Consider the following 72,089-nt stretch of genomic DNA (forward strand, 5'->3'; position numbering starts at 1 on the left):
AATATAATTATAATAAAGATATTTTCCTAAAATAAATTTATTTAGAGAAATATAAATTGGTTATTAATAACCGGTGCCATTATCATATAATTATCATATTATTATTATTATTATTATTATTATTATTATTATTATTATTATTATTATTAGGAAGAAAGGACAAAAGTACACATGAAAGTTCATACGCTGGACAGTAATACACTTGAATCGTTTAATGAGTCACACGTGCACAGTAATTATACACTCTGGCGGACAGAATCACCATTTCGGCCATCAGCATGTGGCGTGGTTAGTGAGAGTGGACAGGTGGCTCTATTTTATCCTTGCTGGCACGTTAAGAGTTAGTGAGCTGGCCATTTAGTGCCAACTCAGATAAAATATTTTATTTTAATGATTAATTAGGCAAAATTAACCCTGAAACGCTTCGTTCTCTTTTATCAAATTATGAACTTCAAGGTTTTGTTGGTGGTAACATAGTTTGCACGTTGAGAGAGTTAAAGAGCCCTAGTAGAGAGGCAATGGCATTGCTCTGAAGTGGTGAGTTAGTACATTATTGGAGGAGTACTCGAAGAAGTTAACCCACACCACCACAGCGACGATCACGCACTGGAGGCAGGGACGATCTAAAGGTAACATCTTTTGAACTTCCCATTTTACCTATTATGATCGAACATGCTATTTGATGTTTGTTTAGTAACTAGTTTGTGGTTGTCCGAAAAAAATTAGGGTTTTCTGGGTTTAGTTGTGGTTATGAGGGTTTTGTTTTTCTTCGTTGATGTCAACTCACATCACACTTGTGTATCACCATGGAGGAAAGTTGGAGAGAAATTCTAAAGGGGTTACAGTATACAGCGGTGGTCAAGTGTCCTTAATACCTAGAGTCAATGTGGATATGCTGAACCTGTTTTTCATGGAGGGGTTGTTCAAGGATTTGTGTTATATTCAGTGGAAAGAATTTTACTTGAGAAAGTCTGATGCCGGAGGTGGTGTTGCTCTTAAGCTACTTAGGCTAGATAGGGATGTGGTGAACATGTATAAGGATACAATTAGAAATGATGATAGGGTGGTACATGTGTATTGGGAGCATACAGTAGACATTCCAACTGAGGTTGAGGTGGTTGACGTAGATGCGGAAGAGGTCCCTACCCCTAAAACAGAACCAGCCAATGTAAATGCAGAGAGTGTGAAATCACCTGGGGGGAGGATAAAGAAGAGGGCACAAAGGAGTAAAAAACCAGCCAGAATTCTGAGGCCAAGAAAACTAACAACAACACTAGGCCAGAAGGCATCTCAGAGTTCATTACCTTCAATGAAGAGAACCAAGCCAAGGGAAAAACAACAAAAAACCACACAATCTGAACCAGCAAAACAATCTCACCCACAGCCCAAACCCAAAACAATGTCACCCACAGCCCAAGTTAAGCCAGCATATGTGGCCCAAGCCCAACACACACCACATGTGGGCCAAGCCCAACATACAACTCATGTGGCCCAAACCCAAACTACTCAAACTGGACCACCAACAACTTCTGAACCTGGAACTCAATCACAACCCAACCTTTAACAAGATGAGGTCCCTACCCAGGAATCAAGAGCAAAACAAAGAAACAGAAGAAATTCTTACAAGAGGCTAGCTCCTAGTGGACAGACCTTTGTGCAAGGAGGCATAGGTGAAGTTCCAAAAATATTTGTCCCTCGTGCAACCAGTGAGTCATCAGAGAGTGATGATGATGACTCTGATCCAGATTACCATCAGTATGAGTCTGAGGAGTTGCACAACCCTTATTTGTCAGACTGTGATAGTGAGTATGAGGCAGAGCGCACTGTTTGGCCTCAAGGGAATCCGAATGCTGCTTTTGGCTCAATACATTTAGAGCTGGGGATGGAATTTGAAACCATGGACCAATTCAAAAGAGCTGTTAGGAAGTTCAACATACAAATTAAAAGGAGTATCATATTTAGCCGAGTGGAACCAATGAAGTGTAAGGCAATTTGTTGTGAAGCTAACTGTCCTTGGACTATTCACTGTTCCAGATCTAATGAACCAAAGAGTTTTCAAGTTAAGACGTTTGTCAATCAACATGTTTGTGCACGAAGCCACACTAATAAGTCAGCTGATAGAAAGTGGGTTATTGAACAGCTGGAGGAGAAGTTGAGGGACCAAAGGGACTTTAAAACATCTTAAGTTGATGCATGGTTTAGGAGAGAGTTCAATGTAACCATCAACTACAAGAAAATACAAAGGGCAATGAAGAAGGCAAGGGAGAATATTGAGGGCTCGGAGAGGGAGTAGTATGCTGAGTTGAGGGATTACATACTTGCCTTGTTGACAGCTAATCCAGGAGCAACTATTGATATGGACACTACCCCTATGCCTGATTCCCTCCCGATCTTCAAGAGACTCTACATATGTTTTGACGCTTGCAAAAAAGTTTCATACAAGGTTGCAGACCATTTATTGGACTTGATGGTACATTCCTAAAAGGTTACTACAGTGGGCAATTGCTTAGAGTAGTGAGACAAGATGCTAACAATCAGATCTTTCCCATTGCATATGCAGTCGTTAACTCAGAGACAAGAGATAACTGGAGATGGTTTCTAGAATTTCTGCATCATGATTTGGGGAACTATAGGGTGCATGGTTGGAACATCATGAGTGACCAACAGAAGGTAATTGTTAAATGTTGTTTCCTGGTTGATTTGTATCACTCAGCTTGTTAATTGTTGTTGTCTATGTGAACGCAGGGTCTGATACCAGCCATGGAGCAGGTTATGCCTGGAGTGCATCATCGGTTATGTGCAATGCACATTTGGGCCAACTTCACTAAAAGATGGAAGGATAAACAGTTGAACAAAACAGTGTGGGAATGTTGTAGAGCTACCACTGTTACTGAATTTGGGGCTGCAATGATGAGGTTAAAGGGAATCAACAATGCTGCCTGGGAATACTTAGATTGACTTGACCCAAAAACTTGGACAAAGGCACATTTCAGTGAGTGGCCTAAGGTGAACAATGTCACTAACAACAATTGTGAGACTTTCAATGGTAAGATTCTCAAATACAGAGGCAAGCCAATTATAACAATGTTAGAGGAAGTCAAAGTTCATATCATGAGGGTTATAGCGAGGAACAAAAAGTTTCTAAGTGGCTATGTTGGTTCTGTTGCACCAAGACAACTTAGCAGGCTTGAGAGAGAGAAAGAAGAAAGTAATAAATGGACTCCCACATGGGCAGGGGATGACAATAGAGAAATTTATGAGGTTAAGAAGCATCCTACTAAGGTTACTGTTGACTTAGGAAATCAGAAGTGCACCTGTCGATTTTGGCAGCTCACAGGCTTGCCTTGCAGACACGCTTGTGCAGCATTTGCTCTGAGGAGTCGTAGGCCAGAAGACCAGATCCATAACTTGCTGGGAATGGCTGCATATAACTCAGCATATCAACATAACATTAACCCCGTTTCAAGCAAAGAATTTTGGGATAAAGCTGAATGCTATCCTCCACTGCCCCCTCACTATAAGACACCAATTGGAAGACCAACAAAAAAGAGAAGAAAGGAGAAAAATGAGGCACGGCCAAATTTCAACCCACATAAGCTTAAAAGGAGATATGGAACAATCATTTGCAAATACTGTGGAGAGGTATGAATATCATGTTTTATGTGTTGGTTCTAGAGATCACTCATAATGTTATATTTACATTTTCTCTTGTTTATATGTTGTAGAGTGGCCACAATAGTAGGGGTTATGAAAAAAAGCATGCTGATATGAATGATGAGGTTGCAGCTATGGAGGCAGAGGAAGCTACTACTGCTACTAATAACCCTGCACAGCCACCAACACCCCAACAACAGAATCCTAATGATGCTGCTACTGCTCCAAGACCCAAGTCTAAACCTATGGTCTCCACTGAAACCATGAATCCTGCAAGCCCAGTAATGAGGCAGAGGTTTGAACAGTTTATGCCAACTCCAACTCTGAGGCACCAACCAAATCCGGGCCCAAGACCATCAAAGCGAGTCCCAAGAGGAGTTCCTGAAAGAAGCAATGGCCCAGCTGTAGTGAAGAACTGAAGATTGATGGTTTAGAAGTTATAGTAAACTCTCGTTGTAAGTATAGTTACTAAACCAAGCAATCAACCTTTCTTACAAACGTTTTGGTTGTCACAAGTAACAAACCCCTAAATAAATTGATAACTGAAGTATTTAAACCTCGGGTCGTCTTCTCAAGGAATTGCAGGGAGGTATGTTTTTATTATTGGTTATGAGTTTGTAATTTGGGGGTTTTGAGAATGAAGAACAATTATGATGAATGATAAGTAAAATAAATAATTGACTGCAAAATAAACTCTTGGCAAGGTGTGAGAAATTGGAAGGCCTATCCTAGTTATCCTTATCAATGATGACGAAAATTGAATCTTGACTCCACTTAGTTAACCTCTGCTGTTGCAAAGGAAGGTCAAGTGGCTAATTAGTTTGATCTTCAAATCCTAGTTAATTCCTAGAAAAAGATTGGGATTATAGAAGTTCGAGCTAATTAGTAAAGATAGCGGTTATCAATCATGTTGAGTTTGATAACTCAAGAGTTACTGATTTCCTAACCAAAGCCAAGAATGTGGAAAGCTGAATTGAAATCATAAATCTGAAAACATCTCAATAATGTATAATCCTAACATGAAAAGTTCATAAGCCAATTAAGCAACATAAATTAAATATCAATAAAAGCATTAAAGTATCTGAAAATAAGAGATAAATATAAAGTAAAGGAAATATTGAACCTGATGAAGAGTTGAAATAAATCCTAATTTCTAAAAATCCTAATTTCTAAATCCTAAGAGAGAGGAGAGAGCCTCTCTCTCTAAAAACTACATCTAAACTACAAATTATGAATTATGAGAGCATGATTATGAATGTATAGATTCTCCCACTTTATAATCTCTAATCTGTGTTTTCTGGGCCGCAAACTGGGTCGAAAACAGCCCAGAAATCGCTGGAGAAGAAATCTGCAACGCTGATTTTTGTAACTGCGATGCGTCCGCGTGGATGACGCGTTCGCGTCGCCTAACGTCAGGGAAACTATGGCATATTATATATCAAATCGAAGCCCCGGACGTTATCTTTCCAACGCAACTAGAACTGCGTCGTTTGGACCTCTGTAGCTCAAGTTATGACCGTTTTAGTGCGAGAGGGTCAGGCTGACAGCTTTGCAGTTCCTTCAATTTCTTGTATTCCTTCCGCTTTTGCATGCTTCCTTTCCATCCTCCAAGCCATTTCTGCCCTATAATCCCTGAAATCACTGAACACACATATCACGGTATCTAATGGTAATAAGAGAGGATTAATATTAGCAAATATAAGACCAAAGAAGCATGTTTTCAATCATAGCACAAATTCCGGAAGGAAAACGTAAAACATGCGATTAGTATGAATAAATGGGTAAAGAGTTGATAAAAACCACTCAATTGAGCACAAGATGAACCATGAAATAGTGGTTTATCAGTAGCAATTGATCAAGTTGGCCCAAGTGAAGGTGGGACCATGCAAGGGGCTGCAACAGTGACATAGAACCTTTATTGAAGACTGATGTGCATGTTTTGTTTTTTGTGGGGAAGGCTGTTTTGTTTATGAGCATAAACCTTGGGACCTTTTTTTGTAATCTAGTAGTATGTGGTATGTTATGTTATATACATGGTGACTTTGCTTGTTAATTAGGTATTTCTGGCTTGTATGAAAACTCAATGATTATGGTAACTACTCTGCCTATTTTGTGATTACAATAAAGCAAAGACTTTCTGATTTTACAAGATGTTGTTAGATATTGTATGAGTTAGCTTGGTTATGAATTGCTTGTTTTGAACCTAATTCTCACATGTTTACATTTTTCTCTTATGTCAATGGTTGATGTTACACCACTTACAATATGTGATTCACAAAAAATGAGACCTTTTTTTTCTTCCATTTATTCAATGCAACTTTGAAAGTTTGAAAACTATTACACAGAATCCTCACTTCTGAGAGTATATTATCAAAATCAACAATGCCCAAAAACCCAACCCTAAATAAACACCCATAACCATATTCTTAATACAAGTTATTTCACCCCTAATCATATCAACTGTCTTCTGTAACAGTTGCACATCTTCTTCCAACTTGCTGGAACACTCTATAGGTTCATTCATCTTCTTGTATGATTGTTTCAATGATCTTTTTTTAGATACAACCTCTGCCCCCACGTTTCTTGTTTTTCCTTCTACTTCGTCCAGCTAAACAAAATACTCACAACGATGTTCAGCACTCTGAAGATTAGACACAACAATCCAAGGAGGGGTGAAGAATGAAACAAATGGATAACGCCAGTAACAAGAAGAAAGACAATTTCGAAACCTACCTCCCACAGAGGACATCGCAGAAACAATCTGTCTGGATTCCACTGTGTTCCAGACTTGAGTACCACAGCTTCAAATTCATGCAAACACTTGCCGTTGTTGTACTCAAACTTCTTCTTCTTCTTCTTGTTCCTCAACAACGAAGACCCGCCACCAACAGCGCTGCCACAATTTAGGGATAAAGAGCTTGATTTTTCCTTGAGTGAGGCCATGTTCTTAGTTATTGGTTAATGTGTTAGGGTTTCAACACAGAGCTTTTTTCTTCTGAAGATAAAAGAAAACAAAGGTGTTAGGGTTTCAGGGTTAATTTTGCCTAATTAATCATTAAAATAAAACATTTTATCTGAGTTGGCACTAAATGGTCAGCTCACTAACTCTTAACGTGACAGCAAGGATAAAATAGAGCCACCTGTCCACTCTCACTAACCACGCCACACACTGATGGCCGGAATGGTGATTCTGTCCGCCAAAGTGTATAATTACTGTGCACGCGTCACTCATTAAACGATTCAAGTGTATTACTGTCCAGCGTATGAACTTTCATGTGTACTTTTGTCCCTTCTTCCTTATTATTATTATTATTATTATTATTATTATTATTATTATTATTATTATTATTATTATTATTATTATTATTATTATTATTATTATCAATATAATTAAAATAATTAAAAATATTTTCGATTGATAATTGATAAGTAGTTTAATAATGTATTAAATATTGATTTTATATAACTATAATAAAGATATTTTTATAAAATAAACTTAGAAGAGAAAATAGTGCATTCATTTTGGCGAAAAAAATGATTCATGAGGAATCGACACCTCACTTCCATTAGTTGGAAAAAAAACTCAGTTTTAGTATATTAAGTATGTGTGTGTGATTTATAAAAAGACAAATTATTTAAAAATATATAATTCTAACCACTATTATTAAGATAAAGTATTAAAAATTTATGTAATTATTTTTTTGAGTAAACTATCATTTCTAATCATAAAAGTTGAAAACACTGACATATCTACCCATAGAAGACAGAAATTATTATTTGTACCCATAAAAAATGACTTTTGCAAGCAAAATTATCCAAATCCTAAAAAATTAAATAAAATTTCTAAACTACCATTCTCTCCACCACTACTACCATTGTCTCCCCCCTTTCTCAATGTTCTCAGTAACCCAATTCCAACATCGACCACATCACCACTCAGTAGCACCGCCTCGCCCTCCTCAACCGTCTCCCTAACCGCTTCCACTTTCCAGGATTTGTCGCCGAAACTTTTGGAAGATAAGCACCCGAAAAAAATCACTAAAGGCAAACAAATTCAGCTCAAGGAATCAAAACAAAGTAGAAGAGAAGAGAGGCGAAGTTAGTATACCCGAAGCAGCCGGTCTTCTAGACCTGGTCGTGCTTGCTGCTGCCTCCAATCTTGGAGATGCTGACGAAATCTTCCTTGGTGAAAACGACGTCATTATAGGCGAGGAGGGTAGGGCCCTGCCACTGGACGAGGGAGTTGGAGAGAAGTGAGTCGCGGCGGTGGGAGCGGCAGTCAAGGCAAAGGGAGACGGTAGTGGCACCAGCATTGTCGGCGTTCTGGATTAGTTCCTTGAGAACGGTGGTTCCCTCGGAGTAGTTCACAAGCACCTCCCTGATTCGGTGCGTTAGGTCCACCATTGGTTAGTTGGTTCTATGAATTTCAAATTTGTATGTGCATTGAATTACGAATATGACTGTAGTTAGAATTTATTTTGATCTTTTCTTTTTTTCAAGTTATTGCTTCCGTGGTTGGTGTGGTGAGACAGAAGAAGAAGTTAAAGGGGGAAGCAGAACCTGCGGTTGAGATCAGAGTCAAAAAAGCGAAGGGAGGAGGAAGGGTAGTGATGGCAGTGGTGGTGATGGTAATGGCAGCAGTGATGGTGGTAGTTGGGGAGGAGAGTGGTGGTAGAGTTTGGAATTGGATTAGCCGAGAACATTGAGAGAGGGGGAGGGGGGAAGAGACATGGTAGTAGTGGTGGAGAGGAGGGTAATTTAAGAATTTTATTTAATTTTTTAGAATTTGGATAATTTTATTTACAAAAGCCATTTTTATGAGTACAAATGATAATTTTCGTCTTCTATGAGTAGATATGTCAGTATTTTCAACTTTTATAGTTAAAAATGGTAATTTACTCAATTTTTTTTACATGAATAAATAAATATATAATAAAACAATCTTACCTATTTATTTCTAAAAATTTTCTTGTTATGTAAACAATTATTTTATTCATGACCATAATTATAATTTCATCCAAAAAATACTTATATGTTTTTTATATCTACATAGCTTAACTTGCTTTTCAATTCTAATAAAAAGAATTTTTAAATATATCAAAATACAATATATTCTTCTTTTTCTGCTTTTATTTCTCTCAATTACACAAACAAATAAAGCTTGTATTTATTTATGTTTTTATTTTATCTCATATATATTATAGATAGCCAAACAGAATAATAAGATAATTAGGCTATTTTTTATAATATGAAAAGTTTATTGGTATTTTTAATGGAAATGGGAGTTTTTAGTGTATTTGCATGTTGGTGGACTTATTAAATGGGCATCCTCAACACGTGGAAAGCATGATGATACAGCACGTGAAGGGCGTGTTGCTGGTATGTCAATGTCTGATTTGAGTGCACCTTCAACACGTGGGGGCATGTTGATGACGTGTTGAAGTCTGATTCGAGGGCAGCTTCAACACGGGGTGAGAGGGTGTGTCGCTGACGTGTCGCTCTCTGATTCGATGGCGATGCAACACGTGGTGTGCGTGTTGAGTGCTCTCCATATATAAGGCCAAGCTCGATACTATTTCATTGCGAAGAGAAGAGTTGTTTGAGTGTGTTTTTGGTGTGATAGAGGGTACCGCAAACTTGATAGTATATCGCAACGGTGAGATTATACGGAATACTCATGAGGGAGCGAGGTTTGTGTGTCAGAATCTGTTTTTGTTTGTGGTTTCATGCACCATGATGTTCATGGAGTTTCAGAATGGTCTCTGTCAAAGCATGGAGAACAGTATATTTAGAAGAGTGAGTAGTATTTTATACCAGAATCTCATTATAGTTTTTGGTAGTCTAATACAGTTTGATATTATGCCGATCATTGACGAAGCAAGTATGCAGAATATGTTCCATATTCACCAGCAGACTCAGGTGCAATAGCTAATGATTGAGCTGTATGTTGAGTTTGAAAACATAGAGGCAGATGGAATTCAAAATGATTCAGATATAGAGGATGATAGAGCTGAAGTATACGAAGGAATGAACAGTGACAGTGAAGAGGACTTCGAAGCTACATATGAAGTCGACGACAAAGACGAGGATGGCGATGTGGGAGTTGAGGCAGCAGTGGAGAATATAGTGGTTTTTCCTGCAGTTAGTCAACCGATGAACATTCCACCTTATATGCGTAACTTGGATCTTGATGCCATGCATGCACCGAAATTTTTGGAATATGCAAACATAGGTACGTGATCAGTAAATAATACATTTTTCTTAAATTATATTTTGAATAGATCAATTAATGATGATTTCTGATTTGTGTAGGTGTTGTTGATTCTGAAGATGGGGAGTTCAGGATCGAAATGGAATATAGTTCTAGAAAATCGATCGTCGCAACAATTAGAAGTTACACTATCTCTAGAGGAATTGACTATAATGTGTATGAGTCTGAGCCATAGACGTTTTATGCAAAATGCAAGACGTATGGACGTGGGTGCGACTGGCTTATCCGAGCCAGCTTGATACGGAAAAAAGGTTGTTGGGAGTTACGCAGATACAACGGTAGGCACATGTGCACCATAGGAACGATTTCACAAGATCATTCCAAGTTGGACTTGGATACAGTTGCTGAGGCTATAAGGCCATTGGTTGAGACCGACCTGTCCATCACGGTGAAATCTATAATTGCAGAAGTCCAATCAAGGTTCAACTACACCATCAGTTATTGAAAGGCTTGGTTGGCAAAGCAGAAGTCCATAACCAAAGTTTTCAGTAGTTGGAAAGATTCTTATCGAGTTTTGCCATGGTGATTCTCGGTCATGGTTCAGAAGATGCTTGGCTCAATTGTCCAAATAGAAACACGATTCCTCTACAATGGAAGTGAGGAGGCGGACAGTAACATGATACTTCACCGCATATTTTGGAGTTTCAACCCATGCATTAGAGCGTTCAAGCATTGCAAGCCTCTGGTTCAGGTTGACGGCACACACCTTTACGCAAAATATAAAGGATCACTTTTGGTTGCTATTTCACAAGATGGTAACGAGAACATTGTGCCTATCGTTTTTGCCATCGTGGAGGGGGAGACCACTGATGCGTGACACTTTTTTCTCAATAATTTACGAAGGCGTGTTGTTAGAAGAGATGGTGTGGGTATAATCTCAGATCGACATGAGTCAATTCGGATAGCAGGAAATCGTACCGGAGATGATTGGTAACCTCCAAGAGCATGGTGGATATTTTGTATTAGACACATGGTAGCAATTTCTTAAGGGCATTCAAAGTTTTGCACTTGCAAATTTTTTTTGTCAACATTGGGTATTCAAGGATGGTGGAAGAGTACAACATCAACTATAAGAGGTTGCAAGAGCGAGGCGAGGCATATGCCCGGTGGTGCGACACCATTGCACTTAGAAACTAGGTATTGGCATTTGACGAGGTACATCGATGGGCCACATGACGACAAACCTTGGCGAGTGCATTAATTTAGTGTTGAAGGTTGCCCAAAACCTCCTTGTGTTAGCGTTCGTTCGAGTAACATATTATCGGTTAAACAAGCTATTTACGTGGAAGAGTGCCAACGCTCACGATTGTAAGCGAGCTGGATTTACTTTCTCTGCTTTTGCACAACAGCAAATAGAAGCAAATATGCAACATGCTGGAAGCGGGTGCCGATCTCGTAACCGAGTGTTACAACAGATGCCCCATTCTGCTATCCACTCTGTATGTAAAACTCTCTAGTCATGAAACTATACTCTGCAAAGAGTCATGCAATGCTCTTCCTGTAGAATGACTCTTGCTACCTCCGGGGTGGGTTGTGCATACCCAAACTGACGCATCACTCGGTTCGTAAGGTGTATTCGATATACTCGAGTGACAATAATGGAGCAACAGTGTCACACACCTCAAGGTGCCCATGTAACTCGTCGGGTATGATCACTCCTTCATACGGCTTCCACACAAACTACAATATATTATTAGAAAATTAGAACCCTAATATTAATGTGGATATTAACACACACAAAGCAAAATATTTACCTCTTCCATGTAGTATATTTTCTGCCTAAATGTCACCGTAGTCTTTGATAACCACACTGAGGTTCGTGCAGAATGACTCCACCTGAAACATGTAATATTGAAAAAATTAAAAAATGTGCCATCAAACAAATATGCATCTTCAATAGAATACACAACTAAAATAGGAATTGTTACCTCCGAGCAACCAGTACGTTAGTCGCTGGAAGTATTGTCTCGATACAGGCGCAATACACAACATTCTCCCATGCCCAAACAAATAAAAGATTAAGAGGGCCATCCATCTCCTTAGTATCATACAGTGATACATGACACAGTGCCCTGTAAAGATGCGCAAGACATGCTGATCCATATTGTAAGTATGAATCAGATCAAAATCGCAGAGTAACGGTAGATACTTCGCGTGGGCATATGCCATTGACTTATTCGCAAATATGGTTGAACCCAACAAAAAGAAAATTTGGCATCTCACGTATCTCTGAATAGACTCCAAAGTATCCAATGCTTTTACGTCTCTGATACGATGAACCCATGCCAGCTTTATATAAGCTTTGGAGGAACTATTCACAACGGGTTCGTGACCGAAAATCGCGATGCTCTGACTTTTCAGGAATTCGCCACTACTATCTGTCCAGCCGCTCACAACGTGTCCATCAATGAGTAGGCCAAATATATGAGCGACATCTTCTAGTATCACGGTAACCTCATCCACCGGCAATACAAATGTGTGAGTTTCCGACTTCCACCTTTCCATCAAAGTAAATATTAAAGGGTAAAATCCTTTAATCACCCCAATTCTAGAAACATGGTAGATTTCTGTTGCTATTAAAGCATCTTCTACCATTGGATTTCACTTCTCCAGTGAATACAGTCTACGAACCATAAGATTTCTGTTAGGCTAGTACAACAAAAATATATTTATTCATTAAATATATCTATTAATTTAAAAAATAAATTATTTATAAATATATTTATTCATTAAATATATCTATTTATTCATTAAATACATCTTTTAAATATATTTATTCATTAAATATATGTATTCATTATAACAAATAATTATTTAATAAAATATAAATAAAATAAAATATAATAATAATTTAATTGTACTATACTTTACATAAATAATAAATAAAATAAAATATATTATATTATACTATTTACTTACTAGTCTAAATAATATAAATATAGTCATAAATAAAAAATAAAATAACATACAATAATATTATTATCCTCCATAATTATCATAACAAATATCCGAATAATATTTTTTAAAATTTATATTATTTATTTATTTTCATAAATAAAAAATATTCATTAATATTAATATTTAAATTATTTATTAAGTTTATGAAAAAATACATTATAACAAAGAATTCCAAAAATTAATGAGATCTACATTTATATTATTTCTTTATTTATTAATTAACAAATATAAAATAAAATAATAATATACTAAAACTTATATTATTTATTGAATTTGATATTTACAAACTCAATTAAATAACATAGTAATATTAAATACAAATAAAAATAATATCATTATCTAATATTAACACAAAAAATTAATATTAATTAAAATTAAAAAATTAAATTACAAAAAAAGAAAAATTATGAACTTACATAAACGGGATGAATCCAAATAATTGATAATATATTCTTCGGGTGTCGTATAATTACGTATCATTTTTTATTAATATAAATTAATAATTTTTTTATGTATAATTACTCTTTTTTTTTAAACACACTACTAACTCTCTTCTTCTTCTTCCCCACTTCAGACTTCTTTTCTCTCAAACTCACTGCCGAATCATGAAATGGGGGAGGATTGAGCTCCATTTATAGAGCTTTAGCCCAGCGTCGTTGGTCATCGGAGGAAGGAGCTATTCCCTGCATGCAGACCACTTCCAACACACCCACTCCGTGTTGTTGCAGCTCCTCGAAAATGCGAGAGAATCTCTGAAAAGCTTGCTAGATTTGGAGGCAACATGCCCACCGCGTGTTGGCAGGGTGCTGCGAGGTCGCTGACGTCGCCAGCTCACCACGTCCCTCGCATGTTGGCAGTATGCTACCACGGCGCTGACAAACCCTATTCACCAAGTCTCTCGCGTGTTAAACCTGCACCCACAAACCGATAAAATACCCCCGTATGTTAATATTGAGCAAAAACACAATGAGAATTTTCATATGAAAAATAAATTTTATCATTTATTTTTTTTTTGAAAGAAAAAGCTCAACACATGAAGTGGACCTACAAAACTACAAAAATATAACCAAGCAACTCCTATGTCATCTCTGTCATAGCCATAAACAATTTGCGTTAAGAACCACACCAATCCTTAGCTGAACAGAATGATCTAACAACACAATCAGCCACGTTTGTTGCCTTGTTCTTGAATGTGACAACATTTCTATGTAACCATATATTCCATATAATTGAGAAGAACCCAATTAGCCAACACTTATGCAACTCCTTTATCAACGGCATTGTCTGCCAACTCCCAAAATGGTCTTTTAAGGTACCTGGTATAGTCCACTCTCGTCCAAACTCCTTGATCCATGCGTACCACACCTATCAGGAGTACTCACAAGTAGCAAATAAATGTTGCACAGTTTCAACATTCTTCTTGCACAAGATGTACATATTATCGTCCCCTTCAATGATCTTGAGCCTACTTAGTCGCTCCTTTGTATTTACTTGACCTACTAATACAAACCAGGTGAACAACTCTACTTTAGGTGGGACCAGTCCTTTCCAAATTTCTTTTGTGAATTTGTAGCTCAGGATATCATCGACTAAAGTCTGTTCCTGCAAAACCTGAACAAAGGAGTTAGTAGAATAATCGCCTTCCTTGTCAAATTTTCACACAACTCTATCTTGTACATCTGCTATTAATCTAACAGATTGCAAGACATGAAGCATCTGATCCGATGTGTCAACCTCCCACTGGCGGAGTTCCCTCCTCCATTGGAAGTTTCAAATCCACTCTATCCCATCCCAAAAACCACAATCTCCAATTATTGATCCTTTTTGGTTTGAAATCAAGAAGAGTCTCAGATAGGAGTCTTTCAGCTTTCCCGATTGGAGCCAAGTATCCTCCCAAAATCTTATTGATCTACCATCCCCTACCTCCATAGCCAGACCATCAATCATCTTCTGTCGGACCTATTGGTCCTTTATTCACAATTGACATATGTCTCTGCACGGACCTCTTTTCACTGGTAGAGTTTGAATTGATAGTAACTGATCAGAATTTAAGTTGTTGCAGGAGCACACAATTTTCTTCCATAACAGGTAGTCTTCCTTTGAGAAATGCCACCACCATTTAAACAGTAACGCAGTATTACGGACCACCGTATCTTCCACCCCCAGTCCTCCTAACTTTTTTGGTGCCTGAACAATCTCCCACTTAACAAGAGCCATGCCAGGTTGTCCATCTTCCTTCCCCCAAAAGAATCTACTCTGCAAAGAGATTATGCGTTGTGCAACCGCATTTGGAATCTTATACAAACTCAAGTAATAAATAGGTAGGCTGTTTATTATTGACTTTGTGAGTACCAGCTTTCCGGCCTTACTAAGGACCTTTGATTTCCACAAGCTAAGATTTTCTTCCACCTTATCAATAACTGGCTTCCAAGTTTTTGTTAACTGGGGATTTGCTCCGAGGTTAATTCCAAGGTACCTCACCGGTAGAGCTCTCTGCTGGCATCCAAGTAGAAGGCACATTTGATTCACCCACTCCTGACTGCAATTCACTGCTATCAAATTGGATTTGTCGAAATTTATACTCAACCCAGACTTTATTTCAAAGCACCTCAAAAGTCTATGATAAGTTCTCATTGTCTCCTCTTCAGGCAGACAGAACAATATAGTGTCATAAGCAAACTGTAAATGTGATAACTCTATATTATCCCTACCGACTAACAGTGGAGAGATTCTCCTGTTCCTTACCACTTTCCCGATCATCCTGTTAAGCACATCCACCACCAATACAAACAAAAATGGTGATAATGGATCGCCCTGTCGAAGCTCCCTCTCTATCTTGAACAGTTTCGTTGGTGACCCATTAATCAAAATAGAGATAGATGTCGACGTAATACACTCTCGGATCCATGCCCTCTATGTACTCTCGAAACCCATTTTCTCAACACAGTATCAACAAAGCACCATTTAACTCTATCATATGCCTTTTGGAAATCCAGTTTGATTATCGCTGATGCCTTCTTCTTCAGTTTCAACTAATGCACAGTTTCACATGCGATTAAAGCTCCATCATATATCTTCCTTCCCTTCACAAAGGCACTCTGTGATTTTCCAACTAGTCCTGGCATTACAATCCTCATTCTTCTTGTCAACAACTTAGATATAACTTTATAGACGCATCCAACCATGCTGATAGGCCTGAGTTCTTTTATCTCCTTAGCCCCAATGAATTTCAGAGCCAACGCTACCCACGTGACATCAGACTCTACTGGTAGTCTTGCCGTCTTGAAGAAATTCAACACAGCAGCAGTGAATTCCGTTCCAATCTCATGCCAACACTTTTTTATGAAGTTCATGTTGTACTCATCACATCTTGGAGACTTAGATAATTCACAATCCCAAACTGCCTCTTTCACTTCCTCCACCGATGGCGTCACCTCAAGGGCTTCAGCTTCCTCCATTCCTAATCGATTAATTAAACCATCTCTAAAGCTCAAACTTGGAGCTGCTTCTTGTTGGTATAGACTTTTATAAAAATCTCTAATTGCAACTTTTATTCTTGCCAGATTCCACACTTGTCTCCCATTACTCACCAATGACTCAATCCTGTTATTCCTTCTTCTCGCTGAAGCAATATTGTGAAAATACCTTGTATTCCTATCTATCTCCTCGGCATGCCGAGATCTAGACATTTACTTTTAGTGAATATCCTGCCTAATATACCACTTCTCATAGAACCTCACTAACGCCCTTCTCCTTGCCTCCATTGTACTATCATAACATCCATTGTTGACTATATCTACCCAGCGGTATTGATAACGCTTTCATCTTGTCTAAGAACCGTCCATCTCCTAATTCCCTCAACTCTTCCTTCACCATTCTAAAAAATCCTTCATGTGTGAACCACGAGTCCATGCTACGAAACGGTCTAGGGCCTTCATAGTTTCTTCTATCCTCAACTATCAAAGGGCAGTGATCTGATAACCCTCTTGGTCCTCCCCTCAATCACGTCTCCGGGTACATATCAGGCCAACCCACACTAACCAAGGTCCTTGATGAGCGGATAATTTATACGCTTTTTGGCATTGTTTTTAGGTAGTTTTTAGTAACTTCAAGCTACTTTTAGGGATGTTTTCATTAGTTTTTATGTTAAATTCACATTTCTGGACTTTACTATGAGTTTGTGTGTTTTTCTGTGATTTCAGGTAAAATCTGGCTGAAATTGAGGGACTTGAGCAAAACTCTGAAAAAGGCTGACAAAAGGACTGCTGATGCTGTTGGAATCTGACCTCCCTGCACTCGAAATGGATTTTCTGGAGCTACAGAACTCCAATTGGCGCGCTCTCAACGGCGTTGGAAAATAGACATCCAGAGATTTCCAGCAATATATAATAGTTCATACTTTATTCAGAAATTGACGACGTAACTTGGCGTTGAACGCCAAGTTTATGCTGCTGTCTGGAGTTAAACGCCAGAAAAACGTCATGATCCGGAGTTGAACGCCCAAAACACGTCATAACTCGGAGTTCAACTCCAAGAGAAGCCTCAGCTCGTGGATTGATCAAGCTCAGCCCAAGCATACACTAAGTGGGCCCCGGAAGTGGATTTATGCATCAAATACTTACTCATGTAAACCCTAGGAGCTAGTTTATTATAAATAGAACATTTAACTATTGTATTAGACGTCTTTTGACCACGTTACATCTTTGGTCTCAGCTTTGTTTTATTCTTCATCCTAAGAGGCTATTGATCACGTTTTAGGGGGCTGGCCATTCGGCCATGCCTGAACCTTTCACTTATGTATTTTCAACGGTGGAGTTTCTGCACACCATAGATTAAGGGTGTGGAGCTCTGCTGTACCTCAAGTATTAATGCAATTCTATTTTCTTTTATTCACTTCTATCTTATTCTTATTCCAAGATATTCATTCGCACCCAAGAACATGATGAAGGTGATGATTATGTGACGCTCATCACCATTCTCACTTATGAACGCGCGTGATTGACAACCACATCCGTTCTACATGCAACCGAGCTTGAATGTGTATCTCTTAGATTCCCCAACAGAATCTTCGTGGTATAAGCTAGATAGATGGCGGCATTCATGAGGATCCGGAAAGTCTCACCTTGTCTGTGGTATTCCGAGTAGGATTCCGGTAATGAATGACTGTGACGTGCTTCAGACTTGCAAGTGTTGGGCGTGATGACAAACGCAAAAGAATCAAGGGATTCTATTCCAGTAGGCGCGGGAACCAACCAGTGATTAGCCGTGCTGTGACAGAGCGCGTGAGCGTAGTTTTCACTGCGAGGATGGGATGTAGCCTTCGGCCAGGTGATGCCTCCAGACGATTAGCCATGCGAGTGACAGCCGTAGAGGACCATTTTCCCGAGAGGATTAAAAGTAGCCATCGTCGAACGGTGAACCCCTATACACAGCTTGCCATGGAAAGGAATAAGAAGGATTGAGTTGAAGCAGTAGGAGAGCAGGCGTCCTTGAGCCATACAGTATCTCCATATGCTTATCTGAAATTCCCACCAATGAATCTGCATAAGTATTTTTATCCCTTTTTAATTCTTCTATTTTCTTATTTCTATTTTCGAAACCATGAACCAATTTAATCTGCCTGACTGAGATTTACAAGGTGACCATAGCTTGCTTCATACCAACAATCTCTGTGGGATCGACCCTTACTCGCGTAAGGTTTATTACTTGGACGACCCAGTACACTTGCTGGTTAATTGAACGGAGTTGTGTTCACTCGTGCCAATTTCAAATTCCATAATTTTACAATGAGTACAACTTAAAGAATATGGATCACAATTTCGTCCACCAGTCCTGTCAATACAACTGCACGATTTTCCTCTAAACCATGTGTATTTGCGATCATTAAGCGGCAAATCAACTAACTCTGAATCATTTATCCATCTTCTGAAGTCATCAACAGACGCTGACAAACTATTTACTCATTTTCTTTCTTCCAAATGCAATATTTCATTGAAATCTCCCAAAAAACAAAACGTTACCTGACACAATCCTGCAAGATAACTCAAATCTTCCTACATAGAAATCTTCTCAGCCCTCACATGTAGTCCATACACCAAACAGATAGTACAATGAAAATTATCCTTAGCTACTACACCTTCTACACACAGCTACCTTTTCCCTTTATAACAATTAGTCAATTTAAAAATTGATTCATCCCATATTAACAACAACCCTCTAGAAACCCCAACAGAGCTTACAAACTCCCATTTAGCTTTGTCACTTCCCCAAATATGTATTACATCGAACTTAGACACCGCCTCCTTTTTTATCTCTATCAAATCCAACATGTCCAATTTAAATTTACTTTTTTATCATTTTGCTCCTGTAAAATAGCCATGATGTTTTCCTCGTCGCTGCATTGGGCACCGGACTCCTCCGCCAACTTCCATGCCTCTTTGTTCTCCGCCATTTCATCTTGCTAACTCTACCATTGATTTTCCCTGTGGAACCTTGATGCGTGAGCATCTTATCTATCTTTTTCTTGTGAATTTGCACTTGAATTGTTAAGTTTTATCAAGAATTAATACATTTTAACCACTATGAATGCTACTTTGAGCTGTGTGCAATTCTGTTTATTTTAGATAGCATTTTGGACGAATTTCACGGAGTTTAAACCAACGCTAGAGAATGGAGAGAGTGAAGAATGGATGCTGTCCACTCCAGCTGAACTTGAATGTTTTCAAGTTCAGCGTGGGCATCAAAGCCCCCAAAGGATCCATTCGGCCTTGTCCACGCCGAACTTGGGATTTTCCAAGTTCAGCGTGGAATCCACGCACACAAGGGAGGAAGTATGTACGCCACCACGCTGAACTTGGGGAATTCCAAGTTCAGCGTGGACTTGAAAACTCTCAGGGAAGCACACGCTACATCCCATGCTGAACTTGGGAAAAGCCAAGTTAAGAGTGGGCTCAAAGGAACACAAACAAGACGCTACTGCCTCCTCCACGCTGAACTTGGGAATTTCTAAGTTCAGTGTGGATCCTAATAATACCAGTGGTCCCCAATATTCTTCCAAAGGCTACATGCAGAATTTAGTTAATTTTTTATTAAACTTTTATTTTATTTATAATTAGGAAAATATATTATTTAGTTTTTAGAAAATATATTTTACATTAATTAGGATTAGATATAAAAGGGAAAAGAATCAGCCCTTCTGTTTTCTCTTCTACCTCATTCCGAACTTTACAGTTTACCTGAATCCTAGTTTTTTCTCTGAACCATGAGCAACTAAACCTCCACTGTTAAGGTTAGGAGCTCTGTCTATTGTATGGATTGATAGTATTATTTTTCAATTTTAATTCATGTATTGATTTATAATTCAAGAATTGTTTTTGTTCTTTATCTTATGAATTTGGGTGGAACGGAAGTATGACATTTGTTCTAATTGAGTTCTTGTATAACTTGGAAAAGCTCTTTACTTGAACAACAACTTGAAAACATATTCTCCTAAATTTCTAATTATCTGGATTTAACGGGATACGTGACATATAATCCTCTTATATTTGGGTAATTAAGATTTTTGTGGCATATAAACTAGAATTGAACTTCACCCTCTAATTGGAATTAAGTGACCAAGGAGTTGGCGGTTGATGAATTTTAGAGGAGATTAAAAAGGTCTAAGGAATTAGGGTTTAGTCATATATAGTTTGCCATGAATTAAATCTTGCATGATTAACATAGTTAGTAAGAAGAGTCAATCCGAAAAATAGATAACTCTAAAGCCTTAACTATTTCTCTCATATATTATTCACATCAATTTACTGCTTGCTTTCTGATTTTCTGAATTTACTGTTTAATGCAATTGAGACCCAAATGCTCTTTTCTGTTTGTCTAACTAAGCAAATCACTTAACCATTGTTGCTTAATCCATCAATCCTCGTGGGATCGACCCTCACTCACCTGAGGTATTACTTGGTACGACCCGGTGCACTTGCCGGTTAGTTTGTGGGTTCTAAATTCCGCACCAAACCTACTACCTCCATCTAAGCCAGCTTCCTAGTCAGTTCCGTCTTCTGCGTTGCTCTCACATTCTTCCTTTTGTTCACGACCATGAGCATCTTCTCCATCCTCTTCCAAACCTTTCTCTTCTTCCTGTCGCAAAACAGGTGCAACACTAGGCCCCTCTTGCCCCTTCTGTGCAGATTTTATTAAATTTTTTGTGCTATATCCACTCTCAACACCAGCAGTCTCTACACCCGGACTCACTCCTTCAGCTCACATAATTCTCATCTCCGCCGGACGTTGGACGTTCAAGTGAGGAGCTCTTGGATTGGTGGTTCTATCCGTCAAATCCGTCGGCCGCCGTTCTATCCGACCTTCGGTTGCTTCCACCTCGTCGCTCGTCTCTCCATCATACCCTGTAGTCACGGCGACCCGTGCGACCCCCTCTATCTCGTTAGGGTTACCACTCCTGTCTTTCGTACAGTCGCACCTCCCAGCCCCTGTGCCATCATCAACCTTAGTCACATGCTGCATTACCCCGTTCTGGATCCCGTTCCTTTCATGCCGTGTCAGCAGAGCAGCCAGGTCACCCATAACCCGGTTTAGGAGCACGCTGCAAGGCCTGCTAGCATGGGCCATCTCCTTGCAACAATCATGCTGTTTAGGTCTCCAATTGTTGGGCCTATTTGCCCCTAGCCCAAGTTCAGCTCCTCCATGTGCACATGTGGGTTTGGCAGTGCACGTGGCATAATTATAGGACTCAGTTTTTGCCGAATCTTCCTCCTGATTAATTTCAAATGATCTTTGAGGATCCTGAGAATCCTTAATGCCCGTGTGATTTTTAATCTCGGAATAATACGTTAAATGAATATGATTCCATTCGTTCAAATCAACGCGGGAAATTACCCTTATGTCCTTGTCATGTTCTTCCTCCCTCCTTCCTCCATCATCAATAGCACCGCCTCATCCCATCCCGCCACCAGCAATTCGCCACCATTGTTAGTGTGCCACTGGCACCCCTGTACCGCATCTCATCTCTAGTAATTCTTTGCCAATCCCCTTCCATAGTCGTTAATTCACGAACGCATTCTTCACGGTACACCTCTCCATCCACCTCTCTTACGAGAACGTCAAACCCGCTTGCACCTACTGTAATGTGAATTCACTCATTAATTTTATCAAAACAACATGTATCAATCAGCATACGACCATCACTGAAAGATGCACACGATTCCGTGAGTTTATCACACTTAACTACCTCACCCTATTGATCCCCTATCTTTCGAAAAGTCTCAGTTGACCATACATGTATTGGAACTCCATAACATTCTAACCAGACTCTTTTTGATTCACTTGTCTCATTCTCGTCCCATCTCCACACCATATAGAACATTTTTAAAAGGTCGTTTATTCTAAAGGTGTAAGCTTCCTCAGCACTTATCACAGAATCAAACGTTAACATTGCCTTATATGCTCCTAACTCCCGCACTTGTGTTACGCCTGGCCAATTTCTATGAATCTTATGATGCAGTGCCTGAAAATTGATCGCCGACTTCGTGCCTCCAACAATACTTCTTTGCAGCCAAGCAACATTTTCATTTGCTATCGGTACTTCTAACTTCTTTGTCCACCCATTCTTATACGGCTCTTTAATGGGTACAACACTCTGCTGTTTTACCACTTTCTCTTCAACTACTCTTCTACTTCTTGTCTGTTCCGCGTTTGCTCCACCATCATTTTTTGTTATCTCCGTTTTTTTCTTACTTACTGTAGTTCGAATAGCAGTTCCCCTTCTATACTTCGCTTATGCTATAAAAAGCCTCTTTCCACGCAACACCATGCCTTTCATATTGGCAACAACCTTCATTGCTCCACCTTTCGTAGTGTACCGTATAAATTCAAATAGGTAGATCTGGTCCTTTTTGTTCTTCCGCAATAAATATATGTCTATGATTCTGCCTGTCCATTTAAATAGGTTGAAAATTTCTCTCTTTAATATATTTTATGGTAAATTGTCAACAAAGACAAAAAAAAGATTTAAATTCCAGTCGTTGATACTCTTCTTTATTCTAAATCCTAAGATCCTTCTTATATTTTATCATTTCTACTTTTTAATACTACAACTATTTGTTAATAAAATTGTATAAATATTATTTATATACTAAAAGTAACTACTAAAATTAATCATTAATATATTTATGTATAAATATATATGTGATTTAATTTATTTTTAACGTATATTTATATTTTAACATATATTTTATATTAGTCACTAATTTTAATAACTAATTTTTGTGTATACGTCGTAATATAGTCGTATTAATTAACCGGGACAATTATAGTGAGATCCACTTGTAGGATTTGAGAAGTAGAGAAAAGGGATATAAAATCTGGTGCCGACTTTGGCAGCTCATATTGAACCAATCAAATTGAAAAGAGGTGCTCATTTATTTGATTGCAACCCTTTTCTTTAAGATCTGTCCACAAAATTCAACTTGGTCCAGCTTTGACGTTTTATTTAATGTCAATGACGATCTCACACTTTCTCTCAAATTAAACACTATCATAAACGGATCAATCTCACCCATTAATCCTGACAAAAGTTGGCCAAAAATAGTTTAGGACTTGTAATAAGTTTGTCTAATTCTTTTATATGGTAAGATTTTGTTTTGGTACTTGTAAATTCTTTTCGTAATTTAGTTATCATAACATTTCAAGGGTTTAAGTTTAACAATATGAGCACATAAAACCCAAACCACAGATATTTAGATATGATGAAAACTAGACCCTCATGTTCATGTATGTATCTATATCTATATGTATATCAATAGTTTAATATATTTCTCGGGAAATGTGCTTCGCTAAAATGAACGGTTGACCTCGTAAGATTAATTATTTATTATTATTGTCATGGTTGTTGGGAAATTGCGATATATTAACACTAATTAGAGTCAGCAAAAAAATATTAACACTAATTAGAGAGATAGGCAACTAGCTTGCTTCTTGATAGAAGCGGTTAATTTTTTTTATGGGAGTGACATGAGTTATATATTTTAATATTATAATTTTTAATATTTTTTAAAATTATCAGAGAAATTAAATTAAAAAAAATCTGAATCTTATATTTTAAAATTTTTAATTTTTTTAAAAAGAAAATTCGATTTCTGCATCTTAAATTAGGCGGTTTTATATTTAGGATTAACATTCCTATTAACTCACAATCTAAATAAATATTATTGTGAATTTAATATCAAAAATAAAAATTGACAATAATTTTGTCAGAAAAAAATTATAAATTCCAATTTTACCCTGCTCCCCGATGAGAAATGGATATTCGTACTATATCCTTAAGTATAAGGTGAGATTGATTCACATACCAAAGAGAACATGTTACCTTAGAAAAGGAAATGAAACTTCATAGATCCCTAAAACTTTTATGGTGTGAAGCCATTTAATACCAGCAAGCATTTTGTGAATGCGCAACTTTATTACCCTTTTTCTTTGGATCCAACGCGGTCCTGCCAGTGCTTTAAGTAACATAATAAATATATATATGAATATTGGATTTAAATATATAGCTTAGTTAATATATGTCTTACCACTTACTAGCACAAGTTAATATTATTAGTCATAAAAAATTTTAAATAATTTATTTTAATAAATATATAACAAATGTATTAAAATTTAAATTTTATATATTGTTTATAAAAACCTTTTTAATTAATAATATTATCATATACTCTTAGAACAAAAAAATACATATTAGCTAAATTTTTAAAAAATATCCGAATTTCGGTTTAACCTAAATACATTGATGATATAAAATTTTTTAATCATAGCATCTTGAATTTTGGCATATAGCTTCATTCTTTTCTCAAAATTATTATTAACTTCAGCTAAGGATCATTTCAGTTTAGTTGTTAGTAATTCACCATTATGTAAGATAATGAAGTTTATCTTCTTATTTATTAAAAAGTTAGACTAAGACAATATTCAAATTCATAAATTACGTGTGCGTAAGAGTTCAACTTTGATATATTAATAATGAAAAAAATATTTATACAATTATATAATTAGATTGATACGTTTAAATAAATTTTTAAGTCATAAATTTAAAATTAATTATTTTTAATAATATAAAAAATTAATTACTTTTACTAATATGATATTATATGACTATTTGTTTATCTAAAATTTTTTCACAGTGATAATATATAAAAGTTAAATTCTTTATTTTTATTTTATATTTAAATTAAAATATTATATATACACTAAACACTAAATATTATATATTTATATATAAAAATAAGTATAATTTAATTTATTTTTAATATATATTTTATATTTTATACAATAATTAATTTTAATGATTAATTTTAATATACATCCTTGTTGATTGAATAGTAATTAACTCTCTTTTTTTATACTAAAAATATTGATCCGGGATTTATAAGATGCAAAACTTGTTTAGCCTTTTAAATGCAAAGTTTGCAAGTTGCTGCCCCAATTCCCAAGGCAATCTCATCAAAAGAAACTCCCATTTCCGTAAATAGAAGGGAAAATCGGAGGGCATATCAGTCATCACAATAAAACACAGAAAACAACAAAATAAAAAAAGGACAAAACACGCCATTGCCGTCAATGGCGGTTCTGTAATAATCCCTTCTAAGTAAGTCCACATTTCCAACGAAAAATACTTGCCACTAAAAAAAAACCCCACTTTTCTCTAATTAATTAATAAAAACCCTTATAAATTTACTTAATTTGGGATAATTATATTTATAGAGAGAAGGAAAAAGATAAAATAGAAAGAGGTAGTTAGTTGATGCTGCATTTCATTTCACTTTCACACACCGCTCTCAAAATCAATTTCCTCCTCCCTCTCTTTTTTCTTTCTCGAACCTTCCGCCGGAGAGCCTCGCCGGAAGGCCACCGGAGCTCGGTGGCGGCGGCAGCAGATTTTTTTCCCTCTATTGAAGAAGCTGCGAATTGGCGCTTGAAAACGGTGGCGTTTTTAGCTTGATGATGATGAAGAAGGGGAACGGCGATGGAGCTTTCAGTAACATGGAGATGGAGTATTTAAGGAGACACCACACGCAAGAGCCTCGCCAGAATCAGTGTTCTTCTGCGCTTGTTAAGCACATCAAGGCACCTCTTCCTTTGGTTCGTTCTTCTTCTTTCTTCTCTGTTTTTTTTGTTTTAATTAAAATATTCTTGTTGACCCTTTTGTTGTTTTGGGATAAAGTTTCGTTTTTTTATATAATTTGATGAGTACCTTAATTGGATCCAGCTTTAGAAGTTTGTATATGCAGTTTTGGTTTATGTATACAGAATTAGTTATTTTCAGTTTTGAAATTTTGGTTGAGTGAATATTGAATGATTATGTATTACTCCCTTAGTTATATATATATATATATATTGATAGGTTATTTTGACTTATCTGACATATTCATAAATCAATGTGTTGGAATACAAATTGCACCCTTACCCTTCATCAATTTGTGAAAGTAGCAGAAAAGCTAAAACAACTTGTCAATATAGAATGAAAGGAGTATTTGTATTTGCATTGATTTATTGAGGAATTGGTTACTTATTGTGTTTAGTTACTTTTGTTGTCTTAAAGGTGTGGTCATTGGTGAGGAGGTTTGATGAGCCACAGAAGTACAAGCCATTTGTGAGTAGGTGTGTGGTGAGGGGGAACCTTGAGATTGGGAGTCTAAGAGAAGTTGATGTTAAGTCAGGGCTACCTGCCACTACCAGCACTGAGAGATTGGAGATCCTTGATGACAATCAGCATATTCTTAGTGTAAGGATCATTGGTGGTGATCACAGACTCAGGGTATGTAACTATGAACTATATGTATCAATATCAAGCTCATTGCTTGCAACATATTAACTTCTTCTATTCATCTAAATATTTCCATGTTTTTTTAAGTGAGAGTAAGTTTACTGTAATTTAGGAAGGTTCATGAGTTAGTTGATTGGGAGTGTAGCATATAGATTGTGATCCATTTTATGTAGTTGACTGAGCTTGTTATGGTAAGAAGCTGAATAGTTTCCGCACTTTGCTAACATTGCGCAAATATTCCTCCGGGGGTGAGAGTATTTTGGTTGATTTTTAATTTGTTCCTTTTTTTTTTCTATTTTTATGGTATGTTCACAACTGCACTTCTGATGCAAACAATCCCTTTTCAATTTTTATTTGTAGTTTTGATCTTATGGTGCAAAACATACATGAGTAGTAAGGATGTTTTATGCACTTATTGTGCTATAAGTTGCAAAGAACTCCTGCAAATAATTTTGGGAAACCAAAAAGAACTGTCATCTTTAGAAAGTACTAGCAGTTCATCATTCAGTTTAGGTAAATGGAATTCTCAAGAAGTTCCTTTGGTTGTGGTTCTGGTTTATCTTGCACAAATGAAAATTCATTGCTTAGGAGTTAATCACTTGTCTGAGCAAAAACAAGTTAAAATTTTTTAAAACTAATTGCAGTTATAATTTACTGAGTGTAATACTCATGTTTTTATCAGTTATCGATTGATTTATCTTACTGTTAACTCTTGTTCTTTAAGTAATTTGGCTAACTGATTAAGCTGTTTTTGTCCTTGCTCACCATAGAGAGGACAACAATTCAATTTTGACCTGACTCTACATTTTATCTTTCAGAACTATTCATCTATCATGTCCCTCCACCCGGAAATCATTGATGGAAGGCCAGGTACCCTGGTAATTGAATCTTTTGTGGTGGATGTGCCTGAGGGGAACACAGAGGACGAGACCTGCTACTTCATCGAAGCTTTGATCAAGTGCAACCTCAAGTCACTCGCTGATGTCTCGGAAGGGCTTGCCGTGCAGGATCGCACCGAGCCAATCGACCGGATGCAAGATTTGTTGATAAGTGGCTGAGGAGACTCGGTTGCCATGGATGAAGCTTCGGGGGCTTTCCTTATCTCGGAGGCTTTGGAGACGGACTGGCAAATGGAAATGGTGCATGTTTTTCACTGTTATAGAGTGGCAGAGTTATTCATTTGATTTGATCTATCAATTATCCTTGTTATATATGCTGGTTTCTCTCTTTAGTAGTTTAAAGAACAGAGTATTCTTAGACACGTGTCTGAATCTGGGGAAGTAATAGGCGAAAAAACCAGGAGATTCTGCGTGAACTGCATGTTGTGTTCTTAAAAGAGAAACTCTTAGCATGCAAGTAAGTCTCTTGTGTGTATAGATTCTAAGATGCTTTGTAAAATTGTTTTGATTGATCATATCAAACTACGGTAGAATATCGATATGTGCAGAGGCTGCTGCTTAATTCTTATATAGTAGTGTCAAAATAGATATGATGAGATATATATAACGCCTTAGTGTTATGATTGAAGGTAGAAGGTGGTGAAAAAGGAAAGGGATTGAATGAAAGGAAAAAGGGAGAGAAGAAGCTTAGGCAAAAGAAACATTTTTATTGTCTGATTGTGATTACAATTGTTTACCTGATTTGAATAAATAATTTTATCGGAAAACACTATCTACAAACAACACCTTCAAATAATAATTAAAAGAAGTGAATTCTTCATTCTACTTTTCTTTTATGTTATCACATCACAATCCAATTTTTAAAAGCAAAGAAGTTAGCACGAGGAGGAGCAGCAAGATCCAGTCCCAAATTATTTTAATTCGAAGGAGCGTTTTGAAAGTATCTACAGAACTTAGTCAGAACAAATACAGCGGTATCAAGCACGTGGAATATTGAATTTGAAGCATAAAGCAGCAAATGATGCTTGATTACTCTACCTCTTGAATAAATGAAAGCTGCGTATATTCTCAACGCTGATTAAAATTTTATGCACTAAAATACAGATGTAGCACATATCCTGCTGCAAGTTTGGTAAATTCACGCAGCCACATGACGATTCATGTGTTGTTTTTTTCTATGGTGGAGAGTCTAATTCTATATATGCAAAGCATGAGTTTCAAGAGAGTGACATGATTGTGAGGGGTGGGGTCTTGTAACCTATTTATTAAGGAACTTGTCTCTGGATCTTAAACAGAAGACATTATTTCACATGTATATCAGACATTTTCAAGCCCATTCAGAAGTTGGGACTTGAGATCACAATCAAATATTCAGCAACTTGGTGTTGAGCAACATTAATGCTCCTATTCAGAGCTGTGAGAAAACATTGAATTCTTATAGCAATAAATAATATGAAAACCACTATACAATTCTCAAATGTCGATGACCATCTCTTTACAGACTATATCAGCGAGGTTAATAACTTTTTATTAACCAAAACCAGCAGAAAAGCTACTCAATGCAACAGACAACATTATTGGTTTGATGACTTATTCCACTATTTGTAACCTAAACATTAGATATTTGATATGAAGATATGAAACATGGGAATAAACACAGTGCAAACTACTAAAGCTTCCAAAGCAGTTCTTGACTAATAATAACTCATGCACTCTTTAATATTACTTGCTGCTAATTAGAATATATCATGATAAAGAAAATTTATGTTTTTAAGCAAGATGACAGATCATGGAGAAACTGCAAAGGGTTAAAGGCATGAAAGTGAAGTCCAATCTGCCCTCATTCAAACACCAAGTACATGTTCTTTAAAAGAATAACAAATAAATAAAAAATATATATTATAGATCTTTTAAGTTGGCCAACCTTCTTTAGGAGAGATTTTACATAAGCATATGCATCTCTAAGAAGTTTCAGGACCTGCCGAACAGGAAAGAAAATCAAATCAAAACCTGTTTTTTATTTTCTTAACTACTTTCTTCGTATAGTCAAAGAACGATAATAGCTTGCAGATCAATATTCGTACAATTTGTTTAATTCTAGATATAAAAGGTAATAGCTTGCATATCAATATTTTGCAAGCTGATAAAACACAACCTCAAATTCATTTAGACTGGCCTCTCATTTGAGAGGGAGAAAAATAAGTTCTTCTCATTGTTGAAGAGAATAAAAAATTCTCTTAGAAAATATTTGTTGAGTTATTACACTTTATATACTATGTATTTTTTATGTACTCTCACTAAAAAATAATTACAATGATAAACCTATTATTGATAAAAAAATAATCTAAGTAACAAGCTAATATATGACAGAAAAAATAGTTGGAAATGATGCTCAAAACCACTTCAGTAGGTCTGCATATGTTTATTTAAATCAAGCAAGTGCTAGAAGATTTACACGTCATGCTTGAAGTATCACACTACAAAGGAAGATTATTTGTTTCGAAGCCAACTCCTATATGCCATGCATGATTAGAGTTGCTGTGTGGAGATTAGGGAGGGTTAAAAAAAATGAAGTACCAGCTCCTTTGTGTAGCAACTAGCAAGGTAAGATAGACTTTCAACAAGTTTCATTTCATTCACAGCCACTAAGTTGCCGCCATCATGCTATCTGATCAATTAAGGTTTTTTATTTTTAGTTTTTCAATTTTATGCCAATAAGGCTTGCAAAGTTCATTCATATGTTTCATGAATGAAGATATTGATCAATTAGAGAGTAAAATCTCTTCCTTTGTTTCAATGTGTGTATCTATGCATTAGTTTGATAGACAAATTATATTAAGACTAGATTTAAATCTGCGTAACAATTAATTGATTTTTATACATAAAAAACTATTTAATAAATTTTTTTTAAAATTAATATTAAATTTAAATAAAATTGTAAAGACATTATACATTCTTGTGTCTGAAGGAGTCACCTAATACATTTAGCAAACTTAAATATTATAGTGCAAAAATGAAACTATTAGATGTAATGCAAATATGAATATAATGTTTCAATAATTGAAAATAACATCCATGAATTATAACATCATTTTTTTCAACATTATTATTATTATAACTAAATAATATTAAAAAATATAAATTATTGAACATAAAGGTGATATAATTGATAAACACAATTGGATCAAAAATAAGAAAAAGTTAGGATTAAAGTTCAATATTAAAAAAAAAAAAAAACGGTTGATAAAGTCTCTCAATGAGCTCTGACTCTCTCACCCCGATTTCGGTAAACGCCGGAAGAGGAAGATTTGGTCTCAAAAAGTACAAAGTAAAGATGAATGAAGTTAACATAGAAAAATAAGTACTGGATGACATGAAAAAAGAAGGAAGTGCCTCAGAATATAAAAAAGAGGCTGAAGGTAGAAATCAAACCGAGAACAAAGGTGATTCAGAAAACTTCATGAAGCCCAAGATATCCTACTGTGACATGGTAATGGAGAATGGCTTCGGAAAACTAAATCCACAAGAGATTGTGGAAATGGTTTCAGAAGATTTAGTCATGGACTCTTCTATAGACGATGAAGCTCCCTTCGATCCTAAGCCCAACATTGATGTCTCTCTGGAAAAGTATGACGAGTGGTGTAGACCTTGGAAACTATCACTTATTGTTATGCCGCTTAGAAAAACCTTTAACCTTCAAGCTCTTGATAGATGGGTACAGAAGAGATGGGTGAAAAAAGGAGTGATACAAGTCATGGGTCTAGCTGGTAATGTTTTCTTGGTCAGGTTCATGGATCAGGATGACTATGCACATGCACTCTTTGAAGGTCCTTGGATGATAGCTGATCATTATCTCTTGGTGCAAAGGTGGAGATCACTCTTCTTGCCACATGAGACAGATATTCAGAAAGTTGCAGTATGGGTTAGGATCCCCAACCTACCTGCGAAATTATATAATAAATTCTTTCTCTGGAAAGTTGGAAAAGCTCTCAGAACAATACTCAAAGTGGATGAACTACCTCCATACACTCTCGAGTGAAATTTGCAAGGATATGCGTGGAAATTGATCTGCGAAAGAAGATGGTTCCGGCTATCATAGCTCTTGGCAAAAATTTTAACATTGTATATGAAGGATTACACCAAATTTATTTCAACTGTAGTAAGTATGGGAACAGAATGAAATATTTTAATGAGAGGACGATCGGAACAGCCACTGAAGCTGCCGCCAGGATAACAGACGGCACCCGGTCTGGCCATAGGGAATTCCCTAACGGTCAAGAGACTAATAAGAACACGTAGAATCAGCAACCAAATCTAGAAAGGAAAGAAAATCCCGCATCAATTATTATGAATGACCCACAAATCACACCTGAGGCTAGGCACAAAAACAAGCAAGTTTCCAAAAATATGGCCGCCAATCAAGAAAGCATTAATAAGGAGCAAAATGGTAACCCCTTTCGGGCATGGATGATTGTGAAGAGATATCAAAGAAGGAATAAAGCCAAAGTTGATTCTTTAGAGAAGGAAAGAAAGGAAGGTTTCCAAAATTCAAGGTTCCACATCCTTGCAGAGGCAAATCAAGAAGATAATCATTCCAATGAAGATCTATCCTCAAATGGGACCCAAGCTATTAATTCAGGAGATGACAAGGACGCATGTCCAGCAAAACCTAGCAAAAAAATAGCAGCAAATCAGAATCTCAGAAATGGAAATACTCACCATATACAAAAAAATTAACAGAGGCAAAAAATTTCCATTCCTATCAATAAAGAAAAGTATACAACAATAAGTAAGAAAATAACACCTGTCGCTAAGCAAATCAAATAGTTCAGTTAAAAGACCAAGATCATCTAAAGCATTCCCAGAAATCACGATAAAATAAAATTATAGAAGCACATAAAAGCAGCCGTGAAGCATCCCAGAAGAATAAAAAAGGCAAGGAAAAAATTCATGAAGAATATTGGAGGCAATTCTCTTATCTAAACAAAGAGATTGCTAAAGCTGAGTATGTGCAATCAACTCTCCTGAGGGGCTCTTTAGATCATACAACTAAAGCGCTCATCATTAGTATTATGGAAGGTGGGTATAATAATGAGGTCAGTAAGAAAGAAGGGAACAAACCTCCATACCCAAGCGAGTCTAGCTCCAAACCAAGGAAGGACAAAAACATGAAAGAACTTGATCTCCAAAAGGGAGAAGTCGCTAACCAAATTGTAGAGATGGACGTTCAAGCCATCAATAGCAAGCCAAATGAGGCTCAGTGAATCCTTTTCTTTTTAAGGGAGTTTTTTTGAAATTATTTCCATCATAGTTTTTCTCATGAATATTTTAATTTGGAATTATAGAGGGGTGTCTGCTAAAGGATTTCCCATTATTATTAAAAATTTAACCTATCGGTATAATATGAATTTGTGTGTCCTCCTTGAAACTCATGTTTCAGGATCTAAAGCTGAGGTGATTATCCGCAAGCTAGGTTTTGAATCATGGTGTAGAAGCGAAGCTGAAGGTTTTGCGGGGGGTATTTGGTGCCTTTGGAACAAGAAAAAGTGGAATATCAAACCTCTAGAGTCAAATGAATATTGGACCAGTTTCTTTGTAACTTGGGTTTCAATGATCTCTTCCCATCAGCCGGTGTTAAACATCTTCCTAAGTTGAAGTCTGACCATATCCCCATCCTTTTAAACTTCAATAACTTAGGGACAAGAAGAAGAGATAAACCTTTCAGGCTTCTTGCGCCTTGGCTCCTTCATGAAGGCTACCAAAGATTAGTAAAAAATAATTGAATCAAGCAGGGAGATCTTGTCTCTAATATTGATAATTTTACAGATGAAGCTAAGATTTGGAATAAAGATGTTTTCAATCACATCTTTAGGAAGAAGCAAAGAATCCTCCTCAAACTTGATGGGATTAACCAAAGTCAGTCTTTTAACAATAACCCGTTGCTAGAGAAACTTAATAACGATCTTTGGAGGGAATACAAAAGGATTGTTGTTCAAAAAGAAATCTATTGGATGCAGATGTCTAGGTATAATATCATCAATTTTGGGGATAAGAACTCTAAATACTTTCATCAAAAAGTAAATGGGAGAAGAAGAAGGAACTATGTCACTTCGCTCAAGAATAATGAAGGAGAATGGATTGATGATGTGGAAGAACTCAAACACTGAGGTGTACTTTTTTAAATCTTTATTTGCTCCTGATAATTACTCTTTGGTGTTTCCTAACTTTCCTATTGCAGGTAAATTTCCTAGAGTGCCAGAAGATGACCTTGCCCACCTAAACAAGAAGATCACTTTCGAGGAAGTCAAGCATATAGCTTTCAATATAGGTAACTGGAAGGCTCTTGGGAGTGATGGACTTCCAGCTAAGTTCTTTCAACATTCCTGGGATACTATGGCAGATTCCCTAGTAAGTTGGGTTCAAATGATTTTTAGGAACCCAGAAAACATTGCTAGAATGAATCAGACTCTTATCTCTATTATTTCTAAAGTCCCTTCCCCAGAGAACTTTGCCTAGTTCAGACCGATCATTCTATGTAACGTTTGATATAAGATCGTTACCAAGGTGATAGATGATAGGATTAAGCCGACCCTAGGGGCTATTGTGTCTAATACTCAAGAAAGCTTCATCCCAGGAAGGGTTAGTGCGGACAATATCTTAGTCGCACAAGAAGTGATATATACGATGAGGACCAGAAATGGAAAGAAAGGTCTTATGGCGATTAAGATAGACCTGGAGAAGGCGTATGATCGATTCAACTGGAGATTCATCATTGACACTCTTAAAGACATTGGCATCCCGGATAATATTGTAAACATTATTTATCATTGCATTTCCTCTCCAACTATGAACTTGCTTTGGAATGGGTCTCATTCAGAAACTTTCATCCCAACCAGAGGCATAAGACAAGAAATCCCTTATCCCCTTACCTTTTTGTGTTGTGCATTGAAAGGCTTTCCCATTTAATTAACTCCTTGGTTGAAAAGATGATGAACGGATAATTTATACGCTTTTTGGCATTGTTTTTAGGTAGTTTTTAGTATGATTTAGTTAGTTTTTAGTATATAATTATTAGTTTTTATGTAAAAATCACGTTTCTGGACTTTACTATGAGTTTGTGTGTTTTTCTATGATTTCAGGTATTTTCTGACTGAAATTGAGGGACCTGAGCAAAAATCTGATTTAGAGGCTGAAAAAGGACTGCAAATGCTGTTGGATTCTGACCTCCCTGCACTCGAAATAGATTTTCTGTAGCTATAGAAGTCCAATTGGCGCGCTCTCAATTTTGTTGGAAAGTAAACATCTTGGGCTTTCCAGCAATGTATAATAGTACATACTTTGCCTGAGATTTGATGGCCCAAACTGGTGTCAAAATGCCGGTCAGAGACCCTTTTCTGGTGTTAAATGCCAGAACTGGCATAAAAGCTGGAGTTAAACGCCCAAACTGGCACCAGAGCTGGCGTTTAACTCCAAGAAAAGCCTATGCACGTGGAAGCTTCAATGCTCAGCCTAAGCACACACTAAGTGGGCCCCGAAAGTGAATTTCTGCATCATTTACTTATTTCTGTAAACCCTATATTACTAGTTCATTATAAATAGGACATTTTACTATTGTATTTTCATCTTTTGATCATCTTTGATCTTAGGATCAGGTCTTTGAACCCTTTTTCGATTGTTTCATGTTATTTGGGAGGCATGGCCATTCGGCCATGTCTAGACCTTGTGCTTATGTATTTTCAACGGTGGAGTTTCTACACCTCATAGATTAAGGTATGGAGCTCTGCTGCTCCTCATGAGTTAATGCAATTACTACTGTTTTCTATTCAATTCAAGCTTATTCTTGTTCTAAGATATCTATTCGCACTTCAACATGATGAATGTGATGATCAAGTGACACTCATCACCATTCTCACTTATGAATGCGTGCCTGACAACCACTTCCGTTCTACCTGAAAACAAGCTTGAATGCATATCTCTTGGCCTCCTGGTGATATAGTTGTGAAATTATGCATGAGAATTGTTTAGAATTGAGGTATGATGGATGATGGAAGGATGTAAATCTGTGTTGTTGTGATATTGCATGTGTTGGAACTAATTTTGAGTGTAAAAGGATTGATATAGAATGGTGAATTAATGAAAATAAAGGTTTGAAGGATTTTGTGTAAAGTTGAATTTTGGCCAAACTTCGACGAGCCATAACTTGGCTTCTGGATTCCCAAATATTTTCAAACTTATTTTGTAGAAAAATTGGGTCCGTGAAGTTTACGCCGTTCGAAGAACGAAAGAAAAATGATTTAAAACGGAAAATTTATGCGCGTCGGAAGTTTGGGGTTGGAAATTCTACTTCTTTTTCTAACTTAGCAAAATTTTTGGAAACACGCTTATGCATGACCCGGCATTTTCATTCGTGTTCAGCTGCTCGTGACGCGACCAACCCTTTCGAATTGGGATCCATGCGTACGCGAGCAGGGAGCTTGCGTGCGTGAGCATGGAGCTTGCGTACGCGAGTAAGGACTTTTCCATGGCCACACGTACGCATAGCCCACGCGTACGCGTGACCTGAGATTTGCGTACGCGACTTGTCACTCGCGACGCGACCAACCCTTTCGGGATAGGATCCATGTGTACACGAGCAGGGAGTATGCGTACACGAGCAAGCCTTTTCGCACACCCACGCGTACGCGTAGTCCCTGTTTGAGCAAAAAAATGGATTTTGTGTTTTTAAGTCAAATTTCAAACTTCTAAACGTCTATTTTTACTCTTTTAGCCCCAGATCATAGTAGTAACTCTAGTAGTAAGTTGAAACTAGGAAATAGAGGTAACTTGGAGATGAAGTAAAGGTTAAAAATGATTAGACTTGGGATGACTGTGTGTGGCCGGAATGGTCGAGATGAGTGTGTGGCCGAAATGGTCGAGATGGCAAGGTCTGGGTGCAATCCTGCTTGCATGTTAACTTGAATATATGTTCGGATGGCAAGTTGAGGACAGAAGTTCCCTCTCTTGTCGTGATGTGGATGTGCAAAAGGTGGAAAGGCACTCTCCTTCATATTGTTTTCTGCACATTCTTCTCTGGTTGCAAGGTGGAAAGGCACACTCCTTCGATGTGGAAAGGCACTCTCCTTCGTTTATGATCCTTCTGGAGATGTGCAACCTAGAGACAAATGTCTGGGTTAGCTACCAGATGTATCGGGTTCTGACAAAGTAACCGACGTGTGAGCTCACGGCCAGTAGGATAAACATACATCATATGCATATGTGTGCTTTGTTTGAATGTAAATTAATTGGGCTTGCCTATGTGATTATTATGCTTACCTGCTATCCTTGCTACTTACATTACTTGTACTTTACTTGTGCTTACTTTGTCTGCCTTGTTTGTCTGTGTTGTTCTACTGGTGATTTTGGAGGATTGTGGAGGAAGGAGAAATGGTTAAGGGATTTAGTTAGAATTTGGTTAAGATCAAGAACCTTAGTGGACCACCTTGATTATGGCTTTCGTCTTTAAATCTATTAAGTTTTATAATTTGAGTGTCGGCGTTCTAGGATTGCCTCTGGCATTCCCAGGACCTTATATCTTATGGGCGTGGCACCTTTACCATACTGAGAACCTCTGGTTCTCACCCTATACTGTGTTGTTGTTTTTCAGATGCAGGTCGAGAGGCTCCTCAGTAAGCGTCTGGAGTTTTGCAGCGAAGTGTTTTCTGGGATGTTATTTGGGTGTATATTTGTATATAATCTAATGTATTTAACTCTTCGACAACATACTTTACTTTTGTACCTCTTAGAGGTTTCTGGAGAACTAGGTTTTATGTATGTATTTTGGGCTTTGGGTTATGTATATAAGTATGAAAATATTCTCCGGCCAGCCTTGACTTTGCAGGCTGAGTCAGGAGCTAGTTATTTTGTATCATTAACTCTCTATTCTCACTTTCTGTTTAGTTATACTTATGAACTTTAGCTTTCTTAGCACGCAAGTTATCTCGTATCCTGAGCATTGCGTTTTTATTTCGCAATTTTGTTTTACCGTTTTTTAAGGCTCTTAGTTAAATACCTTTTTCACTATTAATATATATATATATATATATATATATATATATATATATATAGAGAGAGAGAGAGAGAATTTTACTCTTAGAAGTCGTGATACCTCACCACCTCTGTCTTATGACTTAAGCATAAGATTTTGTGTGATAAGGTGTTACACTACTCCAACTTTCTCTCTTATATCTTCGTTCCTTATAATATACAATCGTGTATGATCATTTATCCATCTCAACATCTTCATCTCTGCCATACAAGTTTCACATGTTTTCTTAAATACATTCATAATAAGTTAAAAAAACAAAATATTCTCATTTTACTTAACATAAACTGCATCAAATTGTATGTACATAATATTGGATAAAAATAATATGTTAAATATTCAAATATTTTTTATAAATTATTAATATGGTTAAATAGGTGGTCTTTATTTTTTTTACTAACATATTATTTAGATAAATATAGTGTTATTAAAAAACTCACTCTTACTGTTTTAAATGACTACAAATTAAAATTATTTTTACTATTTATCATATCTAACCATAATTATGTTAAAATTATTATTGTACAATATAAATTAATTAATACATGCTACAAAAAAATTAAAATAAAATTTTTAGTAATAATTTCAAAGGTAATATTATTATTTACGTTGTTGACCTAATTTAAGTTAACTATTTGAAATTAGTGGTAAAATCTCAAGAAATTAGAGTAAGAACAAATAAATAAGCGTTGGTATCAAATAAGATGTGAGTAAAATAAGAATAAAAAATTAATTGTAAGAAGAAACAAATACATATTAATGACATAAAAAAAGATAAATATCAATTTTATAGGATTAAAAAGATAAAGTTTACTATTTACTTTTTTCAATTATTTTTTAAATTTAAAATTCTGATATTCATTTTTTTTTTCTTTTGTTCATCCTCTCTATATTGTTGTTTCTACTATAACTTATATAATAGAAAATTATGTTGCCCAGCCAAAACAAATTTTATTTTTCGACTATCTTTTCTCTTTTTTATTCCAAATAATGACTACTACTAAAGTCCATATACTTGCAAAAAATAAAACAACCTAAAAAGAATATCCCTCCTACTTTAACCCACTTGATAGGTCCACTACCTAGATCCCTATAATTATCCCAAATATGTCCTACATCAACGCCTAATCATGAATTAATATTATTAATTTTACTGGCAAGAAACGAAAAACGGAATTTATAACTACCCCACAATCAATGCGTCTTACATGTGTTACAACTTACAATCTAAATTTGACACATAATATCAGTATCATGTTTATTTTTGGCGTCCTTACCCATAAATTTTTCTAATAACATTAGAATTCCCTAAAGAGTGTCACATAAATTTGAATCTTTCGAATATTTAGTGTGTGTGAGTGGAGGGTGCGTGTTGTATTGACCCAAAAACGAAAAAAAAATATTAATTTTTTTAGCATTGATAATAAACTCTTAATTTTAGTTTATGTGTATAGAATTTTTTGAATTACTACTCTATTTTGTTCATAGGTTTAAAATATCTCCATCAAAATTATATTTGTAGGAATAATTCTTTGTTCAATCCAACTAACTCATAGAAAGATAATTTTATTTGAAAGCAAAAACATGTACAACATCTAATTCTCTAATATTTCACAAATATTTATAGTTTATATATACTAGATTATTGGTAGTAAAAATCATGTACATTTATATAAAAAGAAATACAAGTTAATCGAATAAGTTTGGCTTTGTACTTGAATTCTACCCTACTCCCATCTAAAAATGTTTATGGATTGAGATGGTTTGAATTTGAATAAAAAAATAAGAATTGAATTGATTAAATTTTAATTGGTTCGAATTTTTAATTTTTAGTGAGTGGACATAAATTAAAAGTGAAATAAAAAACTTGAAAAAAGTTAGAAAAAATATCTAAATACTATAAATATGTAATAATAATAATGAAAAGAACAATACATAATCAATTCAAACTTAAATAATATTATAATTTAAAAAATTTTAAAATTAGAAGATAAATTTGTATAAACTTTTTTTTAATATTGGGCCAAAGGTGGTGTTACCCACCAAAATGACCTAGCAGACAAGATTAACACCGTTATAAAGTCGTTAGTTGCCGTCACAAAAACGTCGACATTGTTATTGAGAAAAATTGCACTGACGTATTGAACAAAACGTTATCAACGTTTTGCTCTACATGACCGACATGTGGCAATTCCTTCTCTCTTCCCATGCGTTAACCAAAAAGCCAATTCTCTTTTCCTTCGTTCTTTTTTCTTTTTTCTTTGGTCCATAGTTTCTATCCCCATTACTCCTTTCTATTTGAAGAACAAAAATAAAAGTTAGATTTTTCTTACCCCACAACAAAAAAAATGGCAGCAATGATACATAGAGAAAGGTTAAAATTTTATACGTTTTATTAGTAGTTAGTTAGGGTTAATTCTATTTTTTTTAAGCTAAAAGTTCTAAAAATAAATAGTATATAATTTTTAAATTAAGTTTTTGTTAAGTAGATAAATAAATTAATTGTTAATTGATTAGGAGAAGTTAGAAAATATATTTTTTTTCATTATACTTATAATAATAGTATTAGTTGTTAGTGTTGATAAATTGTCGTTGGTGTATAATATTAATTGGATGTTAGTATATATATATTTTTAATTTTAGTTTTAGTTTAACTAATTTTTTTAAAAAACATAAATTTTATTAATTTTAGTTTCATTATATATATATTGAAAAATAGCCCGTTTTAACAATTTTAGTTTTGCTTTAATTTTTTTTAAAATAGACCTTTTTAGTAATTTTGGTTAATTTTAAATAATTTATTAAAAAATATAATTATTTAGTAACTTTAGTTTTATTTAAAATAATTGATTTTAAAATAGAATTATTTATTTAACTAGGATATAATTTTTTAGTGATTTAAGTTTTTAGATTAAAAGTTGACTAAAATATATTAGCCTTGATTATTATTTAATGAGTATGGGTTATTTTTAGAATTTTTTTATATAAATGTTAGATGTTTCAATTTTTTTTTGTTTAAATTTTTAGTTAATTTATATGTGTAGTGCGTTTAGTTTTTAATAATAAAATTGAATTAGTCACCAAAAAAAAATAATAATAAAATTGAATTATTATTAATTATTAATATATATATATACCGTTAAATTTTTTTATTTTAATTATTTATTGAAAAACAGAGTTATTGTTATTAAATTTTAGCTATGTTTACTATTTTTAGGCTTTTTGGCAATATATATTGGAAAATAATGGAAGATAATTATTAATACTTAGGATATGTGTTTAGTAAATAGATTAAGAGTTATTATTATTAATGTTTTCAGTAAAAAAGAGAAAAGAAAAATATAAGTAACGGTTTGTATAATGTTTTACTGTAGAGTTAAAGATAAAGATGGAAAAATATGACATCATACATACTGATGAGTATATATTAGAATATCTTTAATATTCTGTATATGTAAGTAATTTTTTCATTTATTATTGTGCTTAATAATTAATAATTCAAATAGTAATTATAAATTATTTAGATTTTTAGTAATTATTAATTATATTTGTTACTAAACCGAGTATTAATTTAGTAATAGTAATTATTGACTAGTTCTAGTTATTGACCATTAGTTATTACTTTTATTTTTAGGGTTCAAGAAATTTGCACACGACACTTACACCAGATAGACTCATATGATGCTAGGATGGAAGAACAACTAAGAGAGAGTGGGTTCTATCATATATTTCAGATTGGGAGGATCATGTCTCATGGTCCAACTATAGACGCACTAGTTGAAAGGTGGCGGACTGAGACACACATGTTTCATCTTCCACACGGCGAGTGCACGATTACCTTGGAGGACGTCGCCATGATTTTTGGACTCCGGACTCACGGCTTGCCAGTTACTGGAACAACTGACCACAATACAAGTGGGTTAGAGAAGCGGTGCATGACCTAATTTGGTAGTGCTCCTGGCCCGAACGACCATAGAGGAAGCAGAATCAAGCTAGCATGGTTTCGCACTCTAAAGCGGTGCCAACACTTGACTGACCCAGTAAGTAGACAAATTTACGTAAAATATCACATAATGTGTCTATTTGGAACGACGTTATTTAGTGACAAATGTAGAATCACTGTGCACTAGAAGTATTTGCCGTTGCTTTGTGTGTTTTCTCAGATTCATGAGTTTAGTTGGAGTTCAACTTGCCTTACACACATGTATCATTTCTTATGTCGGGCATCTAGGTATGATTGCAAGGACATGGATGATCCTCCACCGTTGCTCCTTGTATGGATATGGATACGAATGCCGTCAATAGGACTACTGCCGATGGAAACTAGCTTTCCACTCGCTCGCAGGTAAAATTTAACTAAGATGTGGATTTAGTGATTTTTGTTGTAGTAACTGATATTACGAACAAGTTATGATTTAATTTGATGATATTGTGGTTGATGGTTGAAATGATTTATGAATTGAGGGAACCCTTAAGGGTGGTTAAATCCACTTTTAGGAAAGGTTATGTTCGAAATTTATAAAAATATGGGTTGTTGCAATATGTCAGGTGGAAGAATATCCACAATCTTTCACTCAGGAGGACGAGGAGGAGACTGACAATGCGGTTGACGAGACTCGTGCAGGTGAGCATGAGGTCGATCAGCTTGGTTTACGTCCTAATGCGGTTGATGAGGTTGGTACAGGTGATGAGATGGTTAATGAAGCTGGTGCAGGTAATTTGATTGTTATGCATTGAATGGGATTGATATTTTTGTTGATGAGACATTATTTAGTGATATAGTAATAGTATTGTGTTAAATTGGTTATGACTGTTGATTTAGGATAGCTATTCACCCAGTTGTTTCTTGATTAGGGTTGGCTATCATACTATAGATCATGAATATTGACCAGGACTAATTTTTGTTGTCATTCAGGTGCTCAGGATAAGGGTTAACACTTTAGGATTGATCCGGCTCATAAAAGTGCCTCTAGATGAAGCCCATCAACCATCAAGAAGAGGGTAAGGAAATGATGTTCCAAAATAGAACAAAGTATGAAGAAAACTTTCTCTAAATGAACCATTTGTTGTGTGAATGTAAATTTATATGTATTAGCTTGTTTTATAGATGAATTTGTACTAATATTTACTATACATATTTAGAGTGAGACTTGTTTGATGACAGTGCACAATTTTGTAAGCTTGTTGAGAAAAGATTGATGAATTGTTGAGATTGAGGAAACCTTAAGAGTGGTTAAGTCTATTTTTAAGAGATGTTATGTCCGATTTTTTTTTTTAAAAAGTAAGGGTTTAACTAAATTTGATTGTATGAAATGCGCCTTGAAAGAACTAAACTTCAACTGAATATCACCCTAAATAAGTTAAATGGACACCACTAAAAATAAGATTGAATAAGAGTAAAAGTGAGTTAAATGGATACAATTGAATACAAGATTAAATGAGATAAATGCTAAAAATAAGCTAAGCTAACAACTATTCATGCGCAGTCGAGCCACTAGTACTAGCTCCTCCACGGTGTGGGAATTTACTTCGGCTGTGACCCTCACCACCACAAAGCCTACAACACCTAGGACCATGTAAATCACGCACATTCATCTCATTCAAGAAGTGTGTTTTTTTAGGATGACCTTTGGTCACTCGCCTGAGGTGAGGATTGGGTACTAGTCGTGATCATTGATAACCAGGCTATGTTGTTGGGTTTCCTAGTGGCCTGAATTAGGTTTTGTACACCTTTTGGATCTCTCCCATCGTATATACCTCATGCACATACTGCTTCCAATCTAGGTGCTGGTTTGCACAACAGACAAATACATAGCGACAATGAATTCGATCGACCTGAAACTCACCACAATCGCAATGCCGAAGACGTAGATTTACTACAAATCCTAAACCGTTGAAAATCTCACGCACTTCAAAAACTTCGTTATGTCTGTCAAATAGATTAACTTGGATGTTTCCTAATGCCCTTTGATTAGATAAATTTTTTCAGTTGCATATTCAAAGAATAGATGACCTGTACTTATACGAGCCTCGGCCTCGGCCTTCTTCCTAGTGAACAAGACATTAAGCTTGTAAAAAGTTGCCTTGACAAGGACTGTCACGGGAAGATTGTGTACTCCTTTCGAAGCAATATTAATGCACTCCACTAGGTTAATGGTCATATATCCTAGCGAAGTCCTTCATCGTATGCCAAGGCATGTTGCGACCGAGGAATATTATTGAGCCACTGTTTGTAAGCCACACCCTGCTCACAATATCTCTGGTAACACATGTTGAATTCACGCATTGTTCTAGAATAGCCTACCACAAGAAAATCACACAATCAAGATAATACAATCAATTTGTTGTTAACTATTCACTGTCGGCCACAAAATGCTAAAAAGTTAATAATTAATTTACATATGTTGATAATCAGCTTTTGTATATGTGGCGCTTTGAACCTTCTCAAGAAGTTAGAAGCTATGTATCTGATGCAAAACATGTGAATAGCCCTCGGGTATTGCCATGCTCCATCACTACGACCTACAACTGAGATAATGGACTCGTGTCGATCAGATATAAGACTAACACCATCCTGATTAACTACATGCGTTCGTAGATGGCTAAGAAAAAAGTGTCAAGTATCGGCGGTCCCATCCTCGACTATGACCAATGCAAGAGACACGATATTTCCATTTCTATCTTGTGATACTGCAACTAAGAGAACCCCTTTATATTTTTCATACAAGAGTGTGCCGTCTACTTATACCAGCGGCTTGCAGCTTCTGAATGCTTTAATACAAGGATAGAAAATCCAAAAGACTCGCGTCAAAATCCATAGATCCTCAACCAACTCATCCTCTCGGTAAGCATCTGCAGTTTCGTACTCAACGGTTGTTGATGGTTCTTTTGCAACCATTGCTTCAAACAATGTTAGCAAAGCTACATAAGAAGCTTCCCACGCACCCACCAAATATTTTCTCAATTGCTTTTTGTTTGGTCAACCATGCTTTGCAATAACTTATCATATAGTTGAACTTCGACTGTACTTCAGCAATTACAGACTTCACCTTTAGGGATGGGTCGGCTTCAACCGATGGTTTTATTGCTTCTGCGATTTTACCAAAGTCCATCTTGGTATGATCTTGAGAGATGGTAGATCTGATGCACGTGTGACTACCGTTATACCTCCTTATCACCCAATAATACTGTCTTTTTAAGACAAACTCTGATAAGTCAATCATAACTTTTTCTGTATTATACACATTTAGCATAGAATGTCGTTGATTCTGATTCATACACCCTATAATTGATGCCCCTACTTCTGAATGGTATACTCTTTAACTGCTGCAATCACAGCTTCTCTGGAGTTAAATTCCATTCCAACAAAAAAATTCACCGTCTGCGACAACAGCAGAAACTGCACGAATAATAATAATAATAATAATAATAATAATAATAATAATAATAATAATAATAATAATAACCACCGTTGTATAACAAGACTAATAATAATATATATAATAATTAGGAATAATAATAATAATGTAACAATACTAAGAATAATTCATATAATCCTAACAACAACAACAACAACAACAACAACAACAACAACAACAACAACAACAACAACAACAACGTAACAATACAATACTAATAATAATTCAAATAATCCTAATAACACAATAATAAAATTACCTGTATTAACATATTCAAAAAATTATGATACTTGTATAATATCAAGATTTAAAGTATGCATAAACGATGGTGCTCCAGATGGATGTTGATATACTAGTGTGTTAGCAACATCTACCACATTTCCCTCAACTGATATATTATCTTTCTCCACATCTTCAGTTAGACCAACAACTTGATAATTATCTTCAAACTCTTCATCATTTTTGGTATTATAACACATCCAGTTTATATTGGGTTTTGAAAAATCAACATCTTCAATTTCTTCGAACTCAACGTATAATTCGATAAGTGAGACTCGTGCTTTAGTTTGATGGTAGGTCGAAAACATTCCTTGTATACCAACTTCATCAGCCACATGCATTATTTGAAATTGAACGAAACCACCAAATACTAACACAGGCTGTCTGTACAAAATATTTGTCACTTTCTTCAGGCCTTGATGATCTACACTCTAACAAAGTATACTCTTAAGTTCTTCATATGTTATTGAAAGAGGAACAACAATAACACATGAATTCTCGCACAAAAAAATCATACCCTCATGTGTATCATGCAAAATATGACCATTGAAATATATTCTTAAACTAACATAACTCTATTTTATACACCTACTACATTTACCTACAACTTATTTCACTCAACAAATGAAGAACAACTTCAACTACTAAAAATCTAAGAGTTCTAAGCTCTCTGAACATTTAAAGACGAAGAACTTTATGTTGCTCACTTTCTACTCTGCTCAAAGTATTTCCAGCATAATACTAACATATCTTTTATAATTAATTTTACATTTTTTTATTCACACTAGTAATAAACATTGACGACGTTTTTACTTTTCTGCAAAATGTTAGTACCATTTTAACTATTATCAACAATAAAAATTCATTTAAACACAAAACGGCACCACTGTTTTCTATTTTTTTAATTAAAAAATATTACTCTATCACAAAACAGCAGCGCCGTTTTCCTCTTTCATCTATTTTTAATTATTTATTTCTACATAAAACGGCAACATCGTTTTTGTTTTGATCATTAAAAAATTTTAACCACATACAAAATGTCTCCACCAATTTAACAAAAAAAAAATTTTTTTTCATCTTATGTGTGATCCAACTTCAGCCTTATGTACTACAAGCACCCAATAGCTTCAACTTGTCTCGTAGTAGGCATTTTATCACATCTGGTCCATATAGAAATATTTAAAATACACACAATTATATAAATTTATATAAATATTATTACATAGATATTCAACCATATTAAAGAAAACATAAATTCTATAACATTTATATAAATTCTGTAATATAATGTTATGATGTTTTAAAAAAACCTTTCAATGTACTTAAAAAATTTGTCTTGTACTTTTTCAAAACTTTGTTCCAATATTCTAATATTTATTTAAATAAAATTTTTCACATACTTAAAGATATAATTGTAAGAATTGAACCAATAATTAAACTAGACAGACTACTAATTTATTGGTTCATTAGTTTAATCGATAAGTTACTGTAGAACTGGTCCTATGTAAATAAAAAATATATATCTTCACTAATATTTTAAAAATAATCAAGTTTTAACAAATTATAATCCAATTATTATTAAATAAATATATAAAATTCTAATCTTTTTCATAATAAAAAATTTTTAAACTTTATTTTTGTATTAAAATATTTTTATATTTATTATATTTGTTACCTACAATATGTATTTATTAAAAAATAATATTAATAAATATCATATAATTATAAAAAATAATTATATTATAATTAATAAAAATTTTGATATTTTTATTTATACATGTTTAATAATATTTATATTAATAATTAAGAATAATAAAAAATATAATTAATTTAAATATAAGTAAATATAAAATTGAAATAATATCTAAAAAAATTATTGTGGGATTTTACTACATAATTACTAATTAGCATATAAAATAACAAGGAATAACATGGTTTAGTGGCATACAAAGAAGACCAAATTTAAATCATATTTTCATCAATTTTACAATTTTTTTTAGCGGTTTGATTGGATCGGCTTGATTGGTTTTTTTACCAAGGTTCTGAAAACCGGATCAAACTGGTCAGTTCGACCAGGTTAACTGGGAACCGGTCCTCTAGCCGGTCCGATCATCCTCAAAAATTGACTTGCAAAAAATCGGTAAAAAAACTGGCCGAATTGATGGGTAACTGGTGAATCGGATGAATCAGACCGATTTTTCCAAGGCCCGGTTCACTGTTTAACATAAAACGTCAGCGTTTTAGGGAAAAAAAACCAAAACGGAAAGCCCAAAACGACGCAATACCCTCCTCACCCCTTTCCTTCCTCATAAACGAATTGAAACAAACCCTAGCAACCACCTTCTCTAGTCATCACTCACCTCACCTCCTCAACCCTAATTTCCTCTTCTAGCTTCCTCCAACAAACTCCAAAGTCACTACCACAATCGACGCTGAATCGGAGCTTCTGTCAGCAGATCGAAGCAGCTGCCACCGTCGCGGATCGAAGCAGCTGCCAGCGGCGTCGTCGTCTTGAACTCTGAACTCTGAAGCTTCTGGCATTGCGAACGTCTACTCAGCCCTGTTCTTCTCGCCGTCGCAAACGTGCTTGTTTTCCTCGCCATCGTTCTAGTGCCTCCAGAAGCTTCCCTTCCTCCAACAACAAGTTCACCTACAACTGCGACAACCACACCTTCAACTTCCTCATCCATAATGACTTCATTCGGTTCCTCTTTTTTTCTCTCTATATCTGTTTCCTCTGATTCAATTTTGTGTATATATGTATGCATTTTTGTGTAAATTGTGTAAATTGTGTTGTTTTGAATTTGATTTGTTTTGTTTGGATGGTGTAGTTCTGAAATTGATCTGGTTTTAAAACTTTAATTAAAATAAAAAAAACTGATCCTTTTCTAAGCTCACTGTCACCGTCGTTTAATGTGATTATGTTCTAGATTCTGAATTGGGATTATGTTCTGAGTTGGATTTTGCTTAATATGATTCTGAATTTAATTTGGATTGTTTCACTTAGTTTTTCTGTTTCTAGATTTGGCGGTTGAGTTGTCTGTATTCAGAGTTTTTGTTGTTGAAAAGCATTGAATTTGTTGAATCTAGTTAGGGTTTAGTTAGTTATAAGAGGCTTGTTGCACAATAAAAGATTTCATCAATGTGTTATTCAATTGAATTGTATATTGACAGCCCAAAAAGGGATAATTGAATTGTATAAGAGAATTGACGTTGAATAATTAGTCTTGGCTTGATAATATTGCCTGCAAGATCTTTAATTTTTTACAGTTTGAGTGAAAATTCTGCCTCAGTTACTTGTTTTAAAGTCATCAATAAATTTAACTAAATCTAAATATTATCAATGAACTTTTCATCTTTAATTTTTATTATATCTTAAATTTTATTCAATTTTTTTACTTAAAAATTAATGAATTTAAATATGTAAAATTATATATTAAATTTTTAATAATTTTATTTAATATTTAATTAAATCGGTTGAACTCTGGTTAAATTTTGGTCGAACCACTAAATCAGTAAATCAATTACTTTACCGATTCATTGACCGGTCCAATTCTTACAACTTTATTTTTTACCTAAACGATTTTTAAACTGGACCAATTAATAATCTAATTTATCAATTTTTCAATCGAACCAACTGATTCGATCCCATTTTTAGAACTATATGATTAAAGGAATACTGGTTAACTACATTTGAAAATTTTTAAAAATTATACTTAAGTATATAAATGTATGACAATATTCTACCAATATAGATATACCTTTAATAAAATAGTAAATTGCAATTTCTTTCTTTATTATAAAATCAAACCCTATTCCTAGACTAAATTATCTTAATCCCTAAACCACCCTAAGTAAACTATATTATGTGAATTTTAGTATACAGAGCAAAATTGGTACAAATTTAAAGATTTGTTTACACCACACTTTCTAAAGCCACATTTTAAACCGTAACTCTTCACAAAGAAAAGCGTCACCTAATGGAAAAAAGTAAATTAGAAGATTTAAGAGAAGAAATAATCAAGTTATCAAAATTAATAGATCAAAAATTAATGATTTTAACTAATGTTAACTGTAATGACACCGAATTCTTAAAATCAATACAAAATGATTTTTCTCACAATCTTTATTTTACTATAAGTTTTATTGAAGGACTTCAAAAACCTGAAAAAACTTATTTTTCACACGGAATTTCTAAGAAATATTACCATGGAAATGATTCCCCACATCTTTATCATACTTTTAACCCACAATTAAATTCTATAGTAGATATGCTTGAAGAAATATTAGTATCCATAAAATTTCAAAGAAATAAAGAAAAGAGAATCCCAAAGAAAAAAATTTCAAAATATAATCAACATAACAGATCTAAAAGTAAAACCACCACTAAAATTATGAATATTGAAGAAAAATTAGAAGAAGTTACAATGCTTTTTAAACAATTAAAATGGCTCAAGAAAATAATATTATGGAACAAGGATTTCAAATAGAAGAAGAATTAGTAAATTCTGAAAATATAGAAAATGAAGAACACATCCTAGATTATTCAAGTGACGAAGAACCAGCAATTCCAATACAAGTAAAAAATGAAGCTGGAACATCTAAAGATATCCAATCTCAATATAAATGGGAAACAGGTTTTGATAATTATGCTTTTAAAAAAGGGTTTATAAATAAAGATTCAAAATATACAAAAATACCATCAAAATACGTTCCTAAAATCCAGGAAATGGAAGGAGAAAGAATGCTTGATTTAGACTGTAAAAAGAATGAAAAAGAAATTTTCGAAAATTGGTTGAATTCCTTTTTATTAGAAGCTTTTACTAATCCAAAGCTTAGTGAATTGTCTGGAAGAGATATTTGGAATTACATAGGATTTCATACTAAAGGAACTATAAGAGATTATATGACATCAATAGAAAACCAAATAATAGAAGATTTAGCAACAAAAACAACAGCTTATGATAAGATATTATATATAATGATGATTCTATATAAAGAATTTTTTGGAAAAAATATTATAGATCATAGACAAGAAGTCTATGATAAGGAATATCAAGAAGCAAAAAACCATTTAGCTAATATCCAGATATATGATCTATGTAATGTGGAATCTTATATATGTGAATATAGAATACATTATTACAAATTAAAAGAAGAAGATAAAAATCATTATCTTAGTATGTATATAACAAAACTTCCATATCCTGCTAATGAATTTATAATGGGAAGATTTATAAGAGAAATAAATAGAGGGACAATTGAAAATAATTTTGGTGGAGCAACCGCTGCAATAAGAGAGGAAATAAAAGAACGTTGTATGCAAGAAGCCACTCAAAAAAGATTTGCAAATATAATTAGAATTTGCTGTCAGGATAATGAAGAGATACCCCAAAAATATGGGCTTAATAAAAATTTTCAGAGAAAAAGAAAATATCAATTTAGAAAAGAAATACTATCCAAACTGGAGAAAAAAGAGGTATTTTAGAACAAGAAATAACAATAAAACAAAAGGCAAAAAAGTGACTATTGTCCAAATAAAAAGAAAACTGTAAGTGTTGGTATTGCCAAGAAGAAGGACACTATGCAAATGAATGTCCGAAAAAGAAGGATAAAAAAGATCTTACTAAACAAATAGAAATTGCTAAGTCTTGTTTTATGGAACCTTTAGAGGAATCTGATGATAACCTAGACTATATTTTTGAATATGTCTCAGAAACAGACTCAGAGACTGAGTAATAATGCCACATTTATTACTATAAAAATAACAGAAAATTTATAAATGCTTTTATAGATTCTGGAGCAACACAATGCTTTGCTAGTTCAAATATAAACTTGATTGGAAAAAATTAAAGAAACCATTAAGAGTTAGAATAGCTGACAAATCAATACATAAAATTGACCAAAAAACAGAGATGACTGAAATTTTTATTCAAATTATAGGTTCATTGTTCCATCTATATATATGTTAGATTCTGGAATGGATTTTATCATAGAAAATAACTTTTTAAAACTATATCATCCATTCATTCAAGAATTAACATATATAGTTTTAAAAGCTCCACACGATTCTTCAATAAATCAAAAATCAAAACGTATAAAAATACCAACTACTACTATAGATAAGATCTTAAAATTTAAAATATTTTCTATATTAGAAACATGTTATTTAAATTTATACTTTCAGATAAACATTCCAAAAATAATCTTGAAATAAAGATAGAGGAACTTTTGGATGAAATTTGTGCTGAAAATCCTTTAGATATTAAAAATACAAATAACGAATTAGTAAGCATTAAATTAAAAGATCCTACAAAAGAGATAAGTGTTCCAAATAAAATTCCTTATTCCGCAAGAGATAGAGAAGAGTTCTCTTTAGAATGTAGAGATCTTTTGGAAAAAGGAATTATAAGATTAAGTAAAAGTCCTCATGCGGCTCCAGCCTTTTATGTCGAAAACAATAATGAAATTAAAAGGGGAAAGCGAAGAATGGTTATTAACTATAAGAAGATGAATGAAGCAACTATTGGTGATGCTCATAAACTTCCAAGAAAAGATTCTATTTTAGAAAAGATAAAAGGAGCAACTTGGTTTTCATCTCTTGATGCAAAATCAGGATATTGGCAACTTCGTTTAGACGAAGAAACAAAGAAATTAACTGCTTTTACTTGCCCAACAAAAGAATCAACAAGTGTGTTACTCTATGAATGGAATGTATTACCATTCGGATTAAAACAAGCTCCAGGTATTTATCAAAGATTTATGGAAGAAAATCTAAAAGAGTTAAATGAATTTGTTTTAGTGTACATTGATGATATACTAATTTTTACAAAATAGGATAAAGAAGATCATCTTCAAAAATTATTAATAGTTTTAGAAAGATGTAAAGAAAAAGGACTAGTTCTTAGCAAAAAGAAAGCAAGAATAGTAAAACAAGAAATAGAGTTTCTTGGATTAATTCTATCCACTCAAGGAAAGCTAAAACTTCAGCCAAATGTCCTAGAAAAGGTAAATTTATTTCCTAATAAAATAGAAGATAGAAAACAATTACAAAGATTTTTAGGATGTATAAATTATATTTCTGATCAAGGATTTTTAAAAAATATAACAGAATACACTAAAAGCTTATTTCCAAAAATAAGTACTAAAAAAGAATGGAAATGGGATGAAAAAGACAGTATGCAAATTCAAAGGATTAAAGAATTATGTGAAAAACTTCCAGAACTTTATATTCCAGAAGAAAATGACTACTTAATAGTAGAAACAGATGCTTCAGACATAACCTGGTCAGGATGTCTAAAAGCTAAGAAAGCTATAAAAAGGTTGGAACAAGAAAAAGAATCACTAGATTCTAAATATTCCCCAAAGGAATTACTTTGCAGGTATATTTCAGGGACTTTTACTCCAACAGAACGGAGATATACCACTCATGAAAAGGAAACTCTAGCAGCAATTAAATCTCTTAAGAAATAGAAAATTGATTTACTACCCAGAGAATTTACATTAAGAACAGATTCAAGTTATCTAACAGGTTTCATACGATATAATTTAAAAGTTGATTATAATCATGGACGATTGGTAAGATGGCAATTATTTTTGTTACAATATCCAATAAAAATTGAATATATTAAGGGTGACAAAAATATTATTGCAGATATATTAACAAGAGAATGGAGTTCGTCTACAACGCATTAGATCAAGAAATTCAGAAATACGAACAAGAACTTGAAAAATGCAAGCATTGTCAGCAAATAAGGACACAGATCCAATCCCTAAAGAAGGCCATCGAAGCAATGAAATCAACACAACAACCAAAACCATCAGAGTTCAGCCAGCTAAGCGTGGTGGACAAATCAGGTGAAGAAAAAATTCCAGAAAATAAAACAATTGCTGAAATTATCAAAAAATCCACCCAAGATAAAAAATATTATGTAATTTATAATGGCCCCATGAAAGGAGTATATGATGCCTGGGAAAAAGCAGCACCATTTACACATCAATCAAGGATAATTCATAAAGGAGGGTCTTTAACACTGGAAGAAGCAAAGGAATCTTTCAGGGAATATGAAGCTCTTCATCCAGAGCAAACCCTAAAAAGAGTAGATAAAGCTCCAATTCAAACCCAGCGAACAGGAATAATAAGAAACATTCCTACAAGGGCTGAAATGAAGGAAAAGAAAAGGGTCTGTAGATCAAATCTCAGAGAAACCCTTAACATAGTCCTAAATTAGACTGAAGAAAAAAGGGCAATCTTGGGATATTATCCTATTGCCATAGAACAGCTAACAAAGCTGGTTATATTTCCAGATGCTTCCCCATCTGACACCTATCAGTTTTTTTCAGTATGGATTAATTGATACAATTTTAATTTTTAATGATTTGAAAATTATTAGTGAGTTTCCTGCAGGATTCATTGATGCAGTAAAGAGATTTAAAAATATGATTGACAACGTAAATCCAAGGGATATATCCCTAAAATTTACAAATAGTCAACCTATTTTTAATGAAGAAGAAGAATGCTTGGTTCCAGCACATCAAGTAATCTTCATGTCCGTCTTCCCAGGAAATTTTCAACTAATTGATCAAGTTCAAGATTTAACAATCTACAGTCATGAAGGAAGACTAGCCAGCACACTAGCAAGGGTCTTCGAAAGAACTCAAAAGATAACAAGGGAATCTCACACAAGAATCAATTATAAAAGCAGAAATACTTTGCTTGTGGCCAGTAAAAGGAATGAAATTGAAGAAAGAGAGATGAGACTCTTAGTGGAATTTGAATCAGCATTCTACAACTTATCTGGACTCTTAGAAAAGCTCCCCGAAGGGATAAAGAGAAATCTCTGCTATTTGATAAAAGACAAATAAGACCACAAGTGCCAGCTATGTGTCTCAGAATTATCTGAAGAAAGCAATAATGAAACAGAATCAACCCACATGATAAAGGAAGGAGACAACGCATCTGAAGGCCACATAATGAAAGAGGAGGACAGCACATCTGAAGCATCTCTCAACATTATTGCATAATGACGTAAGCGCTTAGGTCATAGAGCACCAACAATGTAGCTGGTGCAAGATAATAAACAATGACGTAAGCAATGACGTCATAAGAAGGGTAAGGATGGAAATTGTCCATCAGACCCAACCATTATAAATAGGTTGCTTAGGCAATTGTAGAGATCATCAAACCATAGAAAGCAGGAGGCTAAGAGTACTCATATGCTAGGAGAGCAAGGAGGAAGCTGCCGAGGCGATTCTATAGTTTGAAGAAGAATTCCCTTAGGAAAAACCAATTCTAAACTCCCCTCTGGAGTTAGTATCTACAATCTCCCCTCTGGAGATAAAAACATCTTATGTAAAATATACTAAATAAAGGAAGTTTTTTCTCCAGAAAGGTACGCCTTTATCCTAATTTCTTAGTTATGAATTATTTAGAAAGCTTAGAATTAACAGAAGAATCTGATTATTATAGATTAACTGCTTTATTAGATAATGAAAAACAGGCTGTTCTAAAAACAGAATTAAATCTCAAATCAAATGGAAATTTCAATAAACAAAATCTTTTAAAAGAAGTTTTTAATAGAAAAAATATAATATACTATGGAAAAATTCAACTTGAAGCCCCTATAAAGATAAAATCCGCCAATGGAGAACTTGAAATAGCTTTGATAAATGATGAAGAATTGAGTAAACAGATTGAAAAAATTAAGGATCAACAAAAAAGATCTAAAATTGGATGGATTCATATTAGTACTATACAAGTTTTAATCAAATCTACATATATGAAAGGAATTAATTCACCAATAAGCTTAGCAATCTGTGATAAAAGAATTACTGATGACCCAATAGATCAAATAATTGGAATTGTTCATGGAAACTTGGCAAACGTAAATGTTAAATTCAATGCCCATCTTGGATATGCTATACCTTTATCAACTGAAAACCTTGGAAGATCTATAAGTTTGGCTTATAAATTTCATAGAAAGAATCTAATGGAACAAGACGATGAACCTTTTTCAATTACATATGCAATAAATTATGCTTTAACAAATAGCCATCATAGTATAATATTTAAAAACAGAGAAAGAATTTATGTTGATGAATTATTTCAGAAAATTATAAAAACAGAAATACCAAAATATAAAGCTATTGAAAGCCCAATTCTATTATTAAAAGAACCATCAGAAAAATTAGTTTCATCGAATTTTCAAATAAGAGAATCTAAAATTAATAGCCCTTTAAGTTTATCCAAGTTAAAGATTAAAGAAGAAAATTCTGAAATAAAAGAATTAACAAAGAAGGTCGAAAAATTAAATGAAACCCTAAACATTAAATTATGACAATAAATAAAGAAAAAAATATATGTAACTTATCAAGACAAGAAATAAGAGCTCTTTGAAAGAGAAAGTCGGTTGAATTATTTACAGTTTTCTGAAATAAATCAAAGAGCATTTGAAGCTCTAAAAATAATTTATGACAAGTTAAAAAGAGAAGTCGAAGAACTAGAAAAATTAATAGAATCTCTAGAAAATAGTGATGAATCGATGATAGAATTTGCAGAAATTCTAAGATAAATAATGAAGCATACAAAGATTGAAAGACCAGAAAATAAAATAAATAGGAAAAGGGCGAAAAAATTAAAAAGTAAAATAAAGGAGTATAAAAGGGAATTAAATAATCTTCAGATCGAAATTGATGACCTTATAATAAAAAGGATAGAAATAAGAATAAATATAAACAAGTTGGAGTTAAACTTAAAAAATTTATAAATGCCTGAAAAATCATATTATGACTTAAAAGAATTAAAGCTGTTAAAAGAAAAAATGGAAGATGAAGTTGAAAAATTAAAAAGATATTTAGAAACAACAGAAAGTGAAGAAACAAAAGAAGTTTTTGAGGATTTAAGAAATTATATTAAAGAAAAAGACAAACAGATAAAAGATTTTATATACAACAATCCATGCAAAAAAGAATATTATAAACTAAAACAAGATTGAAAAATCAGAATTATAAATACTAGTAATACGGTCAATACTTTTTATTATGAATTGACAAATTATTCGAAGAGTTAATAGAAATTTCGAAAAAGAAATTAAAAGAAAAAATTGGTATCAGAGCCAAGTTAACGATTAAGGGTAACACTTTCTCTTTAAGCAACACTTTTAATGACACGCTTTTTCAGCCACAAAAGGACAAAAATCTATACAGACACATCTGTACACTAGATGACCTACTATATTAACACCATTATATTTTTCATTTCATGAATTACATCAAAAGTCCAAACACCCCAAACCAACAAAAAATTATTTCACCCACTTTTAAAATTATTTTCAATTTTTCATTCAACATTTAAATTTAAATATCAAAAGTTTAAATGCGATTATTAACAGATGGTACATACTTCAAACGAAATTTAGTCTAGAAACAGGGTTTATTACTTTATTTTTTAATAAAAAAAAGAAATTATAATTTACTATTTTATTAAAAGTATATCTATGTTGGTAGAATAATATTGTCATATATTTATATACTTAAATATAATTTTCTAAACTCTTCAAATATAGTTAACCAGCGTTGCTTTAATTATGTGAAGAACTGTATTTAAATAAATATTAGAATATTAAAACAATTTGTTTAAGTACGTTGAAAGATTTTTTTAAAACATCATAACGATTATATTATAGAATATATATAAAAATTATTCTGTAATAATTGTTACAGAATTTATTTTTTTTAATATAGTTGAATATGTATGTGATAATATTTATATAAATTTATATAATTATGTGTATTTTAAATATTTTTATACGGATAAAATGTGATAAAATGCATATTAAAAGACAAACTGAAGTTACTGGATGCTTGTAGTATATAAGATTTAAGTTGAATTACACACAAGATGAATTAACTTGTCTAAAGAGGCTAAGTCTCTAATGGCTGTATTTATGGTGGCTAGTGGTAATTATGAGACACACTTTCAATAAAAAAATAAGTATATTTTATTTTATTCTCATTAACGTTATGCTTTAGATATTAAATACGGTAATTTTTTCTTTTGTTAATATGCATATAACATTGCAAATAAAGTGATTTCTAAAAGTTAAAAATGTCAATTAGTTTTAATGCCTTTAAAATTTGAAGGACTGAAATTATAGTTATAAAAATCGATCGGACAATCGATCCAACTAAATTACTAGATCATTGAGTTATTGATTCAACCAATAAGTCACAAGTTAAATTTGTTAATTCAATCATAATTAAATAATTATATAAAATTTAATTTTTTATATTAAATTAAGGGATAAATATTGTTTTGATCCCTAATGTTGAGGATCAGAATCAAAACCGTCCTAATATAATTTTTAATTTAAAATTATTTTTAACATTTTTTTGTATTAAAATAATCATTTTTAATAAATTTTTTTATTTTATTCCTAAACTATTCCTACTTTAATAAAAAAAATTATAAATTTTTTTAAAAAAAATAAAAGAAAACGCATTTTGAGGGAGGAGAGAAAAAGGGTATACGAAGTGGGAGGGGAGGGAAAGAAAAAAGAGAAAAGGAAGAGGGGGAAGGGGAAGGGGGGAGGGGGACGGCGACGACGAAGCTTGGAGCCGCCGTCGCTGCTGCACCTCGCCGCCTCACCGCCTCGCCATTTTTCTTTCTGCTTCTTACTTTTTGCTCCTGCTTCTGCATCTTGCTTCTGTTTTCTGGGTTTGCTTCTGCATCTTCTGCTTCGTCTTCTACTTTTTACTTTTGCTTGAGTGCTTCTACTTCTAATCTGATTTTAATTTGTTATTTTTTTATTTTATTATTGTTATATGTTGATTTGTTGAATCTGGATTTGAATCTGAATTTGATTTGTTGAATACTGGATTTTGTTTTGTTCTTGTTTTGATTTTTGAATTGCTGTTTTTTTTTTTTGGATTTATTGTTGATTCATTTTTGGATTTTTTGAATTTCTTATTTTGAGTTGTGTGTTCTTTTTTTTTGTTGAATTTGTATTTTTAATTTGTTAATGGAAGAAGAATTTATTCTTCTAAAAGAAGAAGAACAACAAGAGAATTTCTTCTCTTGGAAGAAGAAGAACAAAAAGAATGAAATGGTGAAAAAAGGGTATTTTTGTCATTTAAAAAAAATTTATTAGAACGAACGATTTTAAAATGAATGCAACATTAAGGATGATTCTAAATCAAAAACTACATCAGGGACGGTTTTGATTCTGGTCCTCAACATTAGGGACCAAAATAATACTTATCCCTTAAATTAACTTTTTTTCTAATTTATTAATCAATTAATATCTATTATATTATTCAAATACATGTTAAAAAATATTAATATTAATAGATGTCATATAATTATCAACAACAAAAATATGTTATGATTAATAATTTTTTTTATTTTTTTAATAATTATATATAGTTAAAAATAATTAATTTAAAAAAAATAAATATAAAATAAAAAAATTAAATTAATATGAATACTATTTATTAGAATAAAAAAATAAAAAATATTTTAAAATTACATAACTAAAAAAGTTATTACATAAAATTATTAATTAGGATATGTCTAATAGTTAGTAATATATTTATAAAAAAACATAATATATTACAAAAAAAAATAAATTTAGTCTAGTAATTGCAGGATTTTTTATAACTTGAAGAGAATCACACCTCTACTATTGCAATTGAGAATTTTTCAATTTTTTGATTCACTTTACTCAAATTTTGTAATTTTGATTTTTGAAATTTCACAATAATTTATTAATCTCATAATAGATATTAATAGATATTTTTCACTATTGTAGTTGTTTATTGATTTAGAATTGTTTGTTACCGTGCTTCATTAGTGCATTTATCTTTATTACATCTAATCAAATTTTGCTTCTTATAACTTTAAACATGCCATATTTCAAGTTTGGATTGGTTATTGGACCTTAGCCACCATAGTCACCAAACTAATGAGACCACTAAAGACAACATCGTTTAAAGAACCATTAAAAATTAATGCAAAACAAATCAAATTAAATTAATCAAGTAATACCCATTAGCCAGCGGCAAACCCTTAAATAGAACTCAGTACTGCGATGGATTAGTTATTAGCCTGTCGGACTGAGAAATACCGTGAGAAACCAAAAGAAAAATTAATCAAGTAATTAATTTACTAATCTATTTAAATAAGTGTGAAAAATATTCTATAACAGAAAATTCGCCTAATTTTATTAATGTCTCACAAATAAAAAAACTAAACTTGAGGTATTGAGGCGAGTATTCTCGAGGTTAAGTCTTAACACATGACATGACAAACATTTGTCATTGAATTAACGAGTGTGACAGCGATGGTGGCATTAGTAAACTATGCACACATACACAACTGACACTACTATTTCCCACAAAAATGGTGCAACAAAGAAGCAGTTGACAAAGCTCATCATCCTTCTCCATCCAGCTGCCTCGCGCGGCACCCTATTCTCCACACAGTTCCACGTGTCACTCTCCAATACCCACTCCATGCACGTCGCCACGTGTCACAAAAATCCCATATCTCACCACCATCACGCCATGCATGCCTCACAAAAAACAAATCACAAAAACAAATAACTAATTCACTCGTTCACCCATTCACTCACTCTCGAGATCTGAAATTAATAACAGAAAATAATGGTGAAGCTAGCATCGGCAAGGGACTTCCGTACGTACGGGCCGGGCCTCACCAGAAACCGTTACGAGTACATCAACGCGGGGCTTTACCTGTTTTCCACCGTGGTCCTGAGTTGTGGTTTCGCATCTCAGTTTTCTTCCGAGGCTTCTTCGGGGCTCGTGGTTTTCCTCATTGCATTGGGCCTCATGTTAATCGTAAACTTTCATGACCTTATGGCGCATCTTGTTCCCATTGATTTCCGCTTTCAGTTGATGGCCTTTGATCCTCAGCTCGCCTTCGTCGAATTCGCTGTTCCCCTCTTCAACATGCTCGGAACGCTTCTTACTTTTCTTGCCGTTTTCTTCATTTTTCTTCAGGTACTATTGCACTCAAATTATCTTAATTTACATTTCTTAATTGTAGTTCGAATAGCAAGGTAACATTAGATATAATAAATTTGTAATTGTAAATGTAACATCTATAAAATCAGACTTTAAGTAGTTAAATAAGGTAATTTTAGGTTACAATAATGCTACGTATATATAAAAAATTCAAATCAGCTCTGATTGTGTAGCATGTGTTTTTTTTTTTCCCTAATATTTGTAATATGTGGAAGGAAATGCAGGAAGAGAAAGGACATGGTTACTTCAAATTGGAAAAGCATGCTCTGAACATGTTGGTTGCTGGTCCTGTACTATGGGTGGTGGGATCGATTCACAATTCATGTCAAATCTACGAGAGAGCAGATGGTCATGTTCAAATCTTGCAGCAATGTGTGTATATCCCCTTCTTGATGGGGAGTATGTTGTTCATGATTAGTTCCTGCCTCAATTATATTGAGCAATCTAGAGTTATCCACCATGGCCTCGGCTTACTTGTAAGTATAGCCTTCAAGTGGTGACTAATTAAGTATAAAAAATGCTATTTGTACACTAAAATCAATCACGGGATATTTTTGTATTGATATACGAATTGATATATGTGTAGTTTAATTTATTCTTAACGTGTATTTTACACTAGTAGTGGCTGATTTTAGTGGACACATAGCATAATTGATTAAGTATTCAGCAATCAATTACGTCATAGCTTTGTTTAATTGCAATATTAGTTTTGAAAGAAGCTTTTAATTTACTCTCATGTTTTACATATAGTATGTTACTATTATAGGAATATTATGATTTATATATAATATGATTGACAATTGGTATGAGTGTATATCTATCTTATGAAAACTCTCTTGATTTAGGAGAATTTGCTGTGTAGTTATGATACTTAAACCGATCTTAGTTGAATGACATTTACAATTAATTGTAGGTCTAAAATTGAAATATAACTTAATAGGTCAAATGCTTTTTTTGTTTTAGTGATATGCTTTCTAGTTAATGTCCTAATAGCACAATGAATTTAAAAGGAAAATATATTTGTTATTAGATTATTATACTACAAATCACGCTTCCATGCATACACATGCGACAAGGAAACCTATCTAAGTATCTAGCTACTTGATGAGAAAGATTTTGGCATAATGTTGAACTGGTAGATCATCTTATCTAATTTGATAGGAATGAACTGCTAAATTGGAAAATGAATCATGTACTAGCTAATCCGAGTCAATTATTAATGTTGATACTGTGGCAGGGTAGGGATTGGATCTGGTTAGGAATCTCGGGTACCATATTTTTCTTCATTGGTGGATTGATAAATGTGGTGAAAGTGTTCAAGATGCAACAAATGAATGGTATGAGGCTGGAGAAGCTGCGAGGTGGAGCACAAGAGCAACTAATAAGAGCGAGAGAAGGACATGTTCCCCTGCTTTCAGAACATCATCAAATAAGAATAAGACATAATCCACCACCTGAAGAAACCAAAGTTTCAAAGCCTCTTCCTACTCCTTATAAGGATGTCCTTCTCGGTCAAACTAGATCATGATTATTATATTGATGATGCTTATTTAATTTCTTAATGCTTAATTATAATCGTGAGTTCATCCCTTTCTCTTTTGTGCTCCTCTCTGTTTTTCCTCCTTGGGGAGCTAGCCGCCTCTTACATCAAATTCTGCGTAGGTTTCTTGAGGCGAGAAATGCTACACGGCCTTCATAATTTATTGTTTTTGGCCATCAATGTTTAAAAATATGGGATAAAGTACGTTGTTAGATTACTAGAGTAAGGAAATATATATATATATATATATATATAAGAAATTGAGTTGATGGTAAAGTGATGACCAGAAACTATAAATTCTGATGGTCTTCTATCATTTGATGGTCTTCTATCATCTGATGGTCTTCTATCATTTTTCTTCTTGAGGTTATATTGTAACAGATATTGGATGTTAATTAAAACTGATGGACTTTTGGTCTGCCTATAGTAGTTAGGACCGGATAAGATAAAAATACGGATATATAGTGTTCTAAATTGGAAATATGTACCTGATAGCATGTCCTAGTACACGAATTTTCTTTCTTTGCTGGTAATATTTATGTCTTGTCTCAATTACTAAATGGCAATATTGGGTTATAATCTTGTACCAAAAATTTTATAATCTATGAATGTAATGTTATCCATTAGGAAGTTTTATGATCCATAATGACCAATGCTTATAGCATAAATTGGTTTTCCATACTCCTAGAGGAAGATAAAAGCATTTGTATTCACCATCCGTACATACGTATGTGAAATAGCTGGCTACTGTATTTGTTGACGAATAAAAGTTCATCTTAGCATACGGTGATTACTCAATTCAAGCATGCAAATATTTTGCTTCCAGAATTGACTTCAAGTTATTCAGTCAGATACAATTGCAAGCGAAGAAAACAGAATTTGAAGGGCATTATGTAGTTGCCATTTGAGTAAAATCTCAGCAAAGACCAGTGAATCAGCTTTTCCCAGCCTTGAGATTGAGATAGAATACAAGAGCTAGAGAGGAATACGAAAAATGCTTGAGTTGAGAAATAACTACATAAACATGGTGCATTTTTGTCTTTTTTTTTTTACAACTTTTCTTGTTTTTGGATGATGGAAACATTGATTTGCTTTCTTATGGGATTTTTTTATTTTAAATAAAAAAATTCATATTTTCCAATTTGAGTGATAGTAGAAGAAATTATGTTTTTATACATTACATTTCAATGATGTACACAGTCTAACAGCTTGAGTTATCTGTGAAATTAAAGAACAAAGTAAAGAGTGAGCAAAACTAAAAATATAGTTCTTGAAAATAGTAGAAATAGTGCAGTGTAGCGCTTGATTCATATTACGTTCTCTTTCTCAATTTCACTAGCAGTGGTTCTCTTTCTCAATTTCACTAGCAGTGGTTGTGAAATTAAGGGAGAGAATGACAAATTTTGTTGACTCTCTAGCACTTTTCTAGTAATAATATTTTTTTTTCATGTTATACTAATTTACTATTTTAAAATTTTATTTTTTAATTTAAATTTTATTATATCTAAATTTTTTTGATAAATTATTTTAATTTGATTTAAATAATAATAATTATATTTTTATTTTATAAATCGATCTAAATTATATTATAAATATTTTGAGAGGATTAAACATTTTGTACATACTTACGTTATGTTATTTCTTCTTACATTTGTTACTTCAATGTTATTTTCATTTTGTTAGTTTATAGACTAATTCTTCTTATAATTCCATGTACTCTCATTTTCTATTAAATTAGTTTATATTTATATACATAAAATTTGGAATCATATGGTTCATATAATTATTTTAATCTTTTCCATGTCTATCTAAATATAATACACAAAGAATAATTCTCAGTGTTTTTATTCTATTATTTTAATTTCAGCATTCACTAAAACAAACGCAACCTAATAAAAAATACATAAGAATTAAATGTAAGGAAAAAATAAATGGAGATAACTCATTCACTAAAAATGCTGTCATGTTAACTGCCAATATCTTCCTCAAAGAAGCCATCAACATCCTCACATCCAGCACAGTGCATCCGTTGGTTATCCTCACTTCCACCCGATAACCATCAGCCGCTATGACATGAAGAAACCTGGTAACATTCATCGAGAGAAAAGGATTTGCCTACAGTTAGCTTTTGATTGTAAATTTGAAGATGAATATTGTTATTTATAATTTTCGTAACTATTTTTATTAAATTGTGATTCTTTTAATTCTTATTTTTTATTTATAATTTTTAATCTTTATCCTTAATAAATTAATTTGACTATATCTATACATATTATATGTAATAAGTTTAATGTATTATTTTATAGTATATTTATTGTTTATTATTAAATTATTACCGTAATTAGTTTTAAATAACTAATTCTAATTTTTTTTATAGATGATTGATTCTTAAGTAGTTACTAAAAGAAAAAATTAAATCTTTCCATTCCTAAATATGGTTAATAATATTTTGTTCTATTATAACATTTTGATATTATTAACATTTGATGGTTTCAGTGGCTAAGAGAAAGGGGTTGAATCTTAGCCCCTTTTCACTTCAGAACACTTGCTTGTCTTTGAAACAACTTTTGGAGATTTATGTCTTGTCTCTAGCCACGAGACTTTTCTTTTTGTCTTATCACTTGGCACGAGATATTTTACGATTTTATCTCCTGTGCAGCAGAAACAGAAAATGAAGTAGAAGAGAAGGAAAATAACACCCAGATATATCCTGGTTCAGCTGCTAAGTGCAGTGCAGCCTACATCCAGTCTCCATCACAACAATAATGGAATTTCACTATAATCATCTTTGATTACATACACCAATTCTCTCTAGGAACTACTCTTCCTATCTGGGACAAGTCCAGAATTCTAAACTCAATCCTGAACTTGACTTGGTCACTGCCAAGTTTTCAACTGTAAAGTGCTAACCCAACTTACAAGGAGATTCTCACAGAATCATGAAACACAACACAGATGTACAAAGGAATTCTAAGGACATCTGTAGCTTTTTCTTTTAATTTTGCAATCTTTTCCTTTTTCCGCTCTAAGGCTTTTTCATACAAACCTCACTGTTTGCCTTTTTGCATGAGACTCAAGACATGACAAAATTAAACAGAAAAATTATAAAATAGAATACATTGAAGGAGAATAAAATCTGTTAGTTTAGGTAGCTTTGAGAACTCTGTGCCTTGCACTCTCACCCTTTCTCCTTGTTTCAAACCCTGACTATTCACCCTTACTTATAGGGAGAAGCCTTCAAGGTTGAAATCAAACAAACCAATCTAATCTCCTTCTTCTTCAAAATAGAACCGGTTCGGCCATAGAGAGAGAGAAGAGATAACTCATGCAAAACCCAACATGCAATTACCTCTAGTCCTTCCTTGGTCACCAATCTTCATCAATCCGAGCTCTTCATCTTTTTTTGTTCTCCAAGATGAACATCTAGCCCTTGAGGCTTCATGATGATGATAGTTTCATCTGCTCATATCTCTGCCTCTTCCATCACGTAGCCATTGTAGCTACCTCCTGTGGTGGTTGAGCAAGATCAGAGACAAGCCATCCCTCCAAAGATCTTCTCCTTGCTGGCCGAAATCTTCTTCAACCAATTTTGGTATGGAGAAGCCAAGGTCTCATCACCAAATCTTACCACAAGTGAATGAGAATCTTAGCCACAACATACTTTTTGTTTGCTTTTTCTTGCCATCATTATGATGGTCTTTAGACGTGCTTCTTCCTCTCTTCGGTGTCTAGTCATGGCTTCCATGGTTTGCTAGGTAATGACCGAATAGAGAAGAAACAAATGAGAGAGAGAAAAGAAAAATTGTGAACAATAATTAATGAAGGAAAGAAAGAGAATAAAGGTGAATTGATTTTCCACTCCATTTGCTGAGCAACGTGTAGCTTAATGATGTCCATCAAATCAAAGATCAACTCTCTCTCATATTTCTAATACATGTATTAACTTTACTTTAATGAAATTTGAATTCCACTAGAAATGAATTCCGTTGGAAGCTTGCAGCATATGTAAAAGAGTGGGTTTTATCAAGTTAAAGAAATGCATTGTGCCCCCATCTTCTTTAGTTTCGGACTAGCCTCTTTGTTGGGCTTTTAATTTTGGTTTCCTGGGCCAAATTACCACATATTGCTTTAGCCAAAATAATTAATATAATTTTGTTCCAAGGCTGAGCTACAAATAACACATTTGGGCTTGCCAATTTTTTTCCTTTCGGCCCAAAATCTGCATAGCAAAAATATATTTAATCAACATATTAATATTTTTGCAATTAAGGATTAAAGTATAGAATACTCCCTTTGCAGATTAGTATTTCTTCCCTTTCCAAATGTTACAAGGCTCCCCCTTAATATATGCTATTTTATTAAGGGAAGCTTTATACCTGTAACTTTAGAAATCAAGCTTAGGCACCTATATTATTCAACATATTAATTTTTGAAATGTTGAATGCTTGATTTATGAGCAGAACTGGATGACAAACAAAACTCTTTTGTTATCATAAAAATAATTTTTTTGCTCAAACACACAAAATAATTAGAGTACATTGCTGTTTTACTTTGTTAAAAAATTTTCCAATCAACAAATCAGAACAAGGTAATTATGATAAGGAAAATATTTTAATCAAGACAGTATCATTTCAAACACAACAACTTTCAAGATTTATTTTCACAATAATGCTTTAAAGGAATTGCCAAAAATAATTCAAAATAACAAACATTTTACCAAGATAAATCAATCTCAAACATCAAGCAGTAGCAACAAACTATTGAAACTTGAAACAAGAAAGATCATGAATCCTCAAAAGAATTTCATTCCCTATTTTGTTAATTTCAATTTTCAGCCAATTTCTCCCCCTTTTGGCATCAAGGGGCACCTGCAAAGAATTGTCATGGGAAACAAAATATCTAAAATATGTCCAAAATATCAAGAGTGTAGCAGAGAGTCATAGGTTCAGCAGTATCTAAACAGACAAATACAGTATCAAATTGAGCCTAAACATGCCAATATCAAATACTAAAAAAATAGATTAATTATCAGATAAGTGAAGATTAGATTCCTCAGCCCCTTCCTCACTAGCAACTCCCAGATCCTCCTCAAGACTTTCCAGCATCAAACTGACCCTGTCCTTACATCTCATCCAAGCTCTTTCATTCTCATAGGCTAGCTTGCGTGCCGCCTTATGGGATTGGACTATGAGCTCTGACATATTTAAAAATTCTGTGAGAATTTTTTTGATGGACTCAGTTGCTTTAGAGGACTCAGGCCGACTTTCATATTCACTATCCGAAGCCACCAATTTCTTGCCCTTGGTTCCTTTAACAGTTCCACCTCCTTTGATCATAGACACTTTGTTTTCTACAGCCTCATTCAGAAGATCAATTTTAAAATATTCAAAAATACTTGTTAAAAATATTCCATAGGACAGATTTGCCTTTTTGGTGCTTTTAACTGACTCCCACATGTGTCTGATCATGAGATAGCCAAAAGATATAGGAGTAGATGTAACAAGTGCAAATATAATGAGAGAGTCAGAGAATGTTACTCTATTATGGGAGCCGCTTTGAGGAGTCAAGATGTGGGTGATGATCCTGTGAAGCAGAGAGTTGGTGGGACCAAGGGCTTTGTGGGTAGGAGTAGTGCCATCCAACCCAGAGAGATTCGCACAAATATGTTGAAGAACAACCTTATAGGTGACGCCGATTTGTGAATCCCACTTTTCTGCCATATATGCTCTCGGCCCTTCTTCTTTGTAGCCCAGAGCCGTCCCAATGATTCCAGTATCAAGAGTGATGTGAACCCTCTTCACATATGAATGAATGGTGCCATCAATCAGTCGCATGTTGGCATAGAACTCACAAACTAAACTAGGGTAAACCGGTTTCTGGATGTGGAACATTGGAGTCCATTAGAGAAGTTCAAAATGAGGAGAAACATTTATCCCTTTGGTGGTGAGTGAGTCGAGATTGACGAGATAGGTGGCATAGAGATGACGTTTTTCCAGAACCTCCTTGTGGAATTCATAAGAAGCACAGGAGTTGAACCTGGCCGGATCATAGTGAGAGTGTGGTTTGTTGAATTTGTTCTTGAAATCCAAAGACTCCAAGTTTGCTGGTTCCTTGGTGTTGTGCAGCGTGAATCCTTTGGTTTTCTGAGTACTCCTTCCGGGTGTGGCTTTCTTCGGTGGAGATGGTGGTGGTGATGGAATCGGTAAGGTGTGTGATTCTTCCTCTTCTTCTTCAATACTTGGTTCCTTGTTCTTTCCACTTTTCCTCCTTCAAGAGGATTTCTGGGCAATCACTTTGCGCCTCATGGACTCGGGTTGCTTGGTGGGAGGTGAGGGAGAGGATGATGAAGTTGAATGAATGTGTATGTGAGTGTGAGTTTGAGGTGTGGTAGGTTTTTGGGAGAATAGAAGCCGTTCACTCTTCTTTGGTGCGGTTTTCTTTTTCATGATAATAAAAATGGAAAAGTGGAGATGGAGAAGATGAAGAGAACCGAATTGAGTGAGGGAGAGGGGAGGTTAAGGGCGCATTAAATGTGGAGTGGAGAGAGAATTTGAGGGAGTTAAATGACCATTGATGGGTGGTTATTAACTAGGGAAGTTTCTCTTTTATTTGAAATAAACTGAAATGTGGTTTCCTAGAATCAAGGGATTAGATGAAAGAGAAAGATTTGATTTGACAATAACCACTTCCAACAAGATTTGATGAGATAACAAAAGATATTGTGATTTACACAAAGAAAAACTAACAAAACGGTCAGGGTGAGATCAAGAAAATTGGTGGGGCCCAAAAGGATTTATTTCTGCGCTGTCTCCCCCTTGATCATAGCCCTCTCAACACAACCTGATTTTTATTTCTTCCATTCCTATGAGACAAAACTGAGCAGAATCAGGAATTTCACAAGTTATTAATAAAACTTAAATCAATCATTCCCAAACTTCTTCTCAAAGTGCAGAATCTGTCTTCACAGAGGGGTTTTGTAAAAATGTCAGCAAGTTGGTCTTCAGATTTTACAAATTGAATATCAATAGTACCTTTTTGCACATGTTCTCTAATGAAATGATATTTAATCTCAATGTGCTTTGTTGTTGAGTGCAGAACAGGATTTTTTAAAATGTTTATAGCACTCATATTATCACAAAATAAGGGTATACTATTGATCTTTAATTTGTAATCTTCCAACTGCATTTTTAACCAAATTAATTGAGAACAACATGCAGATGTAGAAATATATTCAGCTTCAGCTGTGGATAGGGCTACGGTTGCTTTTTTTTTGCTTGACCACATGTTGAGTGATCTCCCAAGGAAGCAACACATGCCGGATGTACTCCTTCTATTCACCCTATCTCCCGCATAATCTGCATCACAAAATCCAACTGCACAAAAATTATCAGATTTTGGATACCATAAGCCATAATCACTAGTTCCCTTAATGTATCTAATGATGCGCTTAACGGCTGAAAGATGGGATTCTTTTGGGTGAGATTTAAATCTTAAGCACACACCCACACTTTGAACAATATCCGGCCTAGAGGAGGTTAGATACATGAGTGAACCAATCATTCCTCTATACCTTGTCTCATCCACATCTTTTCCATTATCATCCTTTTCAAGTTTAGTGTTAGGATGCATTGGTGTTCCCATTGGTTTAGAATTTTCTAGGCCAAATTTCTTGATTAGTTCTAGTGTATATTTTCCTTGGTGAATAAAAGTACCACCAGGAGTTTGTTTAATTTAGAGGCCAAGAAAGAAAGTTAGCTCTCCCATTAAACTCATTTCAAACTCACTAGTCATGAGATTTCCAAACTCTTCACACAAGGACTCATTGGCCGATCCAAACACAATGTCATCCACATAAACTTGAACTAGGAGAATATCATCATTAGATGCTTTAATAAATAAAGTAGTATCCGTGGTACCCCTTTGAAATTGATTTTCCAACAAAAAGGCACTAAGCCTTTCATACCAAGCTCTTGGAGCTTGCCTAAGACCATAGAGGGCCTTAGAGAGTTTGAAAACATGGTTTGAAAATTCTTTGTCTTCAAAACCGAGGGGTTGTGCCACAAAGACTTCTCTATCAATAAAGTCATTAAGGAAAGCACATTTTACATCCATTTGAAACATTTTAAAACCCTTATAAGCAGCATAGGTAAGAAGCAACCTAATTGCTTCCATTCTAGCTACCGGAGCAAAAGACTCATCAAAATCTATACCCTCTTCTTGATCGTAACCTTGGGCCACTAATCTAGCCTTGTTACGAACAACTTGTCCATCCTCACCAAGTTTATTTTTAAAAACACACTTAGTACCCGTAACCTTCTTACCATCCGGATGAGATACTAGTGTCCAAACCTCATTCTTGTCGAATTGAGCAAGCTCTTCTTGAATGGCTTTGACCCATGATGGATCCTCAAGAGCTTGTTTCACATTGTTGGGCTCCATTTGTAACAAGAATGCAAGATTGCTTGGTTCGGATTGCCTTTTGGTAGAGGATCCTGTTGTTACACCTTGAGAGGGATCACCAATGATAAAGTCATGAGGATAACCCCTCATGGACTTTCATTCTCTAGGCTTCTGGAGTGGGGTTGAACTTTGATGAGCTTCTGTGGGTCTCACTATTTCAGTTTCTTAGCCCCTTTTCACTTCAGAACACTTGCTTGTCTTTGAAACAACTTCTGGAGATTTATGTCTCGTCTCTAGCCACGAGACTTTTCTTTTTGTCTCGTCACTTGGCATGAGATATTTTACGGTTTTATCTCCTGTGCAGCAGAAACAGAAAATGAAGTAGAAGAGAAGGAAAATAACACCTAGATATATCCTGGTTCAGCTGCTAAGTGCAGTGCAGCCTACATCCAGTTGATAAACCCCATTTGTAGGGTTTATCTTGTGCTTGATTTAGGGGATTTTATAACCTTTTACCCACATTTATCCATTGAAATAGCATGGTTTTGTAACTTCTCCTTTAATTGTGCTTAAGAGTGAAAACATGCTTTTTAGGACTTAAAATAGCTAAATCTAATTCTCCTTGATTCCATTAGATGCCTTGATATGTTTGCTAAGTGATTTCAGATTTAGGAGGCAAGGATTGGACCAAGGGAATGAAGGAAAAGCATGTAGAAATGGAGAACTCATGAAGAAATAAAGGAAACGCAAAAGCTGTCAAGCCGACTTCTTTGCACTTAATCGGCCATAACTTGAGCTACAGAGGTCCAAATGATGCGGTTCCAGTTGGGTTGGAAAGCTAACATCCGGGGCTTCGAAACGATATAAGATTTGCCATAGTTGCTAGACGTATGGTGACGCGTACGCGCACTGTACGTGCACGCGTCGTTGCTGCCATATGGTCCACTTAAAGTAATACGTGGCCAGCGAATTCTAAAGCCTTGTGGGCCCAATCCAACTCATTTCTGATGCTATTTAAGCCAAGGATTGAAGGGGGAATGAGGATACTTTTCATACTTTACAAGTTAGTTACCATTAGTTTAGTTTAGCTTAGTTTAGTAGTTAGAGTTAGTTTCTAGAGAGAGAAGCTCTCACTTCTCTCTAGGATTAGGATTAGGATTAGTTCTTAGATCTAGGTTTTAATCTTTGCTTTCTTCTACTTCTACCTTTCAATTCTTTGTTGTCACATTCATCTTCCTCTATTTTTTGTTGTAATTTCCTTTATGTTGTTCTTATACTTTGTTGTAGATCTACTTTTGTTCCTCCTATTCTCTTTCAATTCAATTAGAGGTAATTCATAATAATTGTGTTCATTTGATTTGTTGTTGTTTAATTCTTTGCAATTGAGTAGTGCAGATTTACTTTTCTTGCAATTTTACTATGCTTTCTTTTATGCCTTCCAAGTGTTTGATGAAATGCTTGGTTGGATTTTAGAGTAGAATTTTATACTCTTGGTTTGGAAAGGTAACTTAGGACCTCTTGAGTTACTAATGTCCAAGTAATTGATGATTGGGATCCATTGACTCTAGCTCTCACTAATTGAATTAGTGGAGAGTTAGGACTTATGGACTAGGATTGATATAGCTCATTTGACTTTCCTTTACTACTAGTTAGAGGATGATTTAATGAGATTAATCCTTGCCAATCCTCATATTGTGGTTAGTGATTAGGATAGAG

General features: G+C 34.1%; 4 protein-coding genes across 4 annotated transcripts; all 4 read left to right on the forward strand.

Moving 5' to 3' along the window:
• Positions 1–3,084: 3,084 nt before the first annotated feature.
• LOC130945351 (uncharacterized) lies at positions 3,085–4,073 on the forward strand. Its single transcript, XM_057874080.1, has 2 exons — positions 3,085–3,642; positions 3,726–4,073. The coding sequence occupies exons 1-2, from the start codon at positions 3,085–3,087 to the stop codon at positions 4,071–4,073; spliced, it is 906 nt and encodes a 301-aa protein (XP_057730063.1).
• A 21,608-nt stretch (positions 4,074–25,681) lies between these two features.
• On the forward strand, positions 25,682–28,181 carry LOC130946629 (abscisic acid receptor PYL8-like). The gene is made up of 3 exons (XM_057875434.1): positions 25,682–26,029; positions 26,490–26,705; positions 27,533–28,181. The coding sequence occupies exons 1-3, from the start codon at positions 25,889–25,891 to the stop codon at positions 27,770–27,772; spliced, it is 597 nt and encodes a 198-aa protein (XP_057731417.1). The 5' UTR covers positions 25,682–25,888; the 3' UTR covers positions 27,773–28,181.
• A 2,805-nt stretch (positions 28,182–30,986) lies between these two features.
• Positions 30,987–31,652, forward strand: LOC130945353 (uncharacterized). Its single transcript, XM_057874083.1, has one exon. The coding sequence runs from the start codon at positions 30,987–30,989 to the stop codon at positions 31,650–31,652; it is 666 nt and encodes a 221-aa protein (XP_057730066.1).
• A 28,400-nt stretch (positions 31,653–60,052) lies between these two features.
• On the forward strand, positions 60,053–61,961 carry LOC130945354 (uncharacterized). The gene is made up of 3 exons (XM_057874084.1): positions 60,053–60,409; positions 60,658–60,909; positions 61,671–61,961. Exons 1-3 carry the CDS (start codon positions 60,053–60,055, stop codon positions 61,959–61,961), a joined length of 900 nt encoding a protein of 299 aa, XP_057730067.1.
• The last annotated feature ends 10,128 nt before the right edge of the window (positions 61,962–72,089 follow it).

This window comes from Arachis stenosperma, chromosome 8 (genome assembly GCF_014773155.1).
Source record: "Arachis stenosperma cultivar V10309 chromosome 8, arast.V10309.gnm1.PFL2, whole genome shotgun sequence".
NCBI lineage: Eukaryota > Viridiplantae > Streptophyta > Magnoliopsida > Fabales > Fabaceae > Arachis > Arachis stenosperma.

Coding starts and splice junctions, on each gene's coding strand:
- LOC130946629 (XM_057875434.1), top strand. CDS start 25,889: ATGATGATGAAGAAGGGGAACGGCGATGGAGCTTTCAGTAACATGGAG. Junction 26,030..26,489: donor TCAAGGCACCTCTTCCTTTG/GTTCGTTCTTCT, acceptor GTTGTCTTAAAG/GTGTGGTCATTGGTGAGGAG. Junction 26,706..27,532: donor GTGGTGATCACAGACTCAGG/GTATGTAACTAT, acceptor TTTATCTTTCAG/AACTATTCATCTATCATGTC.
- LOC130945354 (XM_057874084.1), top strand. CDS start 60,053: ATGGTGAAGCTAGCATCGGCAAGGGACTTCCGTACGTACGGGCCGGGC. Junction 60,410..60,657: donor TTTTCTTCATTTTTCTTCAG/GTACTATTGCAC, acceptor AAGGAAATGCAG/GAAGAGAAAGGACATGGTTA. Junction 60,910..61,670: donor ACCATGGCCTCGGCTTACTT/GTAAGTATAGCC, acceptor ATACTGTGGCAG/GGTAGGGATTGGATCTGGTT.
- LOC130945351 (XM_057874080.1), top strand. CDS start 3,085: ATGTTAGAGGAAGTCAAAGTTCATATCATGAGGGTTATAGCGAGGAAC. Junction 3,643..3,725: donor TTTGCAAATACTGTGGAGAG/GTATGAATATCA, acceptor TATATGTTGTAG/AGTGGCCACAATAGTAGGGG.
- LOC130945353 (XM_057874083.1), top strand. CDS start 30,987: ATGAAAAAAGAAGGAAGTGCCTCAGAATATAAAAAAGAGGCTGAAGGT.